Source organism: Narcine bancroftii, chromosome 9, assembly GCF_036971445.1.
Source record: "Narcine bancroftii isolate sNarBan1 chromosome 9, sNarBan1.hap1, whole genome shotgun sequence".
In the NCBI taxonomy this organism is placed as follows: Eukaryota; Metazoa; Chordata; class Chondrichthyes; order Torpediniformes; family Narcinidae; genus Narcine; species Narcine bancroftii.
The window spans coordinates 12,198,918-12,271,006 of NC_091477.1; positions in this window are offsets into that span (position 1 = coordinate 12,198,918).

Here is a 72,089-nt window from a genome sequence, read left to right on the forward strand (position 1 = left end):
CCAAATTCATTATTAATGAAACTTGCAGCATAACCGGTGAGTATTTACACAGGTTAAGTGCTCTTGTGCTTTATACAATGGAAATATGATTGCTGAACAACTCGATACTTAATTTTGGCTGTTGTACAAAGCATATGAATACATTTGGTTGCAAGAAGTCCATTTATCAAACTGTTGTCAAGAGCAATCAGAATTTTATTTTCTTTATCCCTGCAAAATATTTTGAGAAACACAAGAATTGCAGGTGCTGGACTCTTGAGGGAACAGAGGAAGTGTAGGAACTCAGCAGGTTGGGGAGGATCCAGGGAAAGAAATGTATAATCAATGTTTCAGATCAGGATGCTTATTTGAGACCAATTAACATTGTTATCACATCAGCCACGACAAGTACCCATGATAGATGGACTGACCAACATCTAATGCGCACATCCTAGCCCCAGTACAACACTGGCAATAGAAATGAAACAAAATCAGTGTTGAAGGTGTCAGGAACTTAAAATGATTCTTCTTACTGATGATACCCAACCAGCAGAAGCAATATAGTATCTGCAGCTTTGGACTACTATGAGCAACCATCAGGTTCCAAATCAGAATATATTGTCATGAACAAGTCACAAAATTTACAAATATTGCTATAAATTACATTTCAAAAATAAACAGAGAGGGCAAGAAAATAGGAAAAAGTGAGGTAGTGTCTTGTGGTTCATTGTCCATTCAGAACTCCAATGGCAGAGGGGAAGAAGGTGTGCTTATGCCGCCGAGCTCCTGTATTTTTTTCTTGATGGTAGCAGTGTGAAGAGGGCATGGCCTTGGTGGTGGGGTCCTTGAGGATAGAGGCTGATTTCTTAAGAAACTGCCCATTGTAGAAGTTCTCGATAGAGTGAAGACTGGTGCCTGTGATATCGTTGGCTGAGTTATCAACTCTCAGGAGGTTTTTTTTGACCTTTGCATTGGTATCTCCATGCCAGGAAGTGATGCAACCAGCCAGAATTCTCTCCATGGTACAACTGTACAAATTTGCATGAGTCTTTGGTGCCATGCAGAATCTCCTCAAATTCTTCTTGAAGTCTAGCTGCTGGTGAGCCTCCTTCATCATTGTGTCAACATAAAGGCCCCAGGACAGATCCTCAGAGATGTTGACAATCAGAAATTTGAAGTTCTTCACCCTCTTCACTGCTGACACTTTGATAATGATTGGTTTGTGTTCCCCTGAAGTCAACAATCGGCTCCTTGGTTTTGCTAACGTTGTATACAAGGTTGTTGCTATGGCACCACTCAACTATCTGATTTACCTCCCTCCTTCACGCTTCCTCATTGCCGTCTGTGATTCTGCCGATGACTGTAGTCTCATCAGCAAATTTGTAGACATCATTTGAATTGAGCCTTGCCTCACAGTCTTGGATGTATAGAATGCAGAACAGTCAGCTAAGCATGAATACTTTTAAAAAAAAATATTTAATTGTTTGCATCATTACAGGAAAAGAATGAATAAAACATTCATCAAATATCCATAGCCAATTATACAAAAAAGTACTTCATATATTTTCTTCCCACCCCCCCATCTAAAAGTAAGAAAAGGAAAGAAAAGAAAAAAACACCAACCATTTAATATACAATAATATTAGCATAAACGATCATTAATTGTTATTAAAGATTACTAATTAAGAGGAGTGGATAAGAGGTGGATAGAAAATTATCCATAAAATCCATATATGGTTTCCAAATACTATAAAAAATTTTCAACTCGATTCCTTAAACTATGCATAATTTTTTTCAAAGGTACACAATTTTGCATCTCAATATACCATCTACTTAATTACACTTCTCTCTCTTCCTTCCATGATATCACTATACATTTCTTTGCAGTTGCTATTGCAATACTTAAACATTTTTCTTGGTATTTGTCCAATTTCAATTTTATATCATTTTCATAAATATCAAGCATGTGTCCTTGATGTGAACCTATACTGATTGCCAGTGAGGAGGAGACATGGTTTCCAATTCGTACTGATTGTGATCTTCAGATGAAGAAGTCAAGGATCCATTTTCAGAGGGTCCTATAATTGGCACCTGTGAGGAGATCTTCAGTTCTCTACCAGAAAACACTCAGACCAGCTTGATATTGATGACACTTGATCTAGGTACTAATTAACTGTGAACATCAAGGAGTTTATGGATTGAGCAAATCCATGCCTCAAGCAAAAAGTAAAAATTCTATAGGGATCTGCATTGACGATGGGTGAAGGAACATGAAAGGGTTAACAACTCATTAGGCCCTTTTATAAGGTGCTCCACCTTGCTTCATAAATGTACAACTGCTGCAAGTGGCTGGCTAGGGGCAGTCTGATGACATCGCAATGATGCCATAAGCCTGTGACCCAAGACCGAGTCGAGTCGAGACCTGCACGAACGCTGTCACATTTCGTCCTTGAAGGCGAAGGTGCCCAGGAGCAAGCAGAGGAAGACACTGTCAGCCGGGGGGGTGGGGGGGGGGGGGGCGATCACATCGGGTAGGCTACATATTTTTTAACGGCAATTTGGTCGGGCAGAAGAATGGTCAATGGCTTACTTCATTACTCGTAATCCCACATTCAGCTGGAACCGCTCTGCCTTTCCCAGAGTGGTTCCAGCTGCATGGGGAATTATGGGTGACAAAGACGCCCATTGCTCATCGTGTATTGACAACAGTCGCCCCGCCTATATCGGCTCTGGAGGATGCACAGAGACAGTGCTCCACATAAAAGCAATGCTGAAGCAGCCTTTTAGGGCTGCTCTATAAAAAGGTAAGTGCTGGCCTTGAAGCAGAGGCCCTCCATAAAAATACCCATTGATAATCATGGCATGTAGTCTATGAGCCAAACATTTAAGGACCCATCTTACTTGGAGTCAAGAATAGATGCAATATTTCAAAGATGGAGAGGCATGTCTAACAGCAGGGAGATATTAAAGTAAGTACAATCATTCTGCAACAAGGTTCAAGGTTCCTTTTATTGTCATGTACTAATACATAAAAATGTAATATACATGATATACAAACTTTTGTCTGCCTTAAAGCAAGCAAAGAGTAGCCATGAGCATTGCCCAATAAGAAAGAGAAGAAAAAGTGAGTCCCGTCAGTGGTATTGAGTGTTTGTGGATTCGCCTCCAGTGCTCCCACAGCCTCTGCAGCTGTACAGACTCCTGTTCAAAGCTCCAGATCCAACCCTCCTAGACGATCTGGAAGCCTTCAGCGCCTGAAGTCCGGTGGGATCCCTTTCTTGCCCTCCGCACCCTCTCAGATCCTGGCTCCTATAACTGGTTCCCATGAACCAACCTTCAGCAGCCCTGTATGGGCCTGCATGTAATAGCCTGTGTGCATCATTCGACTGCAGCCCAGAGCCTGTGTAGGACCTTTAGCTGCAGAGCCCCTTGCTGGTTCACTCCTTCCTGCAGGGTCATCTCCCATGCTTCTCCTTCTCAACGAAGCAAGCAACTCAATAAAGACATTGCTGAAAATACCAAAGAAAATAATTTTTTTTTCTTTTCTCTCAATATCGTCAGGGCGAAAACAAGATGGTAAAGGAAGATTGATAATGAAGATATATTAAATCCTACTGGTAAAATTTGTGAATTTCATGGTTCGAACAGTTGTGACTTTTTATATTTAAATGGAAGACCATTTATTGCTGTATTTAACATTTCCTCTATAGTTAGGATACCTTTCATTAACCTGCAGGATTGTCAAATCTAGTTCAAACAGTTGCAGCTTGATAATAGTTAGGAAGTTGTTGATTTGACCATAGTTTTGTGCAGGAGAGGAGATGGGACAAACCTTTCATTAAATTATGAGATCCTTGAGCTGACTTGCCCCCTGCACATCGAGTGTATTTTCTTTAAATGAGTATTTTTGTGAACAGTGTCTTCCTGGCAGCTGATTCCCACAAGATAATAAGGACTTTCTGATCATATATCCCCATTGAATTGCTTTGAATGAAATTTGAACCAAACTGAAGCAGCCACAGAGCCAGTGATAATTTTTATAAATATCCCTGACATTCAACAATGTTCTGTATTTATTACCAAATAAATGTACTGTTGAATGTTTTTAGAATTAACACACTTGGAAACAATTAATTAATTTGTAGATCACAATTAAATCACAAATTGACCAATATTAGCTTCTAATTGCCTCCAACGCAGTGGGTCTTTTCCATTCAAATAGCTAATCTTGTTGTCCATGTAAATCAGAAACAAAAGCAGAATTTCTTGTCATGAACGTGTGTCACGAAATTCATTGTTTTACGGCAGCGTTTCAGGTACAAAATTATTATAAATTAAATTTTAAAAAATGAATTTGTGTAAAAAGAAGAGAAAGAGTGACCTAATGTCTGTGGTTCATTGTCCATTCAGAAATCTGATAGCGGAGGTGTGGTGATATGTTTCCTCCATTAGTTATTGTTGACTACTGTATATATGGAGCTGACCCGCCCACTCATAGCCTATGACTCCTCCCCCGTGGTCCTAGGCCATAAAAGTCGAGCCACCTCTACCTTCCCTCCATTCCTATACCTGGATATGGGCCAGCAAGGTTCTTCTGTATATTAAAGCCTAGTCTTTGTGGTTACTGGTAGTGCCTAACAGGATGGAAAGAAGCTGTTTTTGTTCCATTGGATGTTCATCTTCAGGCTCCTATACCTTCTTCCTGATGGTAGCAGTGAGAAGAAGGCATGGCCTGAGTGGGGGTGGTCCTTGAGGTAAGACATCGCCTCTTGTAGATGTCATTAATGGAATGAAAATGAAACCCCATGATGATGCTGGTCAAGTTCACAAATCTCTTTAGCCTTTTCCTGCCCTGTGTATTGGCACCTCCACAGCAAATAGTGATGTCACCAGTCAGAATTCTCTCCACAGTACACTTGGAGATATTTTCATGAGTCTTTGGTGACATACCAAATCTCCTAAAACTTCTCATGTAGTGTAACCACTCACAAGCCTTCTTCATGATTGCATCAACATTGAGGCCCCACGATGGATCTTCAGAGATGGTGACACCGGTGAATTTGAAGTTCTTAAATATTTCCACTGCTGAACTTTCAAAGAGGACTGGCTTGAATTCTTCTAGATTCCCCTTCTTGAAGTTCACCATCAGATACTTTGTTTTGCAAATGATGATTGCAAGGTTGTTGTTGTGACACCACTCAACTAGCTGATATATCTCACTCCTGTACGCTTCCTCATTGCTGTCTGTGGTGGCTGTGGTGAGATCGGCAAATTTGTAGATGGCATTTGAAGTGCGCCTGTCCACACATTCATGGGTGTAACAAAAATAGAGTAGTGGGTTAAGCATGCACCCTTGAGGTGTGCCAAGGTTGATCACCATCGAGGAGGAGAAGTTGTTACTGATTTGCACTAACTGTGGTCTTTCGATGAGGAAGTCATGGATCCAGTTGCAGAGGGATGTATAGAGGTCCAGATTTTGAAGCTTGCTCAGCAGTTCTGAGGGGATGGTGGTGTTGAGAATGAACCTAAAAATATTCCAAAGATGCTGGATATTGGAACTCTTACAGAAAATACTGGATACACTCAGCATGTCATCTGTGTAAAGAGTAACAGTAAATATTTCAGGAATTTTCAATGTTTCTTGTGTGTGTCCAACAATGCAGGCTCAGTGGGCAAATTTCCCAGTGTAAGTGCTCAATGATGTGGAAGTTTGAATTCTACCACTGCACCTGTGAGAAGTTGTAAGTGTCAAAGCACAAACAGGATATTCCTGCCAATTAGCTTGCAGAAGTTGGAAACTTCACTGTTTCCACCTGTATCCCAAATCTCTGCATTGTTACAGAGTTAAATGCTGCCAGTTCTACATGGAACTATTGGCAATTCTGTGGAAGATTATATTGTGCAAGAAGATAATGCAAATAAAGTAAAATCCCCATTATATGGTACCTACGGGGATTGCGAATGCCAGATGTGTGAATTTTTGGGTTGCCTGAGACACACTTTTACAACTAATACACCTGCATTAAGAATAAGCAGTTTAAAAAACAAAAAAAAAAGTCCAAATTGTAATGTAATTAAAAAAAATCTATATGAAATTTACTTCAATCTGGTAATTCCTATAATGTAAAAAATTTAAATTTATATTCAAACCCTAGTTGCTGGCACTGTAACAGTGTTGTGCTAACTGCTGTGATAACCATGCCGGTGTCATAATTAACCCCCTTCCCCCAGTTTACAAATAAAATCTTACTAATATACTTCATGCTAATAAAGATAAGCGCTCTTACTTGACAGGGATAGGGAGACACTTTGGGAGAGTCACCCCAATGGTGACTCTCTTCATCCTGGGCACTGCCCGCCACTTTATTCAAATGCAACTTTATCGAAACTTTGTTCAAAGGACTGCTGCAAGCGGGGCAAGACCGGGCCACACGGCTGGCTGAATGTTTGCTCCCATCTTCACCAAAGGGTTGTGTGGTGCCCCAGAGAACATTTACTATTAAAATTTTAAATCTTTATTTACATTTTTATTTAATTTGCATTATTTATTTATTTGTTTATTTCCTTGGCTAAATCTGGATACGGGGGATTTTACTGTATCGCCAGAAGCTTCTGTGGAAGTTACTGAACTCAAAGTTTGGCCAAAGATTCCCAGTGTAAATGACTGCTCGAAAATCATAGTTCAAGAACCCTCTGAGTATTGAGAATCTTTCATTCTCAATCTCAAATAATCAGGGTCTAATACTGAGACTTATGATGTGGGATGTAACATGATGGACATAATGTGATGAAACAATGAAGAATGGAGTTAATGGAAAATGGGGAGAATAAATGGGATTAGGACAGTTTGAGCAGTTGATGTTCGTCATGGACTTGAATGACTGAAGGGACAGTTTTGGTGCATTTTAGTTTGCTGTTGTGTGGATTGTGGAGGGTCATTTGTCCTCTCTGTCTGGAATCTATTTGGAAGTCACTTCACCTGCCAATCAAGGTTGGAGTCCACCCATCCATTGGCGCACACCTGACCATGACCCCTTTAGTCACCTAGTGACTATAAAGTCCACCATGTGGAGTAGATCTTCTTCTTTTGCTTTTCAGACTGAGATGAACCCTGCTCTACTCCAGGTCACAAACTGAACAGCACTGGAGGAATTATTGGTAAGGTGCATATTAGACAGGGATTGTGACTGTTGTACATTAGTATTGTAGATAGTATTGGAGCCCTGCCCACATTAGACATGGAACAGTGGCTAGTGAATTGTAATTGGAGGGGTTAAAATGTATTTTATGCTCACAAGCAGTCTGTTGGTGGCTTTGTGGTATTTTGTTTAACATTTTTATGCTGTCTCCTAGCAACTTCTTTGAGCCAAGGTTTGTCAGCTCACCAGGAGAGAAGGGTTTGTTTAATTTCTTTTGTTCTGCAAAATGGAGGAACTATAAAATGTTCTGACAATTTCTATTGACCGTCAAACAATGTTTTAATGGCTTGTAACAAAGTTTAACAACATGATAATCTCAACAATCTTTAATATCATCTAATACATTTTGGAAAACTCAACTTAACTTTAGTACAAATTTGTTTGAATGAGTCATAGGCAACAACAACATTCTGAGTTACTATAAAGGAAAGTAGTTGCTACATTTATCCTTGGTTGTTATAAGTGTGTACACAGTTGCTGGTATTGATAGTGTTAAGTCTGTGTAACTGCCTTGTACTGTGCTTGTATGAGTGTAAGCAGTTGCCAGTATCGGCAGTGTTAAGTCCAATGTGATTTATTACACTGTATTGTATGATAGATAGTACAGGTGTGTGTTATCCCTGTTGCATTACATACCATATATTGTTACATATGTTAGTTACGTAACTTTTATAAATGCAATACAGAATATGAATCATAAGTGATTTATACATTGTCTTGTACACAATGGTCGAATAAAGTGGAAATTTCCTAATAAAAATTCACCTCCTATTCTAATATTACAACATATTCATTGTTGGTTATCTAATTGGACTAATCTCTTCTACTTATAAAGGAAAATAGAAAAAAAAAGAAAAAGAAGTTCCCCCTCTCCCCTCCATTCTAATTCTACCCCTCCTACTAAACATGGTCACCAGTCAATAATATGTAAAGAATCAAGTCTCAGCTCCTGGGCATCAGTCAGGAAACCCCCAGAGCACCCTGCCTATGCATTCAAATTTTGATAGTAGGCCATAAATGGGCCGCATATCTTGTCAAATTCAACCTTGATTGAATTTGAAGTTCTTGACCTGCTCCACTACTGATCCTTCAATGAGTACTGGGTCATGTTTCCCTGACCTCCTCCTGAAGTCCACAATCATCTCATTAGTTTTGTTAACATTGAGTGCAAGGTTGTTGGCATGACACAAGAGCTGATCTATCTCCTTCTTGTACGCTTCCTCATTGCCATTTGCGATTCTGCCAATAACTGTGATGTCATCAGCAAATTTGTAGATGGCATCGGAACTGTGCCTAGCCACACAGTCATAGGTGTATAATGAGAAGAGGAGCGGGCTAAGCACCCTTGAGGTGCGCCTGTGTTGATAATCAGTGAGGAGGAGACACTCTTTCCAATTGGTACTGACTGTCGTCTTCCAATGAGAAAGTCAAGGATCTAGTTGCAGAGGGGGATACAGAGGCCTAGAGTTTGTAGCTTCTTGACCACTGAGGGAATAATGGTGTTGAAGGCTGAGCTGTGGTTGATGAAGAGCAGCTGTATGTATGAATTACTGTTTTTGAGGTGATCCAGAACTGAGTGGAGAGACAGTGATATTGCATCTGCTGTGGAGCGATTATGATGAAAGGCGAATTGCTTAGGTACGAAAAAAGGAACTGCTCACACTAACCATCCAAGACTCATTTATACAAAACAATATCTATTTATTTTCAGAGATGGAATACTTGTCCTACATATGTATAATTTGTCTGTATGTGTGTTATGTCTGGTTGTGTGTCTGCATGTTTTCCACCGAGGACCAGAAAATGCTGTTTCGTCAGGTTGTTCTAGTACAGATGACAATAAATTTGACTTGATTATTATAATTTGATCCCATTACTGATGTTAAGTAGCTAATGGACATAATTGATGATCATGTATGGAAAATAGGAATGGAAAATGACTTCACCAATTGGTCTATTACAACAGGAATTGCTCCGTGAGGGTGATGTCAAGAGGAAAAAGTGCAAACATTTCAAAACATGCATACAGTTACATTTTATGCACCATTTACATGGAAAAAGGATAGAAATGGATTTTATTTAAGCCATTTTCTGGGCAAGAATTTTTGCCATTACTCATCTGTGGTAATCCTAAATTTGGACCATTTTTTTTTCACCGTAGAGGCACAGTTAGAGTCCTTACATTTGCTGATAATTTTTTATTGGTGCCATGAGTTATGTATCAGACATTTAAATGCCATAAATCAAATATAATCCTTGCAGTCAATTCTTAAATATCTCAGAATGAGAATGTGAATAACTCATACAAAGATGGGATTCATTTGCATTTACCAGGGCCATCTCTGGCCGAATCATTTTAATGGGGTTAAGGAATATGAAGTACTTCAGTGAAAATTTTGAAATAATTTTCAGAATGAATGATAAAAAGACATTACAGAATAATGTGAAAGTAATATTTTTAAATATACCTGGAGCGGAGGGTCAGTCAGGGTGTACACTTTACCAAACAATGGAACTAAAACACAAAAGTTTGCAGTCACTGTGGTTGAAGTAAAAACACGAGGCTGGAGTAACTCAGCTGGTCAAACAGTGTCCTTTATGTAGCAAAGATAAAGAAAAGGTTTTGGACGTGAGTCCTTCATACCTTGATGAAGGGCTCAAGTCCAAAACTTTAGTTATATATCCTTATCTTTGCTACATAAAGGACACTGTTTAACTGCTGAGTTACTCCAGCCTCGTATTTTTACCAAACAATGGAGGCTGGACTGAAATAATGAGATATTTAAATTTTAAATTTAGACATAGAGCATGGTAAAAGGCCCTTCCAGCCCATGAACCTGTGCCAACCAAATAACCAAGTTAACTTACAACCCCCATATTTTTTTTGAAAAGTGGGAGGAAACTGAAGCACCTGGAAGAAACTCTTGCAGACAAGGAGATAACGTACAAACTCCTTACAGAGAGCGAGGGATTTTAAGCCCTGTCGCTGGCGGTGATATAACATTGCGCTACCAGCTACACTAACCCTGCCACCCTAAATAATTTTTCTAATTACTCAATTGTGGACAAATCATATATTTTAAAAGAAAATACAGTTTGCATGTTTGTAGTGTGCGTCGAAAGAACCAAAGACTTGTTGATCCAAACCAAGGCTTTTATTAACTAAAAGACTGGAGCATATCACAAGGAGGTCGACCAGTCCAGAATGACCTGGTCTGGCTAGGAGCAACCCTTTAAGACCTGCCAGTAGGTGGGGCTACACTCTCAGCCAATCACAGTCATCCTACACGACCATCTGTACCATCACAATGTGTGGTTCTTAAAATGGAAAGATAAGCTAGTAAATAACATACAGCATATTCCCTGACGACATGTACATTTTAAAATAGAGCAGCAATGACTATAAATATTTGAAATGTGTATTTCTGGAGACTATTACCAAAAATGCATGTTGAAAATCAAAATAAAATTTTTATTGGATTTTTTGGAATTAAATTGATTTTACAATTTGGGGATCTTTAGTTAAGAAAAAAACAAAAGAAGAAAAGATGATGACACTGTTTTTGGAACAACTGGTCAGGAAAACTGTTCTGACAGTTTGAATGATGGTGTTAAGGTGAGAAAGGGAGATCATATTTACCTTTATGAGCCATTTACTAACTGCTGATCATTACAAATCTAATCACTTAAGACCTGAAGAAAAATAAATAAAATTATTTAACTGAGATTGAATCAGACCACAAATAAGCAGGTGCTATTAATTTACTACAAAATCTGGAGATTCAGACCATGAAAATCCAGCTCAAAATGACCATACAAGATTAATATTTCATGAAGGGGATTATCTGGAACAGAATAGTTTGTCAATGCATTTCATTTAGAACCAATGACTTGCTGAAGGAGCAGAATTTTCGCAGGACAGATGGGAGCAGTGGTTTCAGAAGTCTCAGGCAGTGGGAGTCTGGAAAGACCTTTACGTGCCAGTGCCTAATGTGAGATGAGGAGGAATTCAGCACACTAAAAATGCCGGGTTGGAAGTTCTTGATATGTGCATGCTTATACTGTGGCGGATGATGTTTATATTCATACCCATCATGTTGAAGTATTAGGAATAATGAGACCACCCTTGAAGTTGTCAGTCAGAGAAGAGTAGAGGCATTTATTAATGTGCTGTCATGCTTAATATAGACACACGACACATGACCTGGCATCATGACATCTGAAGTGCGAATGACCTCATGACATGGCTACGTTGAGTAGGCCAGGGCTTCTCAGTTGACCCGCAGTTGACCCACTATGCCTCGTGGCTGCAATGGCTAATTGCTAGTAGATAGGAGGCTGTTGTGCCTAGCCATCTCAACACGGGAGCTGTTAGCGCTGGTTCTGCCCACTCCCTCCAAGTGTACCGCTACAATACCACCATTAATGCAATTACGTTCTACATTGAAAACTTCGTCTGCAGCAGATGCAGTTATCACTGGCTCTCCACTCAGCTCGGGATCACCTAGACAACAGTAACTCATACATACAGCTGCTCTTCATCAACATCATTATTCCCTCAGTGATGCTTAGCAAGCTCCAAACCCTGGGCCTCTGCACCTGGATCCTCATCGGAAGACCACAAACAGTATGAATTTGAAACAGTGTCTCCTCCTCACTGACGATCAACAAGGATGCATGCTTAGCCTACTGCTCTACTCACCCTTCACCCTTGACTGTTTGGCTCAGCACAATTCCAATGCTATCTAATGATGACACCACAGTTGTCAGCAAAAAGGAAGCATTCGTGAGGGAGATAGATCAGCTAGTTGAGTAGTGCACTCAACGTTAGCAAAACCAAGGAGATGATTGTGGACTTCAGGGGGAAATCAGGAGAACATGAACCAGTCCTCATTGAGGGATCAGCAGTGGAGAGGGTAAGAACTTCAAATTAATGGGTATCAACATCTCCGAGGATCTGTCCTGGATGCAATCACGAAGAAGGTGGACAGTGGCTAGACTTTGTGAGAAGTTTGAGGTGATTCGGTATGCCACCAAAGACTCTCAAAAATATCTACAGGTGTAATGTAGAGAGCATTCTTGCTGGTATGGAGGTGCCTTCATTCGGGACAAGAAAACCCTCCAGAGAGTTGATAACTGCCTGCGGTATAACGGGCATCTATCAGGGACATCTAAAAGAGGTGGTGTCTTAAAAAAAAGCAGCCTTTATCCTCAAGGACCCCCACCACCCAGACCATGGCCTGTTCAGTCTGCTACCTTCGGGAAAAAGGTAAAGAAGGAGCCTAAAGACGAGCACTCAGCGGCACAAGGACTGTTTCCCCTCTGTTATCAGATTCCTGAACGAACAATGAAGCACAGGCACCTGCTGACTCTGACATCAACTTGCAGTATTTTTATTTATTCTGTAAGGTGGTTTATATAAAGGCTTGCCCTGTGATGCTGTTCCAAAACAACGAATTTTGTGACACATTTATGACAATAAATTTTGATTCTATTCTATTGCATTGATAGATGCTCTATTTTCTGCTGTTGCCCTTTATTAGAGTCTCAATGGGCCAGCTCTCTGTGAGGTAATTACTTGCTGGATTCCTCCTGGGCCGTGACCATTTTCTTCAGAAGCCAACTACTGTAAGCATCCAAGCCAATCCTTCACTCAGCTGCTCCTACCTTTAGGGAGTGCTTTCCTGCAGCCATAAGTTGTACAGGCAAATGGAAGAGAGCAAGCCCAGAACTACTATTGTATGGCACAGTCAAAACACATTGAGAAGATGGTTTAAATTTAGTCTGCCTGCCAGCACTTTGCGTTTCTGAAATTGTTAAAAGGAAGGCTGCCTGAACTTCGAGTGACAGTGTTGAAATAGGAAATATTATCACAACTTCATACGTCCTGATTATTCTCTGTAACACTGGACAATTAAGATTTTTCTTCCTGAATACTCTTGGATGTGTTTTGTGGATTTTGGATTGCTGATCACGAAAATTACCTTAAAATTTTCCCATCATGTACCGTATTTTAGATATAACCTATTTTTTTTGGCCATATTTTACGTTTACTTCAAGCATACAAAACAGTGAAAATTCATTTTCTGCATTCGCACTTGATGTTCTTCCCAACTGATCTTGGTTCAGTCCATGACAAACATGGTGAAAGGTTCCACCAGGACATTGCAGCCATAGAAAAGCAGTATCAGGGCAACTGGAATCCATCAATGCTGGCTGACTATTGTTGGACACTGACATGAGAGGCATCAGATGCTGAGTACAAAGGAAAATCAGCGGTAATACACTTTTAGGTCACTTCAACTCATGCAATGTTTCAGCATCATTATGCAATAAAGCATGCTAAATTAAAAAAAATAATAATTTAATGTTTCTCCAACATTCTATGTGATTCAGCAAATCTGAAATTATCCTTGTATTCATCTTGAAGTTGTCTACCGTAATCCCCAAATATTTTCAGGAAGCAAAACCTTGAAAAAAAACTGTTGTCCTGTGATTAATCACAGCTAATTTGATATTACCCATAATATACTGTTAACCAAATTTCTCACTTGCCATTTCTGAATCAAACACAGTGAAGAAGGAAGCTATATGTTGAAAATCTGTGATCTATGCTTGTCTTTATGTTCACTAATGCAAAAATGTGTTTTATTCTTCTTTCATTTTGGACTGAGCATTGCTAATGAGAATATAGATTTAAAGTTCACGAATGATTTAAAACTTCATTTACTCACTGGTGTCAAGAAAAGACTGGAAATTTTAAGTGAAAACACAGAAACTCGGCAGGTCATGCAGGGGAGGTAAAGATATATATTTGATGTTTCAGGGATGGGCCCTTCTTCAAAGTATGAGTAAAAAGCAGGCAGTTCCATGACAAAAGAATGGGGAAAAGGAAAGAAAGGGCAGGGAGAGGGGGAACATAGATCAAGATTTAAGTGCCACCTTTTCCCACAACTCAGGTGCTGAGATTCCACCACTTTGTTTTGCTTTAATATTTTAGATGTTGAGATGGTTCAGTACATCCAGAAACCATTAGGCCATAGCTTGTTAGTGTTCTGGAGGGATTGAGCTTCATTCTCCACAGAGGCACATTTGCCTCTATGCTCTACCACATTTGGAAATGGGTCTGTATCTCAAAGATACAATTGGGCCAGCTTTAGTCGCACTTCATAAAACTCCAACAGCTTAATTCCAAATTAGGTTTTTTTTTAACTTCTCTTTAACTACCACTTTGAGCAAGAAATATTGGCCAATTGAAGGAAAAGCGAGAGAATTCTTACACCATGAAATCAATATTTAACACTCCACCATTTATTTTGCATATCATTGTCTTTCTGAGCAGAAATTCTGTGGATTTCATCAGAAATTGTGTGTTTTCAGTAAGTCGGTCATTTTGTGAAACTCTGGCACTTGCAAGGTAAAAATTAAACATATCCGTTAGTTTATTGTTTAGAGTATTTATTTAGAAAGTAATATTCCTGTCACACAAATACCAGGCAGTGGGCATTTTCGACAAGTATCGGTTGACCCTTGGAGGTCAGTGCTATTGCCATTGTTGACTTCCCGTGATCTTGGAAGAGAAGTCGCAGAAGAAGTCATTCTCTTCACGACTGGAATATGTATTTACTATCCTCAAAATGTGCTTGAGTTATTCAAGGCGATTCTGACTACAGTCGCACAAACCCACAATCTCTACCACCAAAGAGGACAAGAGGCCATGGCAAAACCATTTCTTTCCTCATTTTCCTCTGCCAACTTATAATTAGAACAAATGTTTGCATCTGATTCTGACAGAGGCTGTGTCAGAAAGGAGTTTAAACTTCAAAGATTGCCCAATAAGTAGAGATACTTTTCCGAGATTATTAGAACTGTCTCGTTTTAGTAAAGTTAATCCTAAAATCGTTTTAAACTCAAATGTAGAATGAATGGAGTTTGCTTTTGCTCATGTGAGAGACTATGTTCCAATTTGTCTCAGAATTTTCAGTCAGTCATTCTGTAATTTCCACTCAAAATTGGGAGTTGACGTCCATGCCTCTTTTAACAATTCCATTGTCTGCTTTAATTGCTGGCATAAAGATATGTGTTTGACTTCTGTGCATTGATAAAGGCTCTTGGTCCTGTGAGAATAGCCAGAAATGCTTGATGTTTCTGGATTCAGTCCACTCTTCAGAACATTGGATTGAAAGCATGCCTTTTGTTTATAGGCTTTGAGTACATAGCAAAGGGTCAAGTGAATCCAGCCCTTGCACACTGATTTATGGAAACCAACATCAAAAACTATTTGTCTTTCATTCTTGCCTGTGCTTCCCAGTAACAATAAGCTGCAAACCTTCATAAATAATGAAGGAAATACTGACCCCCCCCCCCCCCCCCCCCCATATCAATATGATCTCTCAGGATTGTTGTCTGAAGATGGTGAGCAAAATCATATAGGTCCCCTTCTTTCAGCTACTCCCGTCAGATATAGGACACTATATCTCATCACTATGACACATCAGGCTGAGGAACAGCTTTTTCCCACAGGCAGTGAGAATACTGAATGACCAAAGAAGCTGCTCACACTGACCATCAAAGACTCTCATATGTACAAAACAATATTTGTTTATTTATTTGTATGTATGGCTACTTGTACTGTGTATGTATTGTTTGTCTGTATACGTGTTCTGTCTGGTTGTGTGTTTTTCACCGAGGACCGGAGACCACTGTTTTGTTGGTTTGCACTTGAGCAATCAGATGACCATAAGCTTGATTTGACTAACAGATCTTCAGCTTTTGCCTAATCTTCTTGTGTCATCTTAAATATGAAAGCATAATACAAAGTATTGAAGTGAAAATTGAAAGGAGCTTTAAGCCTGCTGTGATGGATAGCTACAGGGACTACTGATTCCAGGCACTGAGTAAGATGGAGAAGTCATTGTTTCCGTTCTCTTATATTGGTATCAGAGAACTTGCAGGAATTGAGGGACCATCCTGCCAATTTCTTCCTTCAAAAGAAGGGACCTCATGGAAGCATTTTGAATACTGAAAGGCCTGGAGAGAGTAGATTTGACAAGGCTGTTTCCTATAGTAGGGGATTATAGGACGAGAGGGCATAACTTCAGGATAAAAAGTTGTCAATTTAAAACAGAGACAAAGAAAAAATTATTTAGTCAGAGGGCCAAGACTCTGTTGGACTTGTTGCCACAGGCAGCTGTGGAAGTAAGGTTGTTGTGTGTAGTTAAGGCAGAGATTGACAGGTATTTGAATAGTCAGAGCATCAAGGGTTATAGCGAGAAGGCGGGCAGTGGGGCTGAGTGGGAGGATGGATCAGCTCATGATTAAAATGGTGGAGCAGACTTGATGGCCTGATGGGCCTACCTCTGCTCCTATACCTTGTGATCTTGTGAACTACCCTATCTATATAGTTTCACGCCCATATTCTATCCTCACAGTGCTGTGAAAGTTTCTTTTCCTTTGTGTCCATTTTATCTGCTTCCATTACCTTTTTTGGCAGTGTCTTACTGAAACAAAGGGCAAAAAGAATAATGCACTTACTGCTGAATTAACTAGAACTCAATCACCATGCAAATGACGGTAGGTGTTTGTTGCTGGCTGTCCTTGTGCAGTTATACATATAAGGCTTGATGTTTTTTCATTGCACTTGAAATATTTCCACAGTGGACCTCCAGCCAACGGACGGAGGAAAATAGATGAGCTATTAAATGGCTTTCTGTGGAGCATTATCACCGTCAATGGTTGTATCAACCAAAATATTAAATTAGTATTTCCAACTATGAGATAAAATTTGGGTTCCATGTTAATAATTGTAAAATCATGCATGATAGAACATCTGTGATAGTACACATTCTACATATACACATTGGTGATAGAATCTGTACTATCACATTCACCCCATCTTTGAGAACCGACTCCAGGGTGGATAGAGGTTAGGGGCTGTACCAGTCAGAATCACCAATGTGTATATGTACATATGTACAGATGGTAGTGTAGGATGACTGTGATTGGCTGAGAGTGTAGCCACACCTACTGGCACGTCTTAAAGGATTGCTCCTAGCCAGACCAGGTCATTCTGGACTGGTTGACCTACTTGTGATATGCTCCAGTCTTTTAGTTAATAAAAGCCTTGGTTTGGATCAACAAGTCTTTGGTTCTTTCGACGCGCTCTACAACTTCATAATGTCAATGATCAATGGAAATCCCAATATCTGATCTCTAATTATGTTAAATACTCAACCTGCCACATGCGTCCATCAGCTCAACCATGTTGAAAAATGTACAGTAAGACCCCTATTATATGGAATTCAAGTAACCGGCAACCTCAAGCAACTAGAATTCAAGAAACTGGCAACCTCAAGCAACCAGCCAAAAATTGTTTTAAAATAAAATAAATAAATAAATAAATTGAATGAGTAAGAAAAAAGTAAAAATTAAATAAAAGCTTAAAATCGTAACAGTAAATGTTCTCTGAAGTAACACTTAAACCTTTGGTGAAGATGGGAGCAAATATTCAGCCAGCGGAGGGCTTTGGTCGTCCTTTGCTCATAGCAGCTGTTTGAATAAAGTTGTGTGAAACAGCAATGGTGTCGGCGAAGGGGTGACTCTCTTAAAGTGTCTCCTTATCCCTGACTAGCGAGAGTCTTTATTGGTATTTTTTCTGAATATTTCATTTTGATTTTCATAGACTTGCAAAATTCAAATGAACACTATAATTTTTCAACATTCATACAATATAGAGAGTCTGCATTTATTCCCCCCCTTCCAACCTCCCCAACTCTGCGACCCACCCTTACCCTACTGAAAATAAAGCAGTAAGTGAAATTGTACAGATACAAACTCTGGTGGGGTCATAGACCTCTACAGTACCCTGGGGAAAAACCAAGGGATAAAAAACCAGGATGGCTAATTAACAAAGGCTAAAGAAAAATAAATTAAAGGATAAATCTCAAAACTAAACTAAAAAAAACACGTCGCCTGAACCATGTCCCACTTTCCTGGTCACTTTCATTTCCTTGCTAGGACGGTTTCCAATTATACCCCTATTTCAAAGTGGGTGGGGGGTGGTTTAATCAATCTGTGTGCCAATATATTTCAAGTAAGGTTGCTTGAAATAAAATGACACTATATATTCAAGAGAAAAATGTCTGTCTGTATTTTGGTCAGTATGGTTTATAGTATGAAAAATTAAAAAAAATAAAAAAAAAATAAAAAAAAGAAAAGATATGAATACAAAAGAGAGAAATGTAAACAAAGAAAGAAATGTAAAAATAAATATTCAGTAATAAATAACGTGCAATGTAAAAAAAAAGTAAGGTTGCCACATTCTAACAAATATGTTGTGTTTCTTCCTTAGATTGTATGTGATTTTCTCCTGGGGAATCCAACTCTGCATTTCTATATTCCGAAGTGAGGTATTTAGTTGTGAGTCAGACTTCCAAAAAACCACTATGCACTTCCTGGCTTCTGCTAAGGCTAATTTCATGAATGGAATTTGATCTTTGGTCAACCTAAAACTCGCATCCCCAATATTTGTATAATATTAAGTATATTAATAAGGCTTTATCTATGAGCTTGGTGGGGTGATAGGGGGTTCATTATTTATAATGTTAGTGTTCATCTTCAGACAGCTCCTTGGAGATGCATGAATGGTTAAATGTTTTCATAGACTGCAACTGAAAATAAAGTAAAATGGTTTAAGGTTTATCCATTCATGCAAGTGAAGTTGTTTTAGCATAAGTATAGATAGTATTTTTTGTCTTTTAAACTGTTTTTTTCTTAATGCTGTTGTATTAGTTAGGCATCTTAAGAGTGTGTCTCAAGAAACCAGAAAACTCACTTCTCCGGAATCTACCAATCCCCGTAGATGCCGGATATCAGGAGTTTTACTCTATTAATGATTCTCATTGTATACCTGAGGCCAATGAATTAAGGCATGTGGGGTTAGCAAACCAAAGTGATGGAGGGAAAAAAAATCAGCCTTGATGATTATAAATAGAAGAGCAGATATGGGGAGTCCTACAGCTTAATCCTTAATCCTTTCCTTCTTTGATGTATCCAGAGCTCTCAGCTGATTTTTAACAATATATCACATAGTCAATTCATTTGGCTGCTGTAGACTGACTTCTCTAATAGTGGGGACCTTTGGAGGGAGCCAAGATGAACAATCTATTCAGCACTTCTGGCTGAATATCATTATTAATGTTTCTGTCTTTATCCACCACCCCTCTCCTAATCTTCAGCTCCCCAGTTAGTGCAACACTGTTTCATCACCTGCATCCAGGGTTCGAATCGGCACTGTCATAAGGAGTTTGTATGATCTCCCTGTGTCTGTGGGCTTAGTCCGAAGGCTCCGGTTTCCTCCCACCCATTAAGACTTACCGGAGTTGGAGGTCAATTGAGTGTAATTGGGTAGCACAGGCTAATGGACGGAAAGGGCCTGTTACTGTGCTAGATGTCTAAATTTTAGAAAATAATAATCTAAAAAAAAATTACATTCCAGCGTTCGCCCCAAAATAAATATTTCCCCACTCTTTTTATCTACATATCCTCAACTTATGATCTGCCCCTCGCAAAGCATTCCACCGGATCTCCATCGGTTTTACACCAATGCTGACTTCTCGATCTCCCCTCATAAATGGTGGAAGATTACAGGGGAAAGACCCTGCCGGTCGGTGGAGCAGAAATCTGAATGTGAAGATGTTTTCAGGAACTTTGGGGCATTGTTCGTAATAGTATATGGGACCCTCAGCCCTTGCTCAATCCTAGCGGGTGCTTCTTCAATGCACCCATCTATGTCTTTGTGGCCAATTCTTTGCATAATATAGGGAGAGTTAAATATTATCCGGGAAACTGTAAGATATTTTTTCTTATCAATACCAGAAAAATGCAATATATCTTGTATTAGTCATATTGAAGGGGAAGGTGAAAAGTTTTATTTTCACTTATTGACCAATAAGTATAACTTGTACAGCTGTGGAACCTGCAACAGATTTCCTCTTTTATTCATTTCGCGAACGTGTGCAGTCTTCAGAAAAAAAAGTGTTTTAAAATGCTATTCTCAAGGCATGGTTAAATTTCTATATTTGTGCCAGATCGTGAGGCACATACATATATTTTTAAAATTAACAGCTCAGGTGGGAGCAAGCTAGAGAATATATCCATGAAATGGTACTGATGATGTTAGATTTAATTTAAAACAAATGAGAGCAGATAAGGGTGGCATAGTTAGCATCGTGGCTATTTCAACGCCAGCGACCCAGGTTCGATTCTGGCGCTGTCTGCAAAGAGTTTGAACATTCTCTCCGTGTCTACGTGAATTGACTCCATGTGCTTAGATTTCCTCTAACCCAGTGGTTCTCAACCTTTTTCTTTCCACTCACATACCACTTTACGTATTTCCTATACCACTATGATTAGTAAGGGATTGCTTAAGGTGGGCTGTGGGTGGAAAGAAAAAGTTTGAAAACCTCTGTTTTAATCATACTCATTATGTGCATGGTTTCATAACTCCAAAGGAAATAGGCCAATGGCAATTTTTCTCAAGCAAAATATTTCACTAACAATTGGGTCTGGAGCAGTGGCTCTCAACCTTCCCTTCCCACTCACGCACCACCTTAAGCAATCCCTTACTAACCACAGAGTACCGATGCATAGGGAATACTTAAAGAGGTGTGTGAGTGGGAAGAAAAAGATTGAGAACCACTGCTCTAACCCTTCAAAACATACGGGAATTGCACAGGCTCATAGACCTGAAGGGACCGTTAATGCAAATTAAAAATTTAAATTTAGATATAACATTCAATGTTTAAAAATCCAAAGAGACCAAGAACTCAGAATTTAGCACAAGTCACCTTATAATGCCATGCCTCAGCTGCGCCCCTTTACATCTACAGACATAGTTTGACCAACTGGGTTCCTCCAGCCATTTGTTTTTTTCTGCTACAGATTGCATCATCCATTGACTCTTCTGTCTCCAACTGGAAATTTAAGTTTGTGCCTTAAGATGACATTGAATGTTTTTAAATATGTAATATTCCATACCAGAGGAGATCTGTTTTAAGATGAGAGGAGGAAAGTTTAGGTGAGATATCAGAGGTATTTTATTACAGTGTCCTGGAATGAATTGCTGGTCAATGTTGATGGAGGCTGGTAAAATAGGGATATTTAAAAGGTGCTTAGATAGAAGTAAGTAAAATAGATGTAAGTAAAATAGAGGCTTATGGGTATGAGGTAGGGGAAAATTAGATTGTTGTGGAGTAGGTTTACATGTCATTACACAGGAGCAATTTTGCACTGTAACTGTTTGCTCTATATTCTGGAACTAAGGATGATAGAAATAAAATCCTCATCAGTCTTCAATAAAAACAACGTTTTTGACAAATCACTTCAAATATGATGGTGGAAATCAAATTAATTTGAACTTCGAAGATTATATTGCAGTCAAATGGCTGAGAAGATATTTTGGTTTGTGGTTCATTTGTGGGCTCTCAGAAAATTAGGTATATCACCTTGGATTGAGAAGGCGGGGAAAGAAGAAGGGGCACCAATTCATTGTCTCTCATTTTGTGCCCTTCACAAAGCCGAATATCACCCGTTCCTTTAGCCATGTGTGCGTGCATTGTTTAATCAGTGGTAATGATTGCAGGATCAGCTTTTGGATCACAATGAGGTTCCTCATTTGCAACACAGACTGAACAAAATGAATTTGGGAGTTCCAGAAATTTAACCCAGTGATGATGTGGGACTGCTGGTAATATGTATGATGTGTGTCTTAGAATTTTCCTGTCACATTACAATAATTGTTATGGCCTTTTCTCTTTGGATTGAGATGTCCCATTTTCCATGTCATGAATGTCGGAAAACATTTACAATGGCCAATTTTCATGGTGCAAATACAAAGTTGAAATATTTATCCCAGTTAAACTCCCAGTCAGTGATGTCTTTCAATACCTTTTAAAGATAGGGTAGGGAGGGGTATAGAGAGGCTGATATGGCAGTGCCAGAAATAAGTTATTGGGTCAGTGTTTGTCGTAAAAATACACGAATAGTACAGGAACTCAGCAAGTCTCACAGCGTACAGAAGTATCCCGCTGATGTAATCACACATAGTACAATTGATCACTTTTACGATAGAAAACCCTTTGATCTAGTGCTGTTCTTTTAGTAAAATTAAAATGAACAGATGGTTTTTTTTAAGCACATTGCGAGTTAACTAAAGTGCAACATTGAGTCAGAAATGAATAATTTCCTAAGAATGCAATTCAACTCCATTGAATGCAAGATATGTTCGATTCTCCATTCAAAGGGACATTTCATCTGGATATCTCATAAATCTTGTTGAAATTTCAAGTAAATCTATAAGTGGCAAAGCCTCGCTTGATGCACTCCTGCCTTTGATTTCCAGGTGAAGCGACAGACAATTATTTATGGATATGCTTTGCAGTTCTCTAAAATATGTCAGGTTTCTTATCCTGTAACTAACTTGATAAGACTGAGACTTGTAAAATCTAATGCAAAGATTGTGGTAATTAGTACTTGCACAATTTAATTGGCTCAGATCTCTGTAATTTTTTAAAGTGAATGAACATTCTAGGAAATTCTGCCACTGTCTTTAAATCATTAGGTTCTCTTCTCAGAACTGGTGATGAATGAAGCAGTTTTCATAAAGATTGTCAGTTTTGAGTACACGGTTAACATAATGGATAGTGTGATGGTATTACAGCACCCATGTTCGACTCTGGCACTATCTGTTAGGAGTTTGTACGTCCTCCCTGTGTTTCCATGGGTTTCCTCTAGATGTTCTGGTTTCCTCCAGTTGGTTAATTTGGGTGCAATTGGGCGACATGGGTTTACATGGCCAGAACCAGCTTCCACCGTGCTGTAAATAAAATTTAAATGTAACCGTGCATTATTACAAACAAGTACTTAAAAGATAAATTAACTTTAACTGTAACTGGAAATTACTGAATTTATCTGGGAATATATTTTACAAAATGCTCAGAGTTCAAATATAGTTTTTGTGATTTATTTTTATGGAAACCTAATTTCTAAAGAAGTGTCAAGTTTCAAAGAAAGTGAATTTTGAAGAACGGAAAGGTCAATAATATTACTCAACTGGTGATACTGAGACATTGATTGGTTGCTACTGATGCTATTTGCGGACCCAAGATGTATACAGTGCTCATGAACACAATTCCATATCAACTTACACTGGATGTCTTATTAAGGACATTGTTCACTGCTAGCTGAAGTCTGTCAAAAATCTGAAGAGAATATTTGCAAATTTACGGTGTACAAAATGAGTGTGACACCAGTGCTGGCATTTGGAATTTAATGATTCAACCTATCATTCAACTTTTCTTTGAATTCTGTGTAAAAATGTAAGAAGTGGAAACAGGAGGAAAACATTTTGCCTCATAAATGAACTTTGTCTTTCAACAGCTTCTGCCTTAAATACCATATCTCTTAATTCTTTAATATTCAGGTGCAATTTATAATCAAACCTCCTTAGCCCTCCAGAGTAGATTTTTAAAAAAATCACCATTTCTTCTCGCTAAATGGCCCAAAACTCATTTTGAGAGTGTGACCTCAGGTTCTGTATTCCTCATTATAAAGAAGGAAAGCACTCATCATAAACTGAAATTCAGTGTCACAATGTTATTTCTCACCATAATGTGACAAATGTTGTTGCCAGAACCATTATGGGCCCTGCATCACTGCGAGTAATCAACACGCCATGAAAGTCCTGAGTATAACAAGCAAAACTCATCTTGATCAGAAAAAAAGCAAATTCAGTGTAACCCACAAATACAAATATTCTGTCCGTGGCCAGCATGCTGCACCATTCATCACTCAAAGGCATGTTCTGCAAGATGTTTTTCACTTTCTGGTTCTCCTATATGGAATAATACATTCAATGAATCTGTCTTACAATTTATCCAAGTTTTAAAGGATCAGTTGCATTGTTGTTGTTTTGAATTGATAACCTGAAATTTAAACAGGAGATGCTACTTTAGTAAGAGTTCTGAATGCAAAATAAATTCTTCTTTTCTGGCATGCCTCATTAGGGAAGTTGATTTGAAAAAGCTTTTTCTGCAGAGCTCAAATTATGTCTAAAACATTTATAAAATAACTGTCTCTTTACAAAATAAATTTCCATCCTACATTTTACTTTTCAGGCAATCTCTTTAACCCAATCCCTCAAGGGAAGAAAATATATATATATTTTTTTAACCAAAAATAAACTTTATTCATTTTTTTAATGAAATGATAATGTAGCTCCCACCCTTCGTTTCATATCAAAACATTTCCATCATTGTACATTGTTACATTTGTTTTCTATTTAAACCATTACCACTACTGTGCCAACTTGACGATATCCAGTTACAGGCATTCTCCTGGTCTAAGCTGACCAGCCAGGTGTATACCCCACTGTCCTGCACATAGGCAATGGTATCTCTGAGCAGCGCGAGGCTGTCAACGAATTTTCTGCCCTTAACCATGCTGGTTTGGACTGGCGCATCACTCGACTCGACTCGAATGGCGATGGCTTTGGACAGCATAATGTAGTGAACATTTAACAATGGTATGGGTCTCTAATTCCTGATATCCTTCTTCTTCTGTTTAAAGATGTGTGTAGCGAAGCCCTTCCTCATGGTCTGACATGCTGCCTGCTAGGAGCATAGCATGGTATACTTCTAGCAGGTCCAGGCCCTGTACAACTCAGTTGGCAAACCGTCACTTCTGGGAACTTTACTCAACCCAAAAGAACAGTTGTAGCCCGTCAGCTTTCCCAGGATAATTGGCTGTTCCAGACTCTCCCACCTGTTGTCATCTAAGACCTCCATGATAGAGGGCAGAAAGTTTTGGGAGGCCATTTTGTCTGTAGATTTAGCATTGCACAGTTTGGCATAAAAAAATCTGTTGATCCTCTGTCCGCCCGTCTGTGAGCTCTCCTCTTCCTAAAGGTTGTGGCCCATAGCTCTCCCTCTTTGAAGCAGAAGTGTGAGCACACCTCAACCAGCTCCACTGTGTGGATTATGGATCACAAGATGATCATGGAGGGTTCCAAGTTAACTAACGGGACTCCATCTCTCAGAGTTCCTCCCTCACATCCACCCCTTGATGAAGGGCTCAGGCCCGAAACGTTGGTGATGTATCTTCACTTTTGCTACATAAAGGCACTGTTTGACCTGCTGAGTTTCTCCAGCATTTGTGTGTTTTTTCAAGTTAACTTACATGATACCTCCAGCAACCTGAGATATTTTGTAGAGCTTTATAGACCAGTACAACCAGTGTTGTCTGAAAGGAAACTTGGCAGCTAAACTGTGCACAGAAATCCCCTGCAAAAAAAATGGTGATCATTATCTGATATTTAGCAGTAGTGCAAAAGAACTGAACTCAAGAAAAGATACGTTCACAAAAATGTGAAATGCAAACAAAGAAATAAATGGAAGCAAACTGACTCCACAATACAGAAAATAAATATTCAATATTTTAAAAATGTGCAAAGAAAGAGTCCTTAAATCAGTCTCTGATTGAGTTTGTTGTTTAGGTAGAGATAGTGGAGGGGTAGCTGCCATTCCTGAACCTGGTGGTGTGAGTTGTGTGGCACTTAGGCCTCTTTCCTGATGTCAGCAGTGAGAACAGAGCATGTGCTGGGAGGTGTGCATCCTTGATGATTGCTGCTGCTCTCCGACAGCAGTGTTCCTTGTGGATGTTCTTGAAGGTGGGGAGGGTTTTGCATGAGATGTCCTGGGCTGTGTCCACTACATTTTGCAGGACTTTACACTCAAGCATATTGGTGTTAAGATACCAGCCCATGATGCAGCCGGTCAGCACACTTTCCATTACCCAAGTGTGGAAGTTTGCCAAGGTTTTTGATGTCATACCAAACCACCAGAAGGTCCTGAGGAAGTAGAGGTGCTGATGTGCTTTCTTCACAATGCCATTTGTGTGTTGGGTCCATGAAAGTTCCACCAATATAGTGACTCACAGGAATTTAAATTTGCTCACCATCGCCAAGGACGCTCAATGATCACCGGATTATATATTTTTCCTGAGATCATAGACAGGGATGTGGAGGGTGGCGACACAATCCCCCACCTTCTGATCATATAAAAAAATAAAATGACAACACTGTGCCACCAATATTGGAGATGCGAAGCAGGGCGGCAGGGTTGTTGGGGGTTGACTCAGAGCTTGTAAATATACTGCGCAAGAAACAAAGTCAATTGCACAGAAACCAGAGCAGAAGAAAGGTTACAGAGAAAAAAATACCATGGCAGCTTCTTCCAATAAAAATCAATGTTATTTCTTTAGAACTAGGCAGTGAATGGAAGATCACAACACTGAAATTCAGTACACAAAATCAATTTTATTCACTCAGGGAAGTGATTTGTCATCTAAGACCTCCATGATCAATACAATCATTCCCACTATTGTTTCCTGTAACATTATCACCATATGAAGCTGAAGGACTTATTAATTTGGCCTGGATTAAAAGACATGCGCATGCCCCTGAAAAAATGGGCAAAATGTGATAACGCAGGTATACAGAACGGTGAAAAAGGCGCATGGCATGTTTGCTTTAATCATTCGGGCATTGAGTTAGCATATGGTTCTCAACCTTTTTCTTTCCACTCACATGCCACCTAAAGTAATCCCTTGTTAATTGCAGAGCATAGGATGTCATAGGTTCTCTATGGTTAGTAAAGGATTACTTAAGTTGGTATGTGGGTGGAAAGAAAATTGTTGAGATCCACTGAGTTAGGACATTATGTTACAGCCTTACAAAATATTGATGAGACTGCACTTGGGTGCTGTTCTTGTTGTCTAGCTGTAGGTGGGATGTCATTAACCTGGAAAGGATGTACAAAATATTCCCAAAAATTTTACGAGAAGAGATGGATTGTAAAGGGCTATTTTCTCTGGAGTGCAGGAAGCTGTGGAATGGTCTTAGAGAGGTAGATAAAATCATCAGGAGATTTGAAAACTAAAATGGTCACTTCAGTCTAAAAGAGGGCATAAATTTAACGTGAAAGAGGAATGATTTAAAAGGGACCTGAGTGCTGTTTATTCACATATAGAAGAGTGAGTTGTGGAACAATATTTAGACAAGTACATGGATACAAAAGGTTTAGAAGGTGATCAACCAATTACAGGCAAATAGAACTAGCCAACGGGACTGTTTCTGTGCTTTATAATGCTATGATTCTAAATTAAATTCCTATGCACACCTCTGGACCTCAGTTAAATGTCTGAATGGGTACAAAATATGCTAATACATAAAAAGAATGTTCTGTATCCATGGTGAAGTGAGCTTAGCATGAGCTCTCCTGATCAGCAAGCAGTACAAAACATTGCAGATCAGATCTGGAGGTGGTCAAAAGAACTTGGAAAGTGGATTAAAGAATGACAGATGGGACTTAACGTGGGCAACTGCAAATTGGAACACAAATGTTGCAGGTGCCAGAACCGTGAGCTCGCAAATAATTACTGGAGCATTTCAACAGGTCAGACTGCATCTGTGGGTAGAAATGGTCAGTCAATGTTTCATGTCTAGATCCTTCATACAGGCCACAGAGAAGGGATTGATATTACGTATATAAAGGAGAAAGAAACTGGGAGAGGGGCTCAGGTGTGAAGGGCAGAAGGTGTGAAAGCTGGAGAGACAGGTGGAGGGTGAAGAAATGTTGGATAGAAGAGAAAAAATATAAGTACAAGAATATGTAAATAAGAGGTAGAAACAATGGAACCAAATAGGGTGATGTATTTTGGGAAGGGCAGTATGGTTAGCCTAATGGTTAGTTCAGATTTCAGGTTTATTGTCAGAGTGACATGACATCACATATAATCCTGAGATTCTTTTTCCTACGGGCAAGGCAGAATTACCACTTACTGGTTATAGAAAAAGAAACTGTGCCCAACATACACATGAAAACAAATAAAGAAATGTAAATAAACTGACTGAAATACAGAGAGGGAAACATCTCAATAAAGTGAAAAATAAGAATCCTTAAATAAGCCCCTGATTGAGTTTGTTGTTGAGGAGTCTGACGGTGGAGGGGTAGCAGCTGTTCCTGAACCTGGTGGTGCAAGTCTTGTGGCATCTATACTTCTTTCTTGATGGTTGCAGCAAAAACAGAGTGAGTACTGGGTAGTGTGGATCCTTGATGATTGCTGCTGCTCTCTGACCGCAGCGTTCCCTGTAGATGTACTCAATAGTGGAGGGGGTTTTGAGTGAAATGTCCTGGACTGTGTGCACTACATTTTGGAGGGCTTTACGCTCAGGGTAATTGGTGTCCCAATACCAGACCGTAACACAGCTGGACACTTTCCACCATATATCTGTAGAAATTTGCCAGGGATTCCGATGTCATACCAAAACTCTGCAAACTCCTGAAGAAGTAGAAGCGCTGATGTGCTTTCTTCACGATGCCATTAGTGTGTTGAGTCTGGGAAAGATCTTGTGAGATAATGATTCTCAAGAACTTAAATTTGCTCACCCTCTCCGCCTCTGATCCTCCAGTGATGTCTGGATCAGGTGATAGTTCAATGCTATTACAGCAAGAATGTTAGGGGATGACACACTACAACATTTAAAAGACATGAGATTGAAAAGGTTTAGAGGGAAATGGGCCAATTGCAGGCAAATGGGACTAGCTCTTGAAGGCACCATTGTTAGCATGGACAAATTGGACCAAAGGGCCTGCTTCAATGCTGTTCAACTCTATGACACTCTTAACTGAACTATGGATATATGGATCATTCATCAGAAAAGAGGCCACCCAGAACATGATCAATGGAAACTTCAGTCAAATTCATGCTATCTGGAATTCAAGCAACCAGCAGCCTCAAGCAACATTTAAAAAAAAAATAGATAAAAAGTACAGAAGTTTAAAATTGGTGCACCTCATCATTAGTTTGCCAAAGATGCAACACGTAATCTCGAGAAACCAGAAAATTCATTTATCCGGCATCTACCAACCCCCATAGGTGTTAGATACCAGGGGTTTTACTGTATAATTATTAAGACAGACGAGTTGATTTAATTCCTTTGAAGCAGAGATGGCTAAACAAAGTTTTAAAAATCGGGGTTTAGATTTTCATAAGAATTCTCCTGTTTATAGACTGAAAAAAGTTTTATTAGTTTAAACAGTTACTTAAGCTCATGATGTGTTTTTTTTTATGTAAGGAAAGTTGGTGGAGCAACAGCCAAAAAATAGGAATGCAAATTAGTTCATGAAGATCTGATAAATATTTGAATGTAAAGTGCCTTGGGAAACAAGGCAGACTGGATTTCTCAAGCACAATGTTCATTTGCACGGCTGTCACCCAACTTCATTGTTTATCTCCTGTGATGTATTAGAACATAAATCATTAAAGCACAGTACAGGCCCTTCAGCCCAGGATGTTGTGCTAACTGAAATATACCTAAAAAATAACTAACCCCTCCCTACCTCGCACTAATCCTAGCAATGCATTCCAGGCACCCACAAAAAAAACTTACCCCTGACGCCTCCACTAAACTTTCTTCTCTTCACTTTGTACAGATGTCCTCTGGTGTTTGCTACTCCCGCCCTGGGAAGAAGGTGCTGTCTGTCTACCTTATCGATCTCATAATCACATCTCATAAGACATGTTTTCTAATCCAGGCAACATCCTGGTAAATCCCCTCTGCACCCTCTCCATAGCTTCCACGTCCTTGCTATAATGAGGTGACCAGAACTGAACACAATATTCTAGTGGTGGTACACCACCGGCCTACTGCAGGTGGCAACCTTTGTTACCTGCAGGAGTGTAAGGGGACAGGACAATACCTGGCCAACTGTCAATCAGTCGGCCTGAAGGGATCAAGCCCCAATCAGTCGGGTATCAATCACCTTGCGGGATATAAGCCTGCATCGGCCTCACAAAGCCTCACTCAGAGTTACTGCAGCTACAGCCAGCCTGGCTCTGTGGGAGTCTTTGTGGATTAAAGACTGTTGTACAGTCTTTACCTTGTGTGTGTCTGATTCTGGCTAACAGCGCACCACAATTCTAAGTGTGTTCTCTCCAGAGATTTATAGAGCTGCAACATCACCTCACGACTTCTGAGCTCAATCCCCCGACTAATGTTTCCTTTTCCTAAATCTTCTCTACTGAGATCACTGATTTTTCAATTCTCTTTCCATTATCTTTCAATAGTTTGTCCAAGCCAACCATTCTTTTTAAGTCCAACCTGTAAGGATGGACAATGGCTGGGCAATCACAACTGACTCTGATCTTCTCCTGCCTTGGAATCCACACAAAAACACTTCTCAACAGATATCACCAGATAATGATTAGATCTGGGAAGCTTGCCCTGTTTTTATTTTCCACCCACACTCTGTAGTACATCTCAGAAACCAGTGTTTGTGAGTTTGGAGCTGACAATACAATTAGCTGTACTGGTAATTGAGCACAGTGCTTGATATAAGAACCCAGTCCCACATTCAGCTGTTCCTATCCACAACGTCAGGATGGCAGCTTAGACATCGTGCTTTAATGACCATTGTTAATAGAGGACTCAGTCTTATAAGGCTATTGGCATAGGTTCTAGCGTTCTGGCATTTAGCACAAGAATTTACATACTGTGCATTGAATGAGTGAAAGATTGCTGAAGTAAGTGAGTTTTACTGAACTTGCTGAGATGTTTAATTTCAGCCATTGCATCCAATCATTTCGGCAGTCTATCAGAATGACGAGATGAATGGATCAGAATCCTTAATGTGCCTCAACATTGCTGGGCCTGAGGAAAGAGCTGAATAACAATCAGTTTAAAAAAAAAATTTGGACACAGCACAGTAACAGGTCCTTTTGGCCTACGAGCCGGTGCTCTGCCCAAATGCACCCAATTAACCTACAAACTCCCAGTATGTTTTGAAGTGTGGGAAGAAATAGGAGCACCCAGGGGGAAATCATGCAGACATGGGAAGAATGCACAAAATGCTTACAGACTGCGTGGGATTCGAACCCTTCCCCGGTAGCGGGCGTTGTAAGAGTGTTGTGGTAACTGCCTCGCTAACTGTGCTGCCCTAGGTTTAGGCTTGAGAATGTATCGTTTTATTCCATAATTATTTAACTTTGAACTCGTCTTGGAACAGTTATTTTGCTGATGAGGTGATATTTCTGAGCAGATTGCTGGAGATTGTTTACAGTTTAAGAACAACTCAGTGAAGGATGTTTCTCCCATTTTCCATGTGCCAACAACATATCCACAGAGGAAGAGAAACTGATGCCGAAATCTTCTCATTCTGTTTGTCATTGGTAAAGCAGATTAAATATTCCTACTCTCCATTCTCAAACAGTTTCGTCATGAAAAAGCACAATTAAAGTCAGTTTTCAAATTATAACGCACATATAATTGGACATTGGATTTTTCTGAGAGATGTGTGTGAGATGCTTCCGCTGATGTTAGAAGCGGTTCAATGGTGAACCAAGGGAAGCTGGAGGGACTCAGCAGATCCAAAGGTAGAAATAGTGAGGCAGCATTTCAGGTCAGGACCCTTTATCAAGGGTCCCAACTGAAAATGTTGACTATTTCTATATGACTGGTGAGCATCTCCTTGGTTCACTCAAAATACCAGCTCTCGAGTTTTGTGTTTTTTTTAAAGCAGTGGTTCAAAACCTTTCTTTTCCACACACATACCACCTTAAGTAATCCCTTACTAACCACAGAACACCTATGGCATCCTGTACTACAGGTGCTCTGTGGCTTACATAAGGTGGTATGCGAGTGGAAAGAAAAAGGTTGAGAACCACCGTAAATCTAAAGGCTCAATGGTAGCGATTGCATCCTGAGGTTGTGTGGATCAAGCATCATTGCAGAGGTAAGAGGCCCACAATTCAGGCTACAGCAGATATTGAGGTGGATCTAACCAGAGGAAGGTATTCTTTCCTGAAATCTCCTTGAGTAGATGCAGAAGGTCCAGAGTTTTGAAGAAGGGCAAGAGAACAGGTTGTCGTTCAGCCACCATCAGAACAAATTAAATTTTCACTCACCAACCTTAAATGCAGGTCATGGAGTATTTGACATTTTTACCTCGGGGCTAAAGATTCTGAGTTTCAAACCATTTAATTCTTATGATGCTTTTCTTTACTTCAGGGCATCAAGGAATACTTCACTGGGCCACAGCATTTTCTGGAGTGTATACAGCACAGGTAAAAATTGACATCTGTTGACGTCAAAGTCCTGCAAAGAGAATTGTGATAGTCACCAGTTAATTTGTTCTGGAGCAGTCAAGTCAGGGGTAAATACATGCCAGGATTAATTAACAGACTTTCTATGGCTTTGCCAATAGTGTGTGTGGTGATGCGTTTTAGATACACTGAATCATCAGGCTCATCATTTACAATGAGCAAAATGTTGTTCCCTCATTAAGGCAAAACTTGGTCTGTTGCTTGAACACCATACTGTCTTTTACAGTAAGGAAACGATGCAAATTGACTGTCTCTTTTCACATTTTGAAATGTGATAAATGAAGTCAGCCCTCAAAGGTGTGCAGTGGGGTTGTAAAGCACAAAACAATGTCATTATTTTCTTGGCCTTGAAACATGTTAATTGGATTTGCAAGTTCAAAAGATCTGTCCATTGTGCTCTGCCATTAACACATAAATCTATGTTGGCTGGGAGTAGAATGATACTGTATTTGAGTCCCAATTTCTGGATAAAGTGAATGCTTGCATTCTTTTACCCAGAAACCGTCTGTCAGTGCTAATTTTACATTTAAATATGCGTTGAATTTAAGAGAAGGAAAGTTCCACTGCAACTGTATGGGGCTGTGGTAAGGCTACACCTGAAGTACGGCATGTAATTCTGGTCTCCTTATTGAGACCAGAATCTTTTGAGGCAGTGAGGAGAAGGTGCAGGAAAACAGGCAGTTAGCTTGTATGAAGTTAAAAGGATAGGGGGGGGGGGGTCCCTCTTGACGAAACATTTGAAATGAATAGACAAGAGAGAGGCAGGGAGGCTTTTTTACATTGGCTGGTGACATTTGAGCTTGGGAACAGACCCTCAATATTCAAGGGAGTAGATAAGGTGGAATTGCGTCTCCCAGAGAGTGGTAAATCCCTTGGAAATCTCTGCCCAATAAAGCAGTTGAGACTGCCAAATTAAAAGTATTTAAGACATTGGTATTGACAAATAAGATGATTAAAGGTTGAGGGGTGGGCGTGTAAGTGACGCTAAGTCCATAGCCAGATCAGTGATGATCTTATTGAATGGCAAAGAAGGCTCAACAAGCTAAATGGCCGAGTCATGCTCCTACGTTCTTACGCTCTAAAGCAGGGGTGTCAAACTCAAATTCACGGAGGGCCAAAATTAAAAACTTGGACTAAGTCGAGGGCCGAACTAAATATTTATTGAAAATTTTCAACAACATCTGCATGTTTTCTCTTCTTTCAACATATGTAATGTTAAACTTTAGGATATAACTTTAGGAGGATAATGTTACAGGTCAGGAGTAGGTAGCTCAAGTTCACCCTTTGCTTGACCTGAGGGAAACATATTTGGTCCCTGTGGAGATGTAGTCAGCATTCACAGGCTGTGTCCATTTTGGTCTGCATCAGGACTCAGCATTTCCTGCTCACTCCTCAGGCTCTAGGCCTCTATTCACCCTTGACCCACCATCCCTCTACCTGACCAGTCCTTTACCCAACCTCTACTCACCCCTCACTCCATTTGCTCTGCCTCTACCCACCCCATCCTATACACGCCCCTCTACTGCCTCTCCCCTCAACCTGTTCCTCCCTCTACCCGTCTCTCACCCTCTAATCACCCTTCCCCTACTCGCCCTGCCCCTCCCCTTTTACCTCTTCCCTATCCACCCCTCCTTCTACTCATCCCTCCCTCTAACTGCCCCTCGCACCACCATAACTTCCCCTGCCCATTACTCCTCACCTACACCCTCTGCCCACCCCTGGTTACCCACCCACTGAGGCCCACCGCGCTGCCGATCAGCCTTTGTGGACAGCCACCATCTCTCTCTTCACGTGCAGGGCCGAACCAGCCGTCCCTGGGGTCCGCGCGAGTGCAAGCGCTGAAGGCCGTGGCGACCAGGAGAAGTGCGCTCGTGCTGTGGAAGGGCCGTCCGGTGCCAGTCGCACGGGGCTCGCGCTGCCCGGGGACCGTGCGCAGCCTGCCATGCCCGTTGCGCTGACAGGAAATCACAGGCGCTCGCCAATCCGCCGCACCGCTCGACAGGTGGGAGAAGTGACTGATTGTGCGGGGAGCCTTCCAACTGGCTTGCCGGCTGATGACATCGACAAACTTCTCGTGTTACAATTTCTCGTGTTACAATGGGGAAGGATGTGCAATGAAGGGGGAGGATGGTGGGGCTGACATTACCAAAAAAACAGCATTGGCTCTTGCTGCAGGGCGGGCCACCTCTAATACACTTTTGAAATGATCTTGCGGGCCAAATATAATTGGCCCGCGGGCCAGAGTTTGACATGTGTGATCTAAAGTAACATCATAGTTAAGTTGCTGGTTGAGTGGCCAGAAGCCAAGGCTATTGATTGGTTGTGAGTTCAAATTCAATGACAGCTGGATAATTTAATTCCATTAGTTAAATAAAACTGGAATAAAAAGCTAGTATCAACGACAAAAATGTAATACTGGGTTTTTGCAAAAAAAAAAAATTTTAAAATCTTGTTGTCCTGATCTCTAGCCTGGATCTGTCTCCACATCTTTGATTGTTCTCTAAAATGCTTAGCAAGTTAATAGCAGTAGGCGGTAAATGTGTCCAAATCTTGTGACAACATAGTTGTCATTGGGAAAGATTGGAATTTGATTCAGATTTAGATTTAGACAAATACAGCACAGTAGCAGGACATTTCGGCCTACGAGTCTGTGTCACCCAATTTACACTCATTTAGGTATCCCTGGCACAGTTTGAACAGTGGGAGGAAGCCAGAACCCCAGGGAAAAACCAACACAGACACGGGGAGACCGTACAAACTCCTTACCGACAGCGTGGGATTCGAACCCTGGTCCCAATCGCTAGTGCTGTAAAGGAGTTGTACTAACCAGCCTACTCCAACCATGCCACCCCAATTTGAGTTGAGGCTACTTAAGTTGAGGCATATAAGATCATGAGCACCATGGATAAAGTGAATGCTCACATTCTTATTCCAAAATAGACAATTCTAAAACTGGAGGGGATAAGTTAAAGTGACAGGGTAAAAATTTGAGAGGGAACTGAGGGGCAACATTTTCACTCGAAAAGAGTAGAAAATGCAGCAAATATTTTCATGCAGTGCTCCCACAAACAGAAATGGAATTATAGCCATTATACAGTGCCCTCCATAATGTTTGGGACAAATACACTTCTTTCGTTTATTTTCCCCTGAACTCCACTGTTTTAAATTTGAAAGACTGAATAATCAGGAATAAAACAGTAAGAGACATCTCCCAAACCTTAGGATTACCAAAAATCAGGAACATCATTAAGAAGAAAGAGCGTACTGGTGAGCTCAGTAATTGCAAAGGTACTGGTATTCCAAGGAAGACCTCCAAAGCTGATGACAGAAGAATTCTCATCATAATGAAGAAAAATCCCCAAATGTATGCCCAATAGATCAGAAAAGCTCTTCAGGAGGCAGGTATGGATGTGTTATTCTTGTTTCTCAGCCTCACAATGGTTTCTTTGACCTTCATTGGCACAACTCTGGTCCTCATGTTGTAAAATAGCAACGACAGACTCCAAAGGTGATTAAAAGCTTAGAAGCGAGCTTAGCTCTCTTATGCCTGCACCAACGAAGCAATTAAATGTTCCTGAGTAATCACCAAGCATCTGTGAAGCCAAATGTCCCAAACATTATGGTGCCCTGAAATGAGAGGACTATGTATAAAAAGTCTTGTAATTAAACTAAAATGTATGCAAATAACTGAATAAAATCTGGAATGTGCACTTTAATTACATGTGAAATGTTTGATGACAAATTTAAAACAGTGCAGCACAGGAGCCAAAAAAGGAACAAAGTGCCTTTGTCCCAATCATTATGGAGGGTACTGAATCTAGTTTTGGTGAGGGATAAATATTGACTATCACGGGTATAATTGTGCCCCCACTCTTGCATTGAGTTTTTTTATATGCATTAAAGAGAACATTCCGCATGTAAGGTTAATAAGGAAGGTTCAGTCACTAGGGATTAATAGAGAGATAGTGAAATGGGTTCAGAGATGGCTGGAAGATTGACAGCAGAGAGTCATGGTGGACAACTGTCTGTCAGGTTGGAAGCCTGTGACTAGCAGGGTGCCTCAGGGATTGGTGCTGGGTCCCTTGTTGTTTACCATTTATATTAATGATTTGGAGTAGGAGGTGGTTAACCGGGTAAGAAAATATGCAGACGATACGAAAATAGGGGGAGTGGTGGATAGTGAGGAAGGTTTTCTTGGATTACAGAAGGATTTGGTTTGTTTGGAAAAGTGGGCTGAAAGACGGCAGATGAAATTTAATGTAGACAAGTGTGAGGTGCTGCATTTCGGAAAACTTAACCAAAATAGGACATATGCATTTAAGGGGAGGGCATTGAGGTATGCAGAGGAACAGAGGGACCTTGGAGTTATGGAACAGAGTTCATTGAAGGTGGATTCCCATGTAGACAGGGTGGTTAAGAAGGCATATGGTATGCTGGCCTTCATAAATCATAGATAGAGTATAGGAGGTGGGAAGTGATGGTGCGGCTGTTTAAGGCATTGGTGAGGCCAGGTTTGGAGTATTGCGTTTTTTTCTGGTCTCCAAATTATAGAAAGGATATGGATAAGGTGGAGAGGGTGCAGAGAAGATTTACAAGGATGTTGCCTGGTTTATAGCATCTAGAGTATGGATAAAGATTAAGGAGACTGGGACTTTATTCATTGGAACGTAGATGGCGGAGAAGGGATTTGATAGAGGTATTTAAAATTATGAAGGAAATAGATAGAGAAGATGTGAGTAGACTCTTTCCCCTGAGGGCAGGGGAGGTTGGAACAAGAGGGCATAAGTTAAGGGTAGGGGGGCAAAACTTTAGGAGAAATGTTAGAGGATGCTTCTTCACGCAGAGAGTGGTGGCAGAATGGAATGGAGATAGTTGCAGTAGGGTCCCTTTTGTAATTTAAGAGACGGTTAGATGTGTACATAGATCTGAGGGGTTGGCGGGTTATGGGCGGAAAGCAGGAGGGGGGATCTGGTAGAGTTGTTCAAGTGAACCGATGCGGACTCGAAGGGCCTGTTTCCATGCTGTAAATGATTATATGGTTATGTGGTTATATGGTTAATTAACACCAAAATCAGCCCCTTAATTGTCAGCTCTTCTCCTGCTTCTGGAGATTGGCATGAATCACATCATCATCCCTCAGAGAGAATTGTTCTATTAATTGAGACATTGTTGATGTGTTATTTTAGAATGAACACTACTGAACTCGTCACACAAACCTGAAACAAATAAATAATGATCAGAACTTGCATTTCTCATTGAACAGACACAAGCATCATGGCTTTTTTTCTTCTTCTTCAACATCACCCATTTTTTTTGTGAATTTAATTTTTTATTTCAAATTTAGGCAAACAGCATGGCAACTGGCCCTTCTGGCTCACGAGCCTGTGCTGCCCAAATGCACCCCAGAGGAAACCCACAAAGAGGATGTAGGGCACTACCAGTAACCACATAGACAAGTTGAGGAAACGATAGGCTTTAATACACAGAAGAACCTTGCTGGCCCGAATCCCAGGATAGGAATGGCAGCAAGGGAAAGGTGGCTCAACATTTATGGCCCAGGATCACAGGGGAGGAGTCATAGGGTATGAGTCATCCATGGGCGGGCCAGCTTCATATATACAACCGACAATGATAACTATATACAATGGAGGAGAACATACAAACAGTGCTGGATTCAAACTCAGGTTGCTGGCGCTATAATAGGTTGTGGTAATTGCTACACTAACCATGCCTCCAGATAATGGTGAGCAGTTTCTTCCAAATCTCAGAGAAGCAATAAAACTTCAGATGATGGAATCTTGACCAAACAGTGAGACTTTAGTGGGTCAGGCAGCATCTATGGGCAGGAATAGTCAGGACGCTTTATCAAGACATAAGTATAAAGTCTTGATAAAGGATTCTGCCCGAAACATTGACTGACAATTTCTACCCACGGATGAAGTCTGACCTGTTGAGTCCCCTCCTGTTCTCACTGTCTGTCTGTGTCATTGCTGGAGTTGGAAGGGCAGCTACACTCCCACTGATGTATGTAGGAAGTAGAAACAATTCTGAGGAAATTCCTGGCCAGTGATTAATTAGTTCATAATCTGTGATGTCCCATTGCCAATCCCAGATGAATTAAATAACTGCTTTAATTGTGAATAAAACATCAATTCTGAGGTCCATATATTTTATTTTAACAATTTTCTAGATTCTAGGTTCTCTTGTTTAGACCACAGATTATACCTTATAAGAGGATGACCAACATCTCTACCTGTATGTGTATTTGGTGCAGTATATCCTTCAACAAGTGCACACAGGTACATAGAAGATCTATGTGATGCTGAGCTTCATTAGTTGGGGAATGAGTTTGAGTCGAGGGGTCATGTTGCTATGGGTTAGGGAACCCATTTTTGGTAATCCTAAGGTTTTGGAGATGTCTCTTACTGTTTTATTCCTAATTATTCAGTCTTTTGACATATTTGTCATATGTAAATTACATGACCTTTCCTGGTTGACCCTGCTCTCACTGCCCCCAGTTCGAGTCTGGGTCAGTGTGAGTGACCAACTCAGGGATGCTGTCCATCTCTTGTCAAAAAAACTTTTAGTTTCGGCAACTTCAGTCTGTGTTGTTGATTGTGCATCAGTTGCAACTCTATAAATCTCTGGTGAGGTCACATTTAAAAGTATTGTGTTCAGTTCTCATCTCCTCATTACAGGAAAGATGTGGAAGTTATGGAGAGGATGCAGAGGAGATTTACCAGGATGTTGCCTGGATTTGGAAATTAGTCTTATGAGGCAAGGTTAGCAGAGCTAGAACTTTTCTTTTTCGAGTGAAGAAGGATAAAAGCTGACCTAATAGTGGTCTACAAAATTCTGTGAGGCATCGATAAGGTAAACTCCTTTCCCAGGGAAGGAGTAGAAAACACCAGATTTCCTCTGGGGTGGCGAGTTTAGGGGAGACATCAAGGGGAGTTTTTTCACACAGAGTTGTGGCAGCCTGGAATGCCTTGCCAGGATGGTGGTGGAGGCTGAAACATTAGAGGCATTTTAAAAGACTCTTAGACAGGCACATGGATGAAAAGAAATTAGAGGGTTATGAGATAGGAAAGGTTTAGTTTTTTTTTTGGTAGGAATATATAGGACAGCAGAACATTGAAGGGAAAAGTGCATGTACTGTGCTGAAATGTTCTAGGGACAATGTTTCCACTTTACTAAATTGGGAAAATTCCTGAGTTCTATCCCTGCCCTGCATCTCATAGAATCCAGTTTGATCGAGCTTGACTATCAAGTGGCCTCTTGACTTTGAAGCTTCTGAGCAATATGATATACATTTGACTTGACAATTCCTCTTTAAATATGCTGTTGGTGCAGTTGGATGCATACCCAGTGCTGGGGTAAACTATTACAAATTGACTGGGGTGGGGATCATGACTGATATTTAGGGCAGTACATGATATAAATTAAAAAGCACTTCTTTTCTCCAACACTTTCTCAAAGAGCTTTATCGATCAGTGGCACTCGAGGTCTGCAAACTACCTATTTTATCCTGATGCCTGCAGCCGCAACCATAAGTCATTGCACTGTTAAAAACATTGACCAAGGATTTCATTGACTAGTTAAAGAAAGATTCACACAAACGTACCTCTCCTTTAATTGGTGCAGTTGCTCTCGGGGAAGAAGAATAGAATCTCAAAATATTAATCTGATTTTTCACTGTGATTTTCACTGCTGCTCTTTAATAGATATTTTTTTTTAAATGCAGTAAATCTAGAAATCAGAAAGAAAATTGTGTACAGTTCTGATCTCTATATTGTAGAAAGGATTTGGAGACTTTGGAAATGTGCATAAAAGGTTCACCAGGGTGGTACCTGGATCAGGAAAAGTTACCAAACTTGGATTGTTTTCTTTGGAGCATCAGAGGCTGAGGTGACGGCTGACAAATAAAATATATCAAGTTATGAGAGGCATTGAGAAAATTGACAGTAAACATGGAAATATCAAATACTAGGAGATAGGGTTTTTAGGTGAGGGAGAAAGTTTAAAGGAGATTTACTTTTTACAATATTTTTATTGAATTTAATAAAAACCCTTCACACAAGGTAAACTAATGATAACATAGATCAAATCATATCATATACATATCACATATTAATTGTAAATTAGAAACATAACCATAATTATTACATAACATTTTATTCATGATATCAAATTATATAATTATACAAATACATAAAACATTTCCTTAGATATTTTGTACTTCACTGATGTGATCATGTTGTTCTGTGATATGATCCATAATCTGTACTTAAACACTTCCGCCCCCCCCCCCTTTCCACCCCCACCACCACCACCTTATTTAGATATAGGTCTTAAGGAACAGTATAAATTAGACATTAAAAGTTTTAAAGATCTTATTACTTGAAATAATTTTGCTAATTTTGAGCAACTAACAGAAAAATTTAATCTTTCTAACAGACAGTTTTTTTAGATATTTTAAAAAATTAGACATTTTGTTCAGTCCAAACTTTCTGATTTTCCTTGAATTCCTTAAGTGAATATTCTTGATGCATTTTTTTATTTGCAAATTTCCCATGGAGGATTAATATTGAATATTTATAATAATTTAGTGGGTTACAAACTAACCACCAACCCTCCTCCACTCCCCGGTTAATACTAACACAAGAACAGCAATGGAAGATTTGCCAGGCGGTTGTAAATGGAAGATAATAGTTTTTATTAAACTATTAATCACATAACAGTTCTCACATATCTAAACTTACTTAACTCTAAGTTTAACCTCACTATTGCATAAATGTGTGTGTGTGTGTGTGTGTGTGTGTGTGTGTGTGTGGGTGTGTGGGTGTGTGGGTGTGTGGGTGTGTGAGTGTGTGTGTGTGTGAGTGTGTGTGTGTGTGAGTGTGTGTGTGTGGGTGTGTGTGTGCGAGTGTGTGTGAGTGTGTGAGTGTGTGTGTGTATGTGTGAGCATGTGTGTGTGTGTGTGTGTGAGTGTATATGTGTGTGTGTGTGTGTGTGTGTGTGTGTGTGTGTGTGTGTGTGTGTGTGTGTGTGATTTTTAAGCCCCAGTATTTGAATGTCTTGTTGAACTTGAAGATCTATTAAATTGTAGTTCAGAAGTGATTATTAAACCTGAAATTCTTTAAATGTGTTGCTTGTTAACATTAATTCAATCCTTAGAATATTCAAACTCACAAATCTTGTTGAGCTAATTTCCAAGGAAGAGATTTCTTCTTTAACTCTCATACTAATGATCTTCAACTTCCTTTTAGCATCTTGAGAGTTCTGCAGTTTCTTTGCAAGCTGAGGCCACACCCTATTAATTTCAAAAGAGCTGTCGAGAAGTGGTATCCCTTTTGAAATCTACTTTATTTCCCCTTTGGTTAGGAGTCACATAACAGCACCTATTCTGGTTACTGTAATTCAACCCCTTTTTTCCACAATGTTCTGGCTACTATCATATAGTACAGACCAGTATCTCCCTCTCTTTCTGGAGATTACTCTTTAACTCCTGTCTTTCCAGGATGTCTTGATGTCTCAGGAGCCTGCGGTCTTCTCATTCAAAATGTCTGAATTTGACAATATATTTATCTAAAACATGTGACCAGTTACCTCATCAATGAGGTTAGTTCCAATTGTTTGAAATCATATGACCATTTACTGGAATCTTTAATAGCTGTTAGCAACCGTTTCTTGGAAATCATGTGATCTTCATACCTCTGGCTTGTCGACGCCACGACTCCAAAAGATGACATCACTTCTAAATGTATTTTATGGGTGTGTGTGTAACCCTGTTCCAAACCCAGTACATTACTTAAGACATATTTCTAAGAAATATAGCTTACCCTTAACCTAGTATTAAAATTAACACAGATGGCCTCAATGACCAGGATTTAGAACAATTGGGAGCATGTTTTGAATAGAGCATTCTCGGACGAGGATTGGGACACAACTCTTAAATTTGATCAATGAATTTTCATTTTGTGCACAATGAGTCTTTCACGTTTGTGCAATTTAAGGTGGTTCACAGACGACATATGTCTAAAGTTAAATTATTTCATTTTTATCCTAATATGGATCCTTTATGTGATAAGTGTAAAACTTTTGAAGCTTCACTGATTCATAAGTTTTGGGAATTTAGAATATTTTTGAAAAGGTATTTTCCAAATTTTATCAATAATTCATAAATTAGAACCATGCCCTTTGATTGCTTTATTTGTTTTTTCTCTACAAGAGGATATATCTCTGTCCTCAATCCAGAAGAGAATCCTAGCTTTCGCTTTGTTGATAGCAAGATGAGCAATTTTGATGAAGTGGAAAAACAATAGTTCACCCACTCACGTTCAATAGTTACATGATATCATGTCTTATTTAAGTTTGGGAAAAATAGATATAATATTAAAGATGCAAAGTCTAAATTTAATAAGATGTGGGGTCTATTCATGGAAATTATCATAATCTGAGGATTTAAATGGTGTGGATATTCCAGGGGATTCCCTCTCTGGTGTCTGAGGCACCGTTATTCGATTCATATTTACAATATATACAGATAACCTTGTTTAGAGGGAGGGGGTAGATTAGTAGGGAGAAAAAAATATTTTTTTTCCTTAAAATAAGTAAAGGAGGGGTTTATTTACAGATTATGGATCATATCACCACAGAACAACATGATCACATCAGAGAAGTATAATTGAAGTTTGCAAGATGACTTTTCTGAACAAAGTATTTTAACACACTTCCAGGGGAAATGAATTATTTTATTGTCAGAAGTACCGTGATGCAGCCATCTATGTTTTGTGTACAATCCAAGCAGTTCAACTGATACAGCAAGTAATGCAATAGCAAATTTAGAAAAATTCAGAGTTCTGATCTGTTGTCAGAGTACATATTTTACATAACATACATACTGTACAAACAACCCTGAGATTCTTTCTCCTGCGGGCCAGGCAGAATTTCTACTTGTCGAAAAAACTGTATTCAAGAAAAAATGTGTACAAAACAGAGAAATTGACTGCAAATACAGGATAAATAAATATCCAATAATAAATAATGTGCAAAGTCAGAGTCTTTAAATGAGTTTCTGAATGAGTTTGTTGAGTCTGATGATGAAGGGGTAGCAACTGTTCTTGAACATGGTGTAGGAGTCTTGCGGCACGTATACCTTTTTCCTGATGGTAGCAATGGGAACGGAGCAAAGCTGGGTGGTGTGGATCCTTGATGATTGTTGCTGGTCTTCTACATTCCATGTAGATGTTCACGATTGTGAGAAAAGAATTGCTTGTGATGTACTAGGCTGTGCTCATTTCCTTTTGAAGGGTTTTCCATCCAGAGGATATTAGTGCCCCATACCAGGTCAGCACATACAAGGTGAGCACATTTTCCACTACACATCTGTAGATGTTTGACAAGGTTTTTGATAAAATACTAAACCCCGGCAAACCTCTGAGGAAGTGGATGCGCTCAAGTGTTTTCTTCACAATGACATTAGCACGTTGGGATCAGGAAATGTCCTCCGAGACAGTGACTGCCAGGAATTTAAATTTTATCAACCTCTCCACCTCTGATCCCCCAATGATCACTGGATTAAACACCTCTGGTTTTCCCTTCTTAAAGACCACATCAGCTTCTTGGTTTTGGAAACATTGAGTGTTTTGCTATTGTTAGTACACCATTTAACAAAATTTTAAATCTCCCTCTTGCATGCTCACTCAATTTGTAGATGGTGTTATTGTCGCACAGAGCCACAGAGTCATGGGTGTATAGAGAGTACACAGCCCTGTGGAGATCGGTTACTCATGGAGATTGTGAAGGAGATGTTCTTTACAATTCTCATTGATTGGGGTCTGGAGGTGAGGAAATCCAGGATCCAATTACATATGGGGCATTGAGCCCCAGGTCTTGGATTTCGATGATCAGTTTTGAAGGGATGATGGTGTTGAACGATATTCAATAATGAGCATCCTGATGTATGTGCCTTTGATGTCCAGGAGTTCCAGGGCTTAGTGAGAGGCATCTTCTGTAGACCTCTTGCTATGATAGGCACATTGGAAGGGATCCATGTTGCCTCTCAGGAAGGAGCTGATATGCTTCTCCAGCACCCTTTCAAAACACTTCATCACTGTGGATGTGAGTTCCACTGGGCAGTAGTCACTTAAGTAGGTTACCACACTCTTTTTTATTTATTTATTTTTTTAATTTTTTCACACTATAGAGCATACTGACCAAAATACATACAGACATTTTTCTCTTGAATATATAGTGTAATTTTCTCCCCTTTATTCCCCTTCCTTCCCTCCCTCCCTCTTCCCCCTTCCCATTTATTCAAAGTTCAATCTATAAGATACATTAAACCCATTAAACAATGTCACCATTTAATAAAAATAAACAAGAAATTTTTATCTTTTACTTTTACATACTGAGTCAGTTCATTTCGTTGTCTTCTCCTTCTGTCATTTTAGGTGGTGGAGGTCCATGGTAGGATTTCTCTATTATATTTCATGTATGGTTCCCATGTATGTTCGAATATTGTGATGTTATTTCTTAAATTATATGTTATTTTTTCCAATGGAATACATTTATTTATTTCTATGTACCATTGTTGTATTCTCAAGTTGTCTTCTAATTTCCAGGTTGACATAATACATTTTTTTGCTACAGCTAAGGCTATCATAATAAATCTTTTTTGTGCTCCTTCCAAATCGAGTCCAAATTCTTTGTTTTTTCATATTACTTAGGAGGAAGATCTCTGAGTTTTTTTGGTATATTGCTTTTTGTGATTTTATTTAATATCTGGTTTAGATCTTCCCAAATTTTTTTCACTTTCTCACATGTCCAAATTGCATGTATTGTTGTTCCCATTTCCTTTTTACAGCAAAAACATCTGTCTGATACTGTTTGGTCCCATTTATTTAACTTTTGGGGTGTGGTGTATCGCCTGTGTAACCAATTATATTTTATCATGCGTAACCTCGTGTTTATTGTATTTCTCATAGTTCCGGAGCATAGCTTTCCCCATGTTTCATTCTTTATCTTTATGTTTAGATCTTGTTCCCATTTTTGTTTAGGTTTACAGTTAGTTTCCTCATTCTCCTTTTCTTGCAGTTTGATGTACATGTTTGTTATAAATTTTTAAATTATCATTGTGTCTGTAATCACATATTCAAAATTGCTTCCTTCTGATAACCTCAGCCTGCTTCCCAATTTGTATGCAAACCTTGTATTGTGAGTTATATTGTATTTGTCCTTCATTTGTTCAAAAGATAATAATTTATTTCCCGAAAAACAATTTTCTATTCTTTTGATCCCTTTTCTCTCCCATTCTCTGAAGGAAGGGTTATTTATTGTGAAAGGGATTAGTTGATTTTGTGTCAATATTAATTTTGGTAGTTGATAATTTATTTTATTCCTTTCTATGTGAATCTTCTTCCAAATGTTGAGTGGATGAAAAATTGGTGCAACGTAGGAATTCACCAGTATTGCACCATCTACCACACTCTTCTTGAGTACTATATTAGTCAAATAAAGGAGATTATTAATAAAAGAACAAAAATAGTGTGCAGGATATAGAGAAAAATCAAGTAATAACAGTCAGTGAAAAGCCATCGTCTTTTGCTAGTGTGAGATCAAAGATCTGACAATAACAGTATTTGAATCTGGAGGCTTGTATCCTCCAGGACATGTATCTTCTGCACAGCAGAAGTGGGAGAAGAGACAATGACTGAATGGATTGAGTCTTATAATATTTTAGCCGCATTCCTGAGACAGCCAGATCCATCAACAGAATTGATGGTGGCGAGGTTTGTTTTCATGATGGCCTCAGCTGTGTTCACAACTCTCTGCAGTTTCTTGAAGCTTCGGACAAAGCACTTCCTATACCAAGCTGTGATGCATCCAGATACTTTTCATGGTGCACCAGTAAAACTTAGTCAGAGACCAGGACTTGCTGAATTTCCTCCGTTATAGGCAGCAGTGCTTTAATGGCATTTTGACAGACATGGAATGATATTGGATGAGGGGGATATTGTAAATTTAAATTTAGACAAACAGCACACTAACAGGCCAATTCGGCCCACAAGTCCATATTGCCCAATTGACTGACAACCCTTGGTACATTTCTGAATAGTGAGAGGAAACCCATGCAGACACGGAGAGAACGTACAAACTCCTGACAGACAGTGCAGGATTAAAACCCCAGTCCTGATCGCTGGTGCTGAAACAGTGTTGCGCTAACTACTACACCAACTGTACTGCCTTAAGATAGCCCACGTGCAAGCAGCTGTGCAGTTTAAATTGGCATTGTGGCCAACACAGATATTGTGGGTCAAAGGGGCTTGTTCCTGTGCAGTATTGTTCAATATCATATTGCATTGCAGTAGCCAGCACTAATTTTCTGTTACATTCACTTCTAACACTCAGATGTAAACCTCAGAACAGATAAATGAACACCCTTTGGCAAGTTTCTGAAAAGTCATTATGTTTCGTACACTACTGTGCATCATTTCCATTCAATTCATTTTCAACAGATTCCTTGTGTTGTTAATTTTGACCATGGTTTTTTATGCCTTCTTGCAAGTCTAGACATAAAAACTAATCTATAATTTCAAACATTTTGATTTCTTTTCTTTCAAAAAGCATTTTAGCAAATGTGGATGAAGGCAGGTTATTTTATTTCCCCTTTATCATTTTTTAATAGAAATCTGGCGAAAAGCTATCTTGTTGCCTTGCACTCTCCAGGCTGTTATGAAATCATGAGTTGAAATTAGTTGCAACTGCCCACGCATGGCAATCAAAACAAAGGTATGGAAAATAATTTTTGAGTTATTTACACCTTGTAGCATCTATAGTGTAGAGGATGTAGACAGCAGCCATCATGCAAAAGAATGATAAGAGGGAGCTTATCGTTCTATAGCAACAATGAAAAATTGAGAAGTCGAGTCATAAAAAAATTCAGTGAAGCCTCCAATGTCACATTTGCTCAGTTTCTCAGTTCCTTATTATTTTTTAATGTGTTCCCTCAATATTGCCCTACATTTAATGTGCATAAGCAATTTGTGCTTTAACAATAGCATTGCTGGGTGGTAAATTTCTGATTTTGTATTAACTACTGAATGAAGCTTGCTTACAGGTGAAAATGTGTCGGTATCTCATAAGGCAGCTGCAAGTATATTTTTACTTTACAATTGCATCTGAATTTTATTTTGTAAAGGAGAAAGCACATACCTTCCATTACTTTTATTAGGCATTAACACAAATACCTACACAGGCCGGGGGCTGCTGGCGACCGCTGTCAACAGATTCACACCAGGCTGCGGGAGATTTGAATCTGGAGCTCGGGCTGCCGACGGTTTGGACTGGAATCTGTGTGGCTGCAGGGGCTGCGGGAGCATTGGAGGTGATCCATGGACACTCGGTGACTCTAGGAGGAGGGACTTTCTTTTGCGTCTCTATCTCTGACGGTAAGGGGCTGTCTGCCTTACACCAGACAAAAAGACAATTTCATGTACTATGACTGTATTATATTACAATAAATTGAAACAAAAAACCATATATGCAAATTATGCTTCCTTAATGTGTTCTCCCACTGTGAAAGAGGGTCGGGATAGGAGAAAGCCAAGGGTGAAAGGACAGGATATTAGGAGGGGAACTCAATCAGGAGAAAAACTATATTTATTGACAGAGGGAGAAGGAATAATCAAGGTGGCGAGAAGTTTGAGAGATCAGAAGATACCAAGAGGGGGTGAGCAGGAGGAAGTGGACTAGGAAGTATATCGAAGTTCCACAAAGAAAATGGGGGAAAGGGATCAGAGAGGATACAAGAAGGACTGAGGAAGAAAATAGGGGTATTGGAAGGAAGAAGACCTTGCACTGAAGGTTCATCTTGTCTGTGCCTTCTCAGTCTTCTTCCTTCCAATACCGAGGATACAAGAATAGATCTGAGGTGCCAGGGAGAACATTGCAGGGGTGGAGAGTGGTGTGATGATGTTGGGGACATTCCCCAGGAACCTTAAGGGAAGATAAGAATATACAGTAAAGAAGAAAACCCAATGTGCAAGATCAAACTCTATTCTTTAATACACAACCCTCGACTTGTGCAGTTCATAAATAGCTTCTGTGTGGCACTCTCTCTTTTTTTTGGAATATTTTATTTAAAATTTAAAAAGCACAATACATTTAATTAATAATGAATTATAATAATGGTCTAAGTGGCACGCTTTTTGATGAAACCACATGACACAGTCTCTAATGCAGTGGTTCTCAACCTTTTTCTTTCCACTCATTATATATTCCCTATGCCATAGGTGCTCTGTGATTAGGAAGGGATTGCTTAAGTTCGTCTCTAATTGAACTCGTTATGTGCACGGATTCATAACTCCAAAGGAAATGGGCCAATGACAATTTTTCTCAAGCAAAATATTTCAGCAACAATTGGGTCTCGAGCAGTGATTCTCAACCTTCCCTTCCCACTCACATCCCACCTTAAGCAATCCGTTTGTACTCAGCATCTGATGACTCTTGTGTCAGTGGTCAGCCAGCAATGATGGATTCCATTTGCCCGGATACTGCTTTTCCACGGTCATAATGTCCTGGTGAAACCTTTCACCACGTTCGGTATTGACTGCACCAAGATCAGCAGGGAAGAGGTCCAAGTGTGAATGCAGAAAACAAATTTTAAATGACTTATTGCACTTCATGGTTTTGTTTGCTTGATGGAAACTTAAAATTATGACAGGAAATTACTAAAAAAAAACAGTAACATGACAGGAAAATGTTAAGATGATTTTCGTGATTAGCAACCCAAAATCTATAAAATATACCCAAAAGTGTTAAGGAAGCAAATTCTTTGTTGTCCAGTGTTATTTGGCCTTCTTATTGAAGCCTTTGTGGAACAGCTGTCAGGGTTTAGTACATGGCACTTCATAAAAGCAATTTATTTGTTGTGGTGATTGTAGAAGTGCCAAACATTTAAATGAAGAAATTTTCAGGTCCCCGTCAAAATCAATATAATTGTGACAGACAAACATGTGAAAGACAAATAAAAGGAAGTAATTGTATTTATCATACCAGGACAATGAATGATCAGCCCAAGGGTTAATGGAAATATTTTACGGTGGTCAATAAAATAGACTATTTCTCTGACAGTACAAAGGCATTTTGTTTCTAATCATACATTCCATTATATCATCCCCTAAATGTTATCACAGAAGGATTGAAATGTAATTATTCTGATATTTAATGCTGTGCTCTAAACCTCATTTCAATTTGCTGTCAAGCAACAGTTTAATCTGGATTAGCATCTTGCAAAATTCTTCCAGATTTATATATGATGTCGTAACTCGTTATGCCATTGCCTGGCCAAGGTTTCACCAAATTTTCACTGTGCATTAAATCAATGAAGTGTTTATAAATAAATAAATAAACAGGCAGACAAATAAATAAATAGATAAATACATAAATAGATAAATAAATAATAATGAAAACACACACACACACACACACACACACACACACACACACACACACACACACACACACACACACACACTCGCACACACACATATAAAAATTTGGCCAAGGTTCAAGGTTCAAGCTGTAGCATTTAGTGTAGAATCATTTTTAATTTGTCTGTTTGGTGCATAAATCCCAACTGAAATTGCTATGAGAGGCATAGATAGGTAGACAAACAGCACCTTTTTTCCCCAGGACAGAAGTAGTAAGTGGTATCTGTGCAAAGTGAAGGGTGGAAAGTTTTGGGGAGATATCAGGGGTAAGTTATTTTCACAGAGAGTTGTGGGAGCCTGGAATGCTTTGCCCCAGGGGTGATGGTAGAGAATGGAACAATAGGAACATTTAACAGACAATTAGACAAGCACATTTGTGAAAGTAAAATAGAGGGTTACGAGGTAGGGAGGCTTTAGATTTATTGATATATATAGGTTGGCACAACATTGTGGGCCGAAGGGCCTGTTATGTGGTATAATGTTCTATGTTCTATCTCATTCCATACTGGTGAATTTAATGCATACTACTGGAGTTTATTTTCATGCAAAAAGTACCTGCTTGGCTGCAGGAGTTTAGATGTATGACAGTCAACTCATTACCATTAATGATTGTGTCTCGCTGTACACCACCATACACCCAAAAATAATTTTCCCTGCAGAAACAGTTGTGTTTTCTCAAAAAATATTGATCTTCAAGATATGAACATTATTGTTCAGGCCAGGTTTTTTGTGCTCATCTGTTATTGTTCCTGTGAAAGAGATGACAATCTTGCTCCTTGAAACAATCAATACAAGGAGTTTTATAACTATCACGGATATAAAGATGGGATACGATTGACCAAGTTATTCTGAGTCCCACGCTGATTGAAGGAGGAAAAATTATCTTGTTAACTAATGGAAATGGCAGAGAAATTAGACAAATATTTTGTGTCATTTTTAACAGAAAACCTCATGGAAGTAGTGGAGAACTACAGGATTTCATGGAATAGGAACTGAAAGAGACTGCTATTTAAAAAAAATGGATTGAAGCCAATGACCTTAATCTGCAGGTTTTAAAAGAGATGAGTAAGGAGGTCATTGATGTTCTGGTTTTTATCTTTCAAACTTCTCAAAATAAAGAGTAGATTCAGGACAGGGGTTGATGCATTTCTGAACATTTAAGGAAATCAAGGCATATAGTTAGTGCAGAGAAGTGGTGCCTAATCAGACATTAGCTACAAACTTCTATTTCACGTAATGTTATATTCTGGAGCCAATGGATAAGGAGTTCTAGGATCTGGTCCCAGTGAATATTAAAGTTTGCACATTATGGCATCGTGTGATACAGCGGGAAGCTTGCAGGTAGTGACGTTTCCATGTCGTTCTTAATCTTGACCTTCTGGGTAATCAGATGGAGGGTTTGGGAAGGGGTGTTTATAACCCCACTGTGCTGTTGTAGATGGAATGTTCTGCCACCATGATAGCAATAGGAGTGAATATTGATAATATTGTGGTTTTCTGTTTCTAACAGAAACAGGTTCTCACTCATCCTACAGATAGTTCATTTGCCATTAGCACCCATCTCTTTCAACCAGCAATGCCACCATTCACATCATAGTTTATCATGGTCCCCATCCTATCACAAATATTCATATTGTTGTCCTGACTGTTCTCTGCAAATTAAACTATGCCCACTTCTCAACTTGGTTTCTTTCTATGCAGATGTTGGAAACAGCATTGTCTGCTTCTCTTTCTGCCTGCACAGGTACTCCCGTTTTGCCAACGAGTATCTGTCATTCTGACACCTGATACTCTCCCTTTTGTTATGAGCCCAGAGGACCCCAAAACCCAGCAGCAATAGATATTCACCAAGTCAAATGGTTACTTAAACAAAAGTTTCTGTTAATTATCTTTAAACATGAAAACAGAATCACACTTTAATTTATCACTAACTTAACTTAAACCACTTCTAATTCTAAGCGCACTGTATGTAATGTGTGTGTAAGTTCAGAAAAGTTATTTGATTCACAGTCCAATCTCACTTCCCACTCTTCTAAGTTCATTAGTTGCAGGTAATTCTTATACTGTGCACAGAATTTAACATTTATGAATTTTACCAGACTATGGTGCTTGAAAGATAAATGGTTACCATCAGGAAGGTTCTTGTCAGTTTTCAGAGAGATTTGTTGCTCATTGGACACAAACTGATTCCTTCCGAGCAGCCACTTCAGTGTCTTTCTGAAGAAACTGGCTCCATCAGGGTTTTCCAGATGATAACCACTTTCTTTCAGGTTACCACAGAGTTCTTTTTGGTTTCCCTTATCTCAGGTGAAACATTATGCAGCCAGCCATCTCCTCTTGTATGGACCACAAGGGCTTTGACCAGGCAGAACTAAGAACTCACAACCTGTCTTCAAAATGGGGTTTTCCACAAGCTGGGAAGCTTGTCCTGTTCCAGTCTCAGGTGCTGCTGCTGAACTATAGAATTGAATTCTCTCTCTCTCTCTCTCTCTCTCTCTCTCTCTCTCTCTCTCTCTCTCTCTCTCTCTCTCTCACAGAGAAAGCCATATGACCCTCTTCGAACAGCCAACTGCACTCAGACAGATGGTGGCTCTGGACTTAATCTTCTGAGTTAATTCATCTGTTGCTTTCCAAAACAATAATCCATTACTCCACAGCATGTCCAATTAATACTTACTTGTGAAGTCCTTATAGGCATTCTTCAAAGTTTTTGCAAATGTACCCAGAGCCTCGACTGTCTGGCTTGAGCAGAACTTTGGCATTTTAAATGAGATCTGTTTTGAAGTGTTTGCATTTGCATGTGACCTAACTAAAAACCCCACAATTTATCTTCTTTAAAACATATCTATATACAATATAAAATATAACATAATCTGTCACAGTTGACTCATGAAGACAAACTCATTCTTGCACAGATAGGTAATGGGGAAGTGGCTGGATAGTTTGTGAGGTGATGCACCTATTCTTCTCATGCAGGTTCTCATGTATTGCCTCCCAAGTGCATCTTTGGCATCTTAGAGGCTTCAAACTAGACACATAGGAAGGGGATAGAGGGATATCTATTGGGTGCAAGCAGCAGAGTTTTAGTTTAATTTGGGCATGTTTGATGTGGCCATGCCACATTAGATGCTGGGAGATTGAGTCAACAAGCTCATCAGTTAAGTAAAAATTATGCAGCAATTAAAAATTGGTATACAGAGAAGTATAAAGCTGGTGGGCATAAGACACACTTCATCCTTCGAGGAGACAGTGAGGTAGAAAGGAAAAAGATATGCTTATAGACAGAAACATCCAAGTCTCTCTTGAATACAAGTTTAATCTACAACAGGTATGCTGAAGTTGTCTGGGCTAAAATAAAATGCTCTGCCAATTGGATCTGAACCATCTCTGAAACTGCTGGAGTGAAACAGTGCCAATCAACTCAGAGGTGCACCATTCTCTATCTCTCAGCTGGATCGAGTTTATATGCTCTGGAGTTTGCCTCATCAGTCCAATTTTTTGCTGCCCTTTGAATCCTTAAGAAACCTGACGGGTCTGCCACTTCATGGTCATTCGATTGTTTAAATTAATTACATTATTTTATATATATGTTACATCCATATTCAGTTGAAATCGCCAAGACTGGCATTAAATGAATAGCTGTAACATCCTTTGCCAACTAGTCTACGATGTCAAAAGTGAGAAGCAAACCACATTGATGCCAACTACACTCCCTACACCATCTGTGAAAATTGGCATGAGCTTATGTTGACTTTCCATTCATTTTCAGGGTCATTTCTCGGTTGGAATTGAGTACATTCAGTCTGCTTGGACAAAACTACAACCAAATTCATTTGAGCAGAAAAATGCATTTTTTTTCTCATACTGTTCTAACTCAGGCAGCTGTCCTGTACATTGCTGCAGCTCGAGGTAAGTTGGCACAGGCTACTTTAGTTTTTTTTTAGGTCAATTCTCATTTCCAAGCAAGAAACAATTTCTTCTTCTGAATTTAATCTTTTACAATATTTTCACGGTACCAAGTGAATGATGAACTGTTGCCTCTTTGTGATGGGTAGGAGTTAAGAACAAAACATAGACTAGTACTTTCAGAATCAGGCCCTTCTGTCCACATGTCTATGTTGAACATGATGTCCAAAGCAAATAATAACCCTGCTAATTATACAGTAAAACCCCAGTTATCTAGAATTCAAACAACCAGCATACTCTCCACCTTCTTTAATGTTCAAAGTTCAGATATATTGTTAGAGTACATACATGACATCACATACAACCCTGAGATTCTTTTTCCTGCGGGCCAGGCAGAATTTCTACGTGTTGGTAGTGAAAAACACAGCTCTCAAGAAAAGATAACTATACAAAAGAGTGAAATGTAAACAAAGAAAGAAATTTAAACAAACTGACTTCCTCAGGAGTCAAAATATTCAATAATATATAAAGTGCAACATAAGAGTCCTTAAAAGAGTCCCTGATTGAGATTATTGCTGAGGAGTCTGATGGTGGAGGGGTAGCAACTGTTCCTGAACCTGGTGGTACGAGTCTCGTGGGTAACCGATATCCTTTCCCTGATGGCAGCAGCAAGAACAGAGCATGTCCTAGATGGCGTGGATCCTTGATAATTGGTGCTGCTCTCCAACGGCTACATTCCCTATAGACTTTTTTGATGGTGGAGAGATTATTGCCTGTGATGCACTGGGCTGTGTCCACGACCTTTTGCAAGGCTTTCCATTCAGAGGTATTGGTGCCCCCATACTAGGCTGTGATGTAGCTGGTCAGCCCACTTTCCTCTGCACATCTGTGGAAGTTTGCCAAGGTTTTTGATGTCATACCAAACCTCCACAAACTCCTGAGGAAGTCGAGGTTCTGACTTGCTTTCTTCTCAAATGGCATTTGCCACCCTCTCCACTTGTGTGATTATTTTCAATGAGCTGTGGACCTGGACCTCCAGATTCCTTGCACATAAATGGTTTTACAAGATAAATGAGAAGTTTGCAGATGCCGAAAAATCGAACAATACACAAAATGGTGGAGGATTTCACAGATCAAGCAGCATCTGTGGAAAGAAATACACTTTCCACGGATTCTGCCTGACCTGCTGAGTTCCTCCAGTACTTTGTGTATTGAATGCTTTTAAGAGCACACCATTAATTGTATATATTCCCCTTACATGTGACCTTCCAAATTCCAACATCTCACATTTGTCTGGATTCAACTCCATTTCTCTGCTGATATCTGCAACAGATCTAATCTTGTTATATTCTTTGATACAGTATCCCTCTAAACTAGCCACAACTCCACCAATCTTCCTTTGTGTAATGTACGTATATCAGGCAAATGGAGAGTTTTTCATCATATTCCCAACTCTTGCCTTGTGGATGGAGGAAAGACTTCGGCCTACTGGCTGGGGGTGGGTGGGTGGTGGCTGCGGGAAATGTCAAGCTGCTTTGTCTTGGTTAGGGTTGAATTTTCCATGTTAATTGAGCTGGACTCATCTGGGCAAGTCTACAATATTCCCATGCATGAGAAACCACTGCAGCAACTGAAATGGAAAAGGAAAAAAGAATGGAATCAGAACTAAAAGCCAAACACGCTGGTGATATTCAGAAGGTCAAGCGGCATCTTCGGAGAGAGAAAACAAACCAGAAATAACATTGCAAGTTAACTCAGTTTAACTCTGTTCTGTCCGTAGATGCTGCCTCACCCATTTTCTGTTTTTAATTTAAGCAGCCGTATTCCGGATTAGGAATATCTAGGATTGCTTGCCCTCTACGCTGCACTCTGTCCTTATGACATTATACTCTGCAATACTTTACTTTACTATGGCACTAATTTCTGCAGTTCTGTATGTTATTGCACTTACCTGCTGCACTTAAATATGAGTTGACTTGCCTGAAAAGCAAAAGGAGAAAAGGCAAAAGGAGAAAGGGCTTTCATTGCTCATTTTAAAAGTATTTTTACATTATATTGTTCAAGTGACAATAATCAATTCAATTCAGTTGAACTCAACAATATCTTGATTTTGTCTGTTTTCCCATAGTTATAACATCTAATTATCCATGACAAATTTTAAACTATTGTGACCAGCATAATATTTTCATTGATATCATGGAATAATTTGACACAGATGCAGGCCACTCAGTTGATTGCACATATACATAAGTTGAAATAGCCGTGGTCCATATTACTCCCACCTCATTAATTCTTTTCTCATCGATCTACATAACATCACAGCTTGATTAGGCTCAACGTGAAAACAAAGAAGGACAGAGGTTCCATTATTTCTCTGAGTCACAGCTGTTTCACCTTATCAACTAAACAATATTTTAGAATTGAGTGCATGACTCACTGGTATTGCTTTGGCCATCAGACTTGCAACTTGTGCAATTTTATAAGGACCGAATCATCAAAACTAATTTGTGATATTAACATTACAGATTTGTTTGACAGAATAACACAGATCAAATATTTGCAGTGAGATGTGAAATATAGCACTGCAAAGATATAGTGCTTGAAGTTTAATCACATGGGTGTATTTGGTCAGCACCGTTTCGTGGGCTGAAAGGGCTTGTTATCGTGCTGTATCTCTAAATTAAATTTAAAATATATATAAAATCATTCAATATGGATTACTGGAATGTCTGTGTGCTATTGGAAATTATACAGCATAAGAAAAAAATTGATTGCAGAAAGGATGCAGATTGGTTAGAACATTTACTGGTAGGTCACAATATTGGATGGATCTCGGCTGTCAGTCTCTTCCATGTTTTGTATTAATCAGGAGAATCAAGTCAATTTCTGATCAATTTTCCTCCTGTCTGAATACATTTCTGATGTCTGCAAAGTTATCTTTAGGAAGATGAACATTTAATATGTCCTGCGCATACTATGAAAGATCTGGCATTGGTATAACATGACCCAAGATAATCAGGTGGAGGGGCAATTTGGCCATCTGCTTGCCGAAGTAGGATAATGGGAAATTACTCACACTTGCAAACAACCCATATACATGCCAGGAGGAACCAAGATAAGTTAAAATTTGTCCTTGAGTAAATGATTATGGCTGACCATAGCTACAACTGTAACATTCTGAAGTTAGTCAAAACAAGATCATTTTCTTTGAGAGCTTGTTTAAACTCTGTAACTCCCCTAACCATATGTAACTTGTTTTTCTGTAGTTCAAACATTCCTTTTGTTCACACAAAATGGGATAGTGGCCGTAAATTTGCTTATTTAATATCAGGACAAAACCATATACTCACGAGATTCTGAGTGCGGGTTGTTCAGCCCTGGACTCTCTGTGATATTGTGCAAAACAGATTTCTGAATCAAGCTTCAAACTACTGAAGTGTCTAATTCAAAAATGTGTCTGCAACAGCTTCCTTGTCAACCAGACAGAGAACAACCATAAAATATAATCTTCCTACAATTCCCTCTGGTTTTAGTTCCATAACTGGCAAAGCACAAACCATTTTCTTTTTTTGGTGTTCCATCCCTGCAAAATACAGTGGACAGAGCCCAGCACATCACAGGCAAAATCCTCCCTGCCATCGAGAGCAGCCACACTGCTGTGTGAAAGAGCAGCAGCAATCAACACAGGAGTCACACCACCCAGGACATGCTCTGTTCTCACTGTTACCATCAGGAAAGAGGTCTAGGTGCCACAAGACTCACAGCACCAGGTTCAGGAACACCTGCTACCCCTCCGCCATCAGACTCCTCAACAACAAACTCAATCAGAGACTCGTTTAAAGATTCTTACGTCTGCATTTTATTGATTTTTTTTCTCTCTGTATTGCACAGTCAGTTTGTTTATATTTTTTTATTTGCTTACAGGTGTACATATTTTCTCGAGCACAGTTTTTATTTGCATGACCAATAAGTGATAATTCTGCCTTGCCTACAGGAAAAAGAATCTCAGGGTTGTATGTGATGCCATATATGTCCTCTGACAATAAACCTGAACTTTGAACTTTGCTTTCTTTGCACACTGACTGAAAGCTGAGAGTGGGACACCAAGAATTTTGAGACTCTTTTAGATTAACAAAAAAATGATCTCCTTTATTTTAAACTATGATTTTCAGATTGCCTGCTTTTAATGTCCAACCATGCTTTGCTGGATGCAGCCATAAACAACATTACTTTGTGGAGCTGCAAATGAAAGTGTTTGAGGAGGTTATAAATTATATAAATGCTTTTTGTTTGGCTTCTGATAAAATTGCTGATTGGTGCCAGGTAAATTTTTCCATGCCTCTTTCATCAGGAACTAAAAGAACTTGGGTGTGAGCCATGACCTTGGTTGAAATTATTGGTAATATTTGCCTTCATCATTGACCAGGAATCAAAATGAGGACATTCCAGTCTCTTGGGTAAAATAAAATAGTTTTTAAAATCTAATTGTCTTTCTGTTCTTTGATAGCTTGTGATATATTGCAAATTTATTGTCCAATGTTACAGAAGATTTAGCAAAATAGTCCTCTAAAATATCATTGAAGAGTTCATGGCAATGTGCTTACAATGTGCTGTCTTATCACAGTTTCTTCAGCGCTCTCAATAAAAAGAGCCGTGGAAATGATCCTACAGACGGTCAAATTGGCACCCGAGGGACACTTCAGTAGTAATTACTGGCTAATTAAATAATGATGCTGGATGCACATTTCTTGCTTGTAAACAGATGTGTCATAGCACAATTAAGTGAGATTATTTCTTGATTAGTACCAAGCACTTAAACAGCTAGCATCTAAAACAGTGGTTTTCAAACTGTCCCACTCAACTCACATTCCACCTGAGGCAATCCCTATACCATAGGTGCTCTGTGATTAGTAAGGGATTGCTTAAGGTGGTATGTGGGTGGAAAGAAAAAGTTTGAAAACCACTGTTTAAATTGTACCTCATTGACTCATTATGTGCACAGTTTCATAACTCCAAAGGAAATGGGCCAATGACAATTTTTCTCAAGCAAAATATTTCAGTAACATTTGGGTCCAGAGCAGTGATTGTCAACCTTCCTTTCCCACTCCAGAAGGGCCAGTTACCATGCTGTAGCTCTAAATTAAAATTAAATTAAATTTGAATCTTATCTTTTTAAATGGAGACATTTTTCATGAGATAATCAAATACAGTAGAATCCCCATAATCTGGAATTTAATCAACTGGAAACTCAAAAAACCAGCAGAAAATCGAGAAAACAAACAAACAAGTAATTAAATAGTTAGCTAATGGATACATAAATAAATAGAAATCAAATAAATAAGACTGGGCAGATGGACCCCATGGGGGAGGGCTGAGACTTTGTTGGACACATGCAGGTTTGACCTGCAGAACTAGCAATGCCCCTCAATGTGTGCACATTCTTTTCACTGTTGTCACTTGTGTGGAGGTGAATTGGGTTGCCAGTGTGAGGAAAGTACCCTGAAGGCCTGACCGAGGCACCTGCATGGAGGTGAGCTGGGTTGTCAGTACAAAGAAGATGGTAGAATAGACCTAGGGCCTGACTGGGACACTTGATTTGGAGCTGGCGGGATGGGGATAGGATATGGAGAGGGAAGGGGAAGATGGCAATGGTATTGAGACTTCACTGTCAAGGTTCGGATTTTAGATCTGGCATATAGAACCCATGATTTTGAGGTGACATTTTTAAGTTTCGAGGATCATCCTATACACAGACATATATGATAAGTAAAAAATGCGCAAGTTTAAAATTGGCGGGGATTAATTATGATGGCCGCGCGGGTGGTATTGCAGCAAGTGCAACATTGTTACAGCACCAGCGACCGGGGTTCGAATTTAAATTTTGAAAGTTACGGGAATTACCTGATTAAAATGAATGTTTCTTTTTAAAATATTTTTATTGATTTTAATTAAAAAAATTTATAGAAACAAAAAGGTACCATCCAAAGATGATATGGACAGTTACACAAACTAATTAACTATATTATTAAATACATAAATTGTAAATCATATCAATAATTCATATTCTAAATAGTAGATACCTTTTTTAGAAAAAAACCTCTAATCATGCAAAATAAAAAGAAAGGAAATAAGAAAATAGTAAAGGAGAAAAACTCAAACCCCTTACCTAACCCCTTTGACAGATGCAAAATATGATTGATATTAAAAGAGAAACAACGGTAAAAAAAAATAAAGAAAGTGGAAGATAGAAGTCAGACAATTTAATTATATTGGAGTGAAATTATAAAGTAAGATAGTTAGTCATAAATGATCCCCATAACTCTGGAATCCTATATCTGAATTATTAATCGAATAACGAATCTTTTCCATATTTAAACAGGGCATGATGTCACACAACCACTGACCATGAGGAGGCAGGGCAGTGATGAAAGTAAACTTTACATAATTAAAGACTGCAACACTGATTTTCTTTTTCAAATCACTTTACATTTTGCACTTTTTTGTCTTTTAAATGAGTTTATTCTTAATGCAGGTGTATTAGTTAGGCATTGGAAGAGTGAATCTCAGTTAACAGAAAAACTTGCATTTCCAACATTTGCAATCCCTGTCGGTGACGGATAATGGAAATTCTACTCTTTTTCCTTCAGTGTAGATGAAAAATGATTCCTGGTCCAAGTGAAAAAGACAAAATAGAATTAAAATTTCTTATGCAGTATATAATGTTTTTGTGTGCCACGTGAAGTCATTGCACCAGTTCATACTCACCTTGTGGCTTCTTCTATATTAGCAAGATAATGTGTTCAGCAACTATTATACTGAACACCTCACTCTCTCTGCAATGGCCACCTTGAGCTTCCAGTTACATGCCTTGTCAACTCCCTTTCCTATTCCCACACCAACCTGTCTGTCCTCAACTTTCTCCACTGCCATGATGAGGGCCAACTATAAGGCCAGCTCAAAGAACAACACCTCATTCCGCTTGGATTGCCTACAACCTAATGATATGAACAATACATTTTCTAATTCTAGGTGATCCTTTCCCACTCCCCTTTTTACCAAGATGTTCCCCTCCCCTACCTGGTTCCATCCAATTATTGTCCTTCCCTAATTTTGTTCCCCCTATTACCAGCTTCTGCCTCTATCCTAACCCATCCTTTCCATCTCCATAATGCTTTATTTTCCTCCATGTTTATACCTTTCATCTCACAGCCTATCTCACCCCTCACTTCTTTCTCCCTTCTATGCTCTCAGTCCTGATCCAAGGTCTTCATGAGCCATCTCCTTGTCTCCACCAATGCTGTCTGACCCATTGATCTTCCACTAGTATTTTTTTTAATTCTTCAGATTCCAGCATCTGCAATGTCTTGTTCATCTACTTTACAGCACAAATAGTAATGCTGTCACAACCTCCTGACTCTACTCCCTCCTCTCCACCTACAGAGGTGGGAGAACAAAGGTTTTTTTTTCTGGGGAAGGCTGGGTCTCATAACCTCAGGGTGGGTTGGGGAGTTGGCATGTGTCTGATGGCAAAAGCTCCCTACTGACTTAAAATTCCTCTTAATGTGTAAAATAATTTTGAGGTTTATAAATATATTTGCTCAAGCGCACTTCCAATATGTACAGATGAAACAACCTTGTGTTAGTTCAGTGGTTTTCAACCTTTTTCTTTCCACTCACATACTACCTTAAGTAATCCCTTACTAACTATAGAGCACCTATGCATCCAAAGCCACAGGTGCTCTGTAGTCAGTAAGGGATTATGTAAGGTGGTATGTGAAAGGAAAAATAAAAGGTTGAGAACCACTGTGTTGGTTGGTCACTGAGTAAATATTAATGCCTACCCTCTATCAGCATTGATACTCGGGTATAACACTCATTGCCAAATACCAACGTACAATTAAAAGAGGCAGCCCATTCCGACACCGACATGTCTATCCACTGTCAAATTGAGATTATCTGCAAATTGGAGAAATGATATTTGATATTACATCTTGGCATTGTCCAATCAGATAGTGTTAACATGACTTTTCTAGTTCTGTTAAACCCCCTCCCTTATCTCTCTCTTTTTCTCTATCCTTCTGTCTCCTTACCTCCAGCTCCCTCTTCCTTCTCTCTCCATTCAGAGATACCCCCTCCACCAATCAGTTCTCATCTTTTTTTTTGCTTCTACCCTCCCACCTATATCCACCTATGACCTCTTGCCTGTTAGCCTGCACATCTCCCGCAGAGCCATCCTTCCTTTTCTCTCTCCCCCCCACTCCACCTTTTTATTCAGGTACATGCCTGCTTTATGCTCATACACTTTGCTTCCATATAGATGCTGCGTGATCTGCTGAGTTTCTCCAGCACTTTTGTGAAGACTGAAGGAGGCAAGGCTATTGGCCACTATTATGTCAACCTTCTATAGGAGCTCTATTGAAAGAATCCTGGCTGGTTGCATCACAGTGTGATACATAGTGCTGGAGAAGCTCAGTGGGTCAAACAGTTTCCTTATGTAGCAAAGGTAAAGATACAGAACTGATGTTTTGGGCTTAAGCCTTTCATCAAAGTATGAGAAAATGCCGGCAAGCATCCGAACAAAAGAGTGGGGGGTGGGGTGCTCAAGCCCGAAAGGTCGGTTATGAATCTTTACCTTTGCTACATCAAGGACCCTGTTTGACCTGCCGAGCTTCTCCACCATTTTGTGTTTTTTACTTCAACCACGGTGTCTACAGAATTTTGTGATTTATTTCACAGTGTGGTACAGTTGCTACAGACAAATTGATTGGATGTCAATCCACAGGACCATAAGAATGGCAAAGAGTCTCCCTCCCCCCACATTGATGTGATCTGTCAGGATTATTGTATGCAGAGACTGCATGAATTCATTGAGGACCAATTTCACCCTGCACACATCTTTCAGCTCCTCCCGTTGGGGAAAAAAAAGATACAGGAACAGTTTCTTCCCACGAGCAGTGAGAATGCTAATCAACTAAAGGAACTTCTCACACTAACCATCTGAGACCTTCATATTCATGAAGCAATATTTATTTATTTATTTGTATAAATGAATTCCTATCCTATATATGTATTGTTTGTCTGTATGTGTGTTATGTCTGGTTGTGTGTCTGCCTGTTTTGCACCAAGCATCGGAGAATGCTGTTTCATTGGGTTATACTTGTGCAATCAAATGACAATAAACTTGACTTGATAATCAGATTGTGGGAGGCAACCTGAACATCTGGAGGAAACCCATACTGTTATGGGGAGAACATATAAACTCCCTACAGACTGCATCAGATGCTGGCACTGTAATATCATTGCACTAACTCCTACGCTAAATTCAGGATTGGACGTACACCTTGAACAGAGAAGTGGAAGAATTTCTTTTGCCTGAGGGTGGTCAATATGTGGAATTTGTTGCCACAGGTGGTTGAGGAGACCAAGTATTTAAGGCAGAGATTGATAGGTTATTGATTAATCAGGGCATTAAAGGTTATGGGGAGAAGGCTGGGCCATAGGGCTGAGTGGGGAAATGGATCAGCTCATGATTAAATGGTGGGGCAGATTCGATGGGGTGAACAGCCTATTTCAATTTCTTATGGTCTTATCATCTAACTGTGCCACCCTAGATCTAAAGCATCACTCTCTACCGAGGGACTGTTGCTCAGTCAGGAGTATTACTTTCCCATGTGGTGAGTTCAACAGCCACTGTTTTCCCTTCCAGGTGAAAGATCTCCAGCATTTAAAAAAAAGAGCAGGGTATTATCCCCAATGGCTCAGCCTCAACCAACATCACATAAATCAATTCTCTGGTTATCGCAGCGTGTTGAATTTACTCTGTGTAAATTGGATGTCACATTTCTCCCATTATGAATGATTGTAATTCAAACATGTATCATCGACTATAAAGGCTTCTGGAATATCTTAATATAAAGAAAAATGAATGTAAAGGCACAGCAATATCGTTCTTTTTACTGAAGACCTTAATTGAAGATATTCTCTCCAACTCTGCGTAATACATTTAAAACTGAGAAGATAGCCCGTAAAAAGCCATCTAAGGAGTGCACACACTCAGTAAGGCCCGAGGATGTCTAGCTTTATGTGAGATAGAACAAAGCAATTTTGATTAAATTGTACTGAATCAACTTGCATTTTCCCTGTTCGGCATTTATTCAATGAACAGCAAAGAAAGAAGGCACAGTCATCAAGATTAGGAGTTAACAACAATTCCCAATCTCATCAAGGCAAAAACTGAAATTTACAGATAACAAATGATCAAATCTTTGTTTCCTCCACAAATTTCATTGAATGCAGTTCAAGATTTGATTCCAGTAAACTGCAGTCTTAATGACCAAAAATTCATTCATAACTTGAGTGATCAGAAATTTTGTTGCTGACTCTATCCTTGCACAAAGCAAACAAGATTCCTGTTTACTGCTGTTGATATCTTTGGCTTGGCTTCACGGACGAAGATTTATGGAGGGGTAATGTCCACATCTGCTGCAGGCTCGTTTGTGGCTGACAAGTCCGATGCGGGACAGGCAGACACGGTTGCAGCGGTTGCAGGGGAAAATTGGTTGGTTGGGGTTGGGTGTTGGGTTTTTCCTCTTTTGTCTTTTGTCAGTGAGGTGGGCTCTGCGGTCTTCTTCAAAGGAGGTTGCTGGCCGCCGAACTGTGAGGTGCCAAGATGCACGATCGGAGGCGAGATCAGCCCACTGGCGGTGGTCAATGTGGCAGGCACCAAGAGATTTCTTTAGGCAGTCCTTGTACCTCTTCTTTGGGGAATCTCTGTCATGGTGACCAGTGGAGAGCTCGCCATAGAACATGATCTTGGGAAGGCGATGGTCCTCCATTCTGGAGACGTGACCTACCCAGCGCAGTTGGATCTTCTGCAGCGTGGATTCGATGCTGTCGGCCTCTGCCATCTCGAGTACTTCGATGTTGGGGATGAAGTCGCTCCAATGAATGTTGAGGATGGAGCGGAGACAACGCTGGAGTAAGCGTTCTAGGAGCCGTAGGTGATGTCGGTAGAGGAAATTTTACTTGTTCATATTGTTCCACCTGCATACACTCTCTGAATGTATAGAGTTGGTTGCCAACAGGAATAAAAGGAAGTTTTCAACCAGCCATGTTGTGGGAATGGTGTTTGTTGGGGAGAGTCCTGCTTCTCAGATCAGAAGCTGAAAATTAATCATGGTTTTTATTTAGGGTAACAATAATACTTATGGGCTTTTGAAGTGACTGGAGTAAATCAAAGGGCACAGTTGTTCATTTTGTTATACCGACATCTCAAGTTTACAATTTGCAAATTGTGGTGATGTGTTTCCTCCATTGTATAGAGTTATCATTGTCGGTTGTATATATGGAGTTGGCCCGGCCACAGATGACTCATACCCTATGACTCCTCCTCCGTGGTCCTGGGCCATAAAGGTCAAGTCACCTTTCCCTTGCCACCATTCCTATCCTGGGAGCCGGGCTTGCAAAGTTCTTCTGTGTATTAAAGCCTATCATTTCCTCAGCTTGTCTCTGTGGTTATTGGTAGTGCCCTACACAAATCAAATTAGATATTGAGTCAACCTTTGAGATTTGAATCACCATCTCAATCTGACATGGTTCGTTGTAATCCTGCAATCTTGAAGTGTTTTTTTTTAAAATTTTCATTCAGTTGCTTCTCAGAGAGAGATCGGAAGCAGTCATCATTTTTATCACTCCCTCATTGCTCCAGTGTTACCTTTCAAATTTCACTTCTACAATAAAGGGCTCCACCACAAAATCCATCTGACTACAGTAATGCTATGCTTAAAATAAGATACATCTCATCTCTGACATGCTGATAGACCTTTACCCAAAGTTTCTCTTCTAATTTCTGTGGAGGTATTTATCATTTGAAGCCTTTGTCTTCAAATATGTCTTTCAGTTTGGAGTTGCAATGCATGGTTTAACCTTCTGATTTCAAAGTTAAAATGATTGTTGGCACTTTGCATCATTGATTTTTCCATTTTTTAACATTACAGCAGAGAAAACACCTCTCACAGTTCTCCTCAAGATTTTATTATACTGACAGAATTTCAAAAAATGCATCTGCAAGAACATTGCTATTAAAATGTGATAATGATGTATATTCTTCAGTTCAATTGCATTTATCTGTGGGCATGTTATGAAATTCTCTGCTTTGTGATGTGACTGTGTCGTCAACCATGCAAAGAGATCTTTGCTATTAAAATGAGGATGTAGTATATAGTCTTCATATCAATCACAAATGAGCAATAATACAGAGAGCAATAGAGGATTTTGAATATGAATTTACTGCAATTACCAATGTAATTGCAATTTAGTATAAAAGCCAAAGTTCTTGCATTTAACTTCAGTTATTTTTAATAACCCTATTTTGTTCCCAATAACAGAAGCTGGAAATCTCTTCTGAACTGAAAAAAATCAAGCCCAATAGATCATTGTGTTACACTGGTTCCCTAACGTCAGCATGGCTGATGTATGATTCAGCTCAGTCACCTCTGTCTGATGGGGTTGGGCAGTTCCGACGTATGCTCTCAGCTCCAGTGGAGTCGTGCAAAAACACTTGAGCTTTGATCCTAAATGGTTAAAAAAAGAACTGAGGTTCCACCGCACCTTTCACGACAACTCATCCTCCTGCTGTGCTTTGTAGCCAACTGAGTACATTCTGCAGCACTGTTCATTTTGTAGTGCAGGAAAGGCAGCAGCAAATCCTTGCAGAGCAAGCTCCCACAAAGGCTGTGATGATTAAGAGGAGGTGAGAACAAGAGAGGGAAATAGAATTAATATGATTGATTCCCTTTTGTCAACAATGATGGAGGAGAAACTCACTTTAATTCTCAAACCCACTCCCACATTATCTTTTGCCTCATTCTTTGCTGAGACAAATCTAGCCGAGCTCAGTTAACGGAATCATCCACTGACAAAATATATCGTGGCTCTCCATATTCTACATTGAAGTCAGCAATTGTAGATAAGCAGTCTTTCCAATTTGTATCAGACCTGGCTACTTCTGATGAAGGGCCATCAAATATATAATGATAATTCATTTATTTTTTTTTGTCTCTTTACAAATTCTGCCTGACCTGCTCAGTATCTTTACATTATATTGCTTTTCAGATTTCCAAAAGTTGCCATGCTCTATATCTCACAGTTTTATTTTTATTCTCTTCTCTCATTTATTTCCCTCAATTTGCATCTCGTGTGGACACATCATCTGCAGTGAATTAAGCATTCTTCATCCTCTTTCAACAGGTTTCTGCATTCAAAAAAATTTTTTTCCTTCCCATCACTGATGTTCACCATTTCATCACCATCCCTTCTCACCCCATCTTCTCAATTTAAAACATGCTCGTAACTTTTTCTAGGTAAACAAAAGAAGCTGCAGAGGCTGCAAAACTGGAGTAACACACAAGATGCTGGGGGGTTGGAGGGGGTCTCATTTCTGATGAAGGGGTTCAGCCCAAAATATTGACTATCTAGTACCTTGCATGGATGCTGCCTGACCGAGTTCTTCCACCATTTTGTGTGTTGCCCCTACTCTTTCTTGATCTGATTAAAGGTTTTCAACACACAAAATTCTGTTCTTATCTCTCTGTAGATGCTGCTTGAACTACTGAGCAGTTACAACATTTTCTGTTTCAGTAGATCAATAGAACACTGCAGCACAGAAACAGGCCTTTCGGCCCCTCTAGTCTCTGCCTTAATCTGCACCCAGTCCTTATCCCTCCATACCGCTCCCTCCCATGTGCCTGCCCAGATTTTTCTTAAATGTCAAACTTGAGCCTGCATTCAACAATTCACTTGGCAGCTCATTCCACACTCCCACCACTCTCTGCTTGAAGAAGTTCCCTTTTAAAAATTTCCCCTTTCACCCTTATTATAATCTCACCTAACCTCAGTGGAAAAAGCCTGATTGCATTTACTCTATATCTAGCCATCATAAATTTGAACATTTCTATCCAATCTTCCTTCATTCTCCTGCATTCCAGGGAATAAAATCTTAACCTGCTTGACCTTTCCCTGTAACTCAGTTCTTCAAGTCCTGCCTCATTCTGGTAAATCTCCTCTTTGCAACCAGTATCACTCTAATTTGCTGAATGGAGAAGCTTGAAATTGGAACTTGTAAAATGATTGGGGAACCTAATGGATGTTTGCTGTCAACACTAGACAACAGGTTTTTTCAAAAGTTTTGTTTACTGAAAAAAATTGGGGATTATGATAGACAACTTCAAGCTGAACACAAAGAAAATTTCAGATTTGCTGTATCACGTTGGAAGTTGGAGAAGCATTAAATTAAGTTTTACTGAATTTAGCATGTTTAGTCACATAATGATGCAGACAAATTCCGTTAGTTCAACTATTTATACTTTATAACCCTCAATGTATAATGCCCTCCCTGTGTTGGCTAAAGTCAAAGTAATTTGGGCTGCTCATCTTCTGCATTATGGGAGGATAATGAAGCTGTGGTCCACCAAACATCTTTTTCACCAGCTTCAGTCTGGAGAAGTATCTGTAATATTAAAATGAAGTCAGGAATTAACTTTACTATTCTTTCCTCCTCTCTCCTAACATTACCTATAATGTAAAGAGAAGCTGGAGGGACTCAAGGGGTCAGGCAACATCCATGGACAGAAAGGCATCATCACCCTTTTGGGTTGGGATCTGTTGTGTGTGAAGAAACAAGTTTGAGGAGTTCCATGAGAGACGAGACTGAATGCAGGCTGGCTGACCAGTGGTTTTTATTTACACGCGTAGGGGAATCACATGCGTGCACACACACACACACACACACACACACACACACACACACACACACACACACACACACACACACACACACACACACACACACACATTTATAATCAAGTTACCACATATGATACCCATCACCCCTTGATAGAGTGCAGGCACGGCTTTTAACAACTCTAAACTATGGGCTGTAGTAGTGTGTATGTCAGCACGGCGAGAAGAACTGAGACACCAGGCTATGAGCTGGATAAGCACAGCTAGCTTACTTTGAGTTTCACGTTGCAGCTTTTAGGCCCTCTGGAGCCTGCCACTGACATCCTGGAACTCACGTTACTCTGACGTAAGCACGCACACGTACTTCAAATCTGCACCAGAAGAGAAGGACCCTCGATGCCATCTTTGCCGCGGCTGCTCCACTGACTGCTTGTAACAAGTGGAGCCAGTTCGTTGCTACAAATATGTGTGCCACCACACGACAGTGATTTCTAAACACAGAATACACAGCTTCCTACCCTTTTTCTGAGCACAACTTAATAATGGCTCTTCAAAGTCGTCCACGCTTCACATCCTGGAGTGGAGCGAGGGCTTATTCCAGGAGAGAAAAGGGCCAATGACTCACATGTGACGGGCTTATAGTGTGTCATCAGCTGGAGAGTCCAGTCCAGGTATCAATGAGGCAATTAAAGGGGCCGATGAGCAGGTGTGCACTGACATGTGGGCAGGGCTTGGGGGTGATTTGCAAGTGAGGTGACTTCCGACCAGGTTCCAGACAGAGAGACCACATGACCCCCTTCGCAATCCACACCCTTTCTTGAGTCTTGAGGTAAGATCCCAAACAAAGACTGACTATCCGTTCTTCTCCGTGGATGCTGCTTCACTTGCTGAGTCTCTTTGTCTGCTCAAGATTCCATCATCATCTGGAGTTCTTGCGTTTCTCTAGCTTGCTATTCTCTGCCTCCCACCTGAGCCAGACCCAGGCCAATCCTATTGTACCCATTCTGTAACACTTTCGGTTGTAGGCAATACAAGGCAATCAACACCCTTTACTGTGAAGGTTTATGTTGCCATCTTGCGCCATTTACTGTGGCCCATGTATGATTCCAGTAAAAACACAAGATTAGCAGTCAAACTGTCCTTTATGTAGCAAAGGCAAAGATACATAACAGATGAGTACATGTCTTTTCATTATATCCTCAGTGATATGTATACCAGAGTATTGTTGTATTGATGTTGTCGTTCTGCTCAAGGTACAAGGCTCAGTGGTTCTGTCAGATTAGTTTGTTTTGCCAACAGTTCTCCCTGAACATATTGATGTTCTGTCTTTTTCCATTTACAGTTACTCCATTATGTTCTTGCACTAAATCCCAGATGGTTGAAATGCTGGGTTTGCATTTCACTTGGTTACTCGCTAGAATTTTAATTGTGTGGACAGATTTGATTGAATTGTTCCTTATTTATTTAAACACTCCCTGCAGAATATCGCATAAAAGGGGCATATGAGATCATTGTGAGCTGAGCAAATGTGACCTTGGCTATAAGGAAGGAACCACATAAAGTTATGCAGAGGCTATATGCTGTGAATAAAGAGAGGGAAGATGCAGATGGATGTAGAATTAATGTGACAAATGAATTGTAGGCAGATCACCAGTAGCATATTTACCAGTGCAGTCATCAACTCAGAAGCAGTTCCAATGACTAACAAATCAGGGAGTCAAAACGTTCTTGCAACTCTTGCTGCATTAAATCGGCATTCACCATTAATATGCAAATTGCCTTCTATTTATTCAAGGCATGAAGTCTCATTTGAAACAGGGTTGGGGAAATGAAGTCACGTTGTTCTGGGGAATTACCACAGTTCAATAGTCTTAGGACAACTGGGTGCATGTACAGCTCTTTTCGAGGATCACATTGAAATAAGCGCCCTATTTACCATTTGATCCTCCCATCAACTAGCAACTAATCCTCCACTTTGACATTCCAATCGGCTCAGGATTTCACCCTTTCACACATTGATCTTTCAACAACATCACCAAACCTGAAACTGTCAGGACATGGCACATTCAACCACTGATCTCCTCCAACCCCCTCCATTTGGCTCATTTCCCAATTTCCTACTCAACCTATCTTGAAACAAACATCCTTCTATCTTTTGGTCTGCGCTCCAAAGCCCCCAACACTTAAATCATCTCATCATGCCTTTCAATACCTCTATGAAATAAAATTCCAAATCTCATTGGATATGGTCAAGATAACTTACACACTGCTGAATTTCCAGTTTTCTTATATAGGTACATCGAAATACTCGAGATGGCAGAGTCCGCAAGCATCGAATCCACGCTGCTGAAGACCCAACTGCGCTGGGTGGGTCACGTCTCCAGAATGAGGACCATCGTCTTCCCAAGATCGCGTTATGTGGCGAGCTCTCCACTGGCCACCGAGACAGAGGTGCACCAAAGAAGAGGTACAAGGACTGCTTAAAGAAATCTCTTGGTGCTTGCCACATTGACCATCGCCAGTGGGCTGATATCACCTCCAACCGTGCGTCTTGGCGCCTCACAGTTTGGCGGGCAGCAACCTCCTTTGAAGAAGACCGCAGAGCCCACCTCACTGACAAAAGACAAAGGAGGAAAAACCCAACATCCAACCCCAACTAACCAATTATCCCTTGCAACTGCTGCAACCATGCCTGCCTGTCCCGCATCGGACTTTCAGTCACCAATGAGCCTGCAGCAGACGTGGACATACCCCTCCATAAATCTTTGTCCGCGAAGCCAAGCCAAAGAAAGAAAGAAATACACACACACACACACACACACACACACACACACACACACACACACACACACACACACACACACACACACACACACACACACACACACACACACACACACACACACACACACACACACACACACACACACACATTGATCCTGATGATGGATCTTCCCCTCAACCTTCCAAATGGCCCTGATTCTGACTGCTACCCTAACCCAACCTGTTTTACTGGTAGTCCCACTGACACTTCCATATGCTACAAACTTTAAATAGCTCCGACAAGTAAGAACAGATAATAGAATAGCTTTGATCCCATTTTCTATATATTGCTTATCTCACATACAAGTTAACATTTAAAAGGAGAATGAAAAGAACCCTGAGGGGGAATGTTAATGTAAAAATGAGCATAATGGGAATGAGGCTGGGAATAAAAACTGAAAACATTGTGTGGCTGAAATATAGATTTGCACCTAAATATGACAGCCTTCAACTGTGGTCTATCCCACAACAATGTGATCTAATTCATGTTGAGATAAATTTGACCAAGCAAGTTGACTTCCTTAAAGCATCAAGATGGAGTAAAATGGTGCAGTGTTGTGGTTAGAGGAAGTGGCACCTGAACCTCAGTAATTCCCAGCAATACTGTGGATTTGTGAAGGCCTAAAATCTATGTGTATGGAAAGGTTTCATCCGATGAATTAAAAGTATTAAAAAAGATTGTAGCTGCTGGAAATCTTAAATGAAAACATAACATTCTGGATATACTCAG